Source organism: Electrona antarctica, assembly GCF_951216825.1.
Source record: "Electrona antarctica genome assembly, contig: scaffold_235, whole genome shotgun sequence".
Lineage (NCBI taxonomy): Eukaryota > Metazoa > Chordata > Actinopteri > Myctophiformes > Myctophidae > Electrona > Electrona antarctica.
Window position 1 is genome coordinate 161,462 of NW_027637197.1, and position 57,360 is coordinate 218,821.

The 57,360-nt window shown below is 48.6% G+C and overlaps 1 protein-coding gene across 1 annotated transcript; it reads right to left on the bottom strand.

Moving 5' to 3' along the window:
* Window positions 1–6,668: 6,668 nt before the first annotated feature.
* Window positions 6,669–48,333, bottom strand: apc2 (APC regulator of WNT signaling pathway 2; the record flags this gene model as incomplete). The annotated part of the gene is made up of 25 exons (XM_079531912.1): window positions 6,669–6,945; window positions 10,979–11,199; window positions 12,669–13,079; window positions 13,584–13,791; window positions 14,676–14,790; window positions 14,908–14,974; window positions 16,541–19,307; window positions 19,745–20,295; window positions 22,400–22,711; window positions 24,091–24,417; window positions 25,213–25,467; window positions 25,629–25,817; window positions 26,256–26,462; window positions 28,560–28,694; window positions 32,092–32,400; window positions 32,961–33,144; window positions 34,035–34,249; window positions 35,085–35,181; window positions 35,329–35,426; window positions 36,137–36,276; window positions 41,393–41,491; window positions 44,526–44,765; window positions 46,445–46,637; window positions 47,245–47,337; window positions 47,560–48,333. The coding sequence occupies 25 exons, from the start codon at window positions 48,331–48,333 to the stop codon at window positions 6,669–6,671; spliced, it is 8,484 nt and encodes a 2,827-aa protein (XP_079388038.1).
* Between the last annotated feature and the right edge of the window lie 9,027 nt (window positions 48,334–57,360).

The following is a 57,360-nucleotide window of genomic DNA, read 5'->3' on the forward strand; positions in this document are numbered from 1 at the left end:
AATGGCAAATACGTAAAGGGGAAATGGGTGGCACAAGATATATCCCTACATCCTTCTATATCCTTGGTCTGCCCCGGGGGTCTCCTCCCAGTGGGACGTGCATCGAGGACCTCCCAATAGAGCACCGAAGTCTGACGTCAATATCGGTAGAGGGCAGAGAGTCCACAGGTTCATGTACTTTTTATTTGCATTGTAATCCCCATGGGGGATCTTAGATCACCTCATATAAGAACTGTGATTGAAAAATAAACATGTCACCCCGGCCGTTTCACTCATATGGATATGAAGAATCAACTGACACACTAATGTTACTGCTACTGAATTAGTTACATTTTCGCTAGAAACAGACTCTATCAAATGAGTGACTGACGGTCGTAAACGACACAGAGCCATCTCCCCGACAATTCCACAGAGACACTTTATTTTTTTAAACCACAATGCTTGGAAGCAATTTCTCTATGGAGAATAACATGGGGTCATCTTAAAATCATCTCATATTTGAGATGATTTTAAGATGACCCCATGTTATTCTCCATAGAGAAATTGCTTCCGTGAACCAGGGGATGAGCGAGTGGCGTCAGGACTTTAGAACCAGGGGATGAGCGAGTGACGTCAGGACTTCGGTGCTCTATAGGGAGACACTCCGAAGGCATCCTTACCAGATACCTGAACCACCTAAGTTGGCTCTTTTCCAAGTTAAGAAAGCTTGCGCACGGCCGGTGGTCTCAGAGTGTAACTCACATTTATTAAACATTGAATGGAACAACCTGTACATCCTCTGCATCCTCCATCAAAACACCTAACAGTTCAGTTCAGGGGCTGCTCGTTTACAGGGCAGAAACTTTGGAACTGTTGCATTCAAAAGAGAACATCCATTTCATTGTTTATTTTTACTAATTCATTCTAAAACATGCTTTGGGAAAAGTAGTAACATAATTAAACATTTGTTCTGTTTTAAAGAGAGGCATGAACACCTGGGTTGGGTTTTTACGGGTTTAAATAAGTAAGTCACGTAAATAAGTAAGTTATGGGTTAAGGTTCAAAACATGGCAGGCAATGCAGCTGCAGCTAATCACAGCTCCCGTCAACATTTCACTGCTTGCACATGTATTAGTACTTGTCAAATAAACCTTAACCCATTTTGACCTGACATCAGATTCTAAAAATGTCTTCTACATCCTGACAGTTTTCTGAATGTCAGTCGTTCTTCGATTTTTCAAAAATAGCAGACCTACAAGCTCGTAGCGCGCCACTCGGTGGCACGCTATGAGCTTGTAGATCTGCTATTTTTCAATAGCTAAAGCATAACATGATGCTAACACCAAAAGGGGTTCCAAATACATGTATGAGCTCTTGACCAAATAAACCCTAACGAATAAATGTACTCAAGTAGGCTATACTGCATGTACTTTCTGTACTTACAGTATGCAGGCTGCCATGTTTTTACCCTGCTGTAGTTTAAAAGAAAACAAACTACAATACCCAGCCCCAGGGGTTACGTCCCCCCTGTAAAGAATAAGGGTGTGCGTCCACGGAAAGCGATTTCCTGCGCTCCTCTTTGCTAGATGGAAACAGACGCTCCCCGAAATTAAATGCTTTGAGAACCGCTGTATAAGACAAAATGGAACGGAGCCTTCATTAGTATCATCGGTAACACCTGCGAAGGAAGTCGGAAGAAGCCTGCCGGAAGTAGGACAAGCTATTTCCAAAATGGCCGGAAGGAGAGAGGCATCTTGCCCAGTGCGCATGTAGCTCTCTGGATGATGTCCAAAGTGCTCCGTCGCTCGAAAGAAAAAAAATGCTTTCCGTGGAAACACAGCCCGTAAAAACAGCCCCGAAATCCCTTCGATTCACAACCCTTAATGGCTTTTAAAGTTTCACCCCGTTCGAGGACGCTGCTGCCTTTGATCTGTGCGCGCAGCCGCGCACACACACACACACACACACACACACACACAATATGGAGAAATGATCTTCAAACAAACTACAAGAGGATATTATTCATTTTCATGTCGTTAATATTTGGAGGTCTTTCGATCTAATCACTACTTTTACAGCAAGACACATTAGCAGATATTAAACAAATTGTCATTTTCATAAAGACTTCCACAGAATTATGTGCAAGAATAATAACAACGGCCTTCCTTCCGTTGAGAAGCCAGTTAAACGTTTGACTCCAACAACAATCCACCAGTTTTTCCTGCTCTTATAAATACTTAAACAGCGTAATAACAATACCTGATTCTAGTAGCAAACACAAACGGAACGAGGTTAGAACGTCGTAGGTGTTTAGTTTATTTTTAGCGTGTGAAATCTTACAGCTCCTAAGTTGTGTGATGTGACTCTTTTCGACTACAAAGGGTTTTTTAACCACCCGGAACCTTCCGGAACCTTTGAATACGTTCTGCCACGCGTTCTTTGAAACAGAACATTTATGTTACCATTATTTATTTAACATACTTCAGAAAAAAACAAAACATGAGTCAAAGTGATGTTCTGGGTTCTGAGAACTTAGTATGACATTTGTTTCCAGTTCACTTGCAGTTGTTGTTGTCGTCGATAAGAGCCAACAGTTGTGCTGTCTCTGACTAGTTTGATACATCGATACTTTACATTACAGGTTGTTGTTGTAGTTGTTGAATATATACGGTACAGTATCTACGGTATTGTTGTAGTTGAATATATTACGGTAACGGTACAGTATCAGCAGTATCTACTGTATTGTTGTAGTTGAATATAATACGGTAACAGTACAGTATCAGCAGTATCTACTGTATTGTTGTAGTTGAATATAATACGGTACAGTATCAGATCTACTGCCACAAGTGCATAATTCTTCCTGCGTTTTCGCCGTCTCTCACTCGTACCCACAATGCATCAGTCCGTGTACATGTGGTGGATATAAACATGCGGCCAGCAGAGAGACAATCCTTTTTTTCTTGTTTTCTTCTTTTTTTGGGGGGGGGGGGGGAGGGGGAGGGGGAGGGGGGGAAGGGTGGGGGGGGGCACAGGGAAGCTTAGGAAGGTTCTGGTATATCTGCACGTATTTACAACACACATTAAAGGAGCACTTCGCCTATTCTCAACCTCAACTTCATTTAGGCTAATAATAATCGCTCCTCCTAATTAAGCGATATCACACGGGAGGGTGTGTTCTATCGTGATTATTGGCACGCCAGCGATGCGGTCGGGAACGAGGCTTCAGGCCGAAGTGCCGATCATCTAGATAAAGCACACCCGATCCACTGTGATATTGTGATAATACAAAAATATCCTTAAAAACCCCACGTCAACTATTTGTTTAATTTTTTATTTTATTTTTTCTAGATGAAATAACAATGGCTTCGATGTCAGCATGCTAACGTTACAGGAAGAGCATGGCTGTAGATTCTATTGGCTTTGGAATCCCTCATCGATGATGTCACTGGTAGGCAGGTTTCCAAACACAGCCACAGCCCACCCACGCCCATAGTGAGTGGCTCTGTGCAACACGACGACGCCTTCATTATGTGTTTCCCATTCAAATCTGCTACTGAGCCAATCAAACGAAGCGCATCAGGAGCGCAAACTAGCTTTCCGCCTGCCCGCCGGGTGGGCGGGACTTTCGCCCTACAGGGGCGAAAAGCTAGGCTGCATCAGCAACTGACTCTTAAGTCCTAGTCTTAAGACTCAGTCCTCTCTAAGTCCTAGTCTTAAGACTCAGTCCACAACTCAGTCCTCTCTAAGTCCTAGTCTTAAGGCCCAGTCCTCTCTAAGTCCTAGTCTTAAGACTCAGTCCTCTCTAAGTCCTAGTCTTAAGACTCAGTCCTCTCTAAGTCCTAGTCTTAAGACTCAGTCCTCTCTAAGTCCTAGTCTTAAGACTCAGTCCTCTCTAAGTCCTAGTCTTAGACTCAGTCTTCTCTAAGTCCTAGTCTTAAGACTCAGTCCTCTCTAAGTCCTAGTCCTAAGACTCAGTCCTCTCTAAGTCCTAGTCTTAAGACCCAGTCCTCTCTAAGTCCTAGTCTTAAGATTCAGTCCTCTCTTAGTCCTAGTCTTAAGACTCAGTCCTCTCTAAGTCCTAGTCCTAAGACTCAGTCCTCTCTAAGTCCTAGTCTTAAGACTCAGTCCTCTCTAAGTCCTAGTCCTAAGACTCAGTCCTCTCTAAGTCCTAGTCTTAAGACTCAGTCCTCTCTAAGTCCTAGTCTTAAGACTCAGTCCTCTCTAAGTCCTAGTCTTAAGACTCAGTCCTCTCTAAGTCCTAGTCTTAGACTCAGTCATCTCTAAGTCCTAGTCTTAAGATTCAGTCCTCTCTAAGTCCTAGTCTTAAGACTCAGTCCTCTCTAAGTCCTAGTCTTAAAACAGGAAACGGTAATGAATGCAGCCTTCTGGAAAAGGGAACTACTTCCAGTCCTGCACAGACGGAGCCTATGCCGAAGACACAAGTGGAAAATAGATGAAGTGCTCCTTTAAGACAAGATTACATGATACCACGCAGAGTTTGTTTATACCTCCTGCAGATGCTTTGGAGATCTACGGAGTTTGTTTATACCTCCTGCAGATGCTTGGAGATCTACGGAGTTTGTTTATACCTCCTGCAGATGCTTTGGAGATCTACGGAGTTTGCTTACTTCCTGCAGCGGTGTAAAGACATTAGAGTGACGACGTCATGTGTTGCTCATGGAGGGTGGGTTAGGGTTACGGTACTCCTCCACCCTTTGGAGGGTGGAGGAGCGTATAAAATACTTCCTGGTTTCAGTGGTGTGTCCGTCTGTGATCGTCTGTCAAACAGTCAACAAAGCGTAACTGAGTTTGTCCTTCGGAGGTTTTTTTGCATAAAACATTTTGTTGTGTTTTTGTATTTTTTTTCCCGTTGATGGTGAGTGGATCTTCTGGCGTGGCGGCGGCTTGAATGCGGCTCATTGTCCGTCGCTGTGTGTTCACACCACGTCGCTGTGTGTGTTCACACCACGTCGCTGTGTGTGTTCACACCACGTCGCTGTGTGTGTTCACACGTCTCTAACAAGCAAATGGTTTATATACAAATACAAAAAACGTACTAAAAAAAGGGTGTAACGTCCTGTTTGTGTCGGTAGTGTAGCCTCCCCCCATGTGGTTCCTCTTCGCAATGCATTCGCCAACTAGTGCTAATGGAGGCGTGAGAGAGAGAGGCGACAAGTTTGTTCTTGTTTTGTCGCAGATTAAACGTGAATGCAAGTGAAGAGAAGTCAAAACAGTCACTAACACGCTAAACTCCTGATCCGCCCGCATGCTAGTGCCGTTCCGGGACACAGTGAAGGCTCCTGACACAACGCCAGTGTGTCAGACCCACGCACTCGTTAACGTCGTTTATAGGAATCGCAGCATCAGTTTGGACAGAACCCGTCGACGTGTCCTCTCAGGAGCTCGCTTTTATTTCGGAGACATAGACGCGTGGGACACAAGACGGATCTGAAATGGGTCTCTTTAACTTCTTGAAACGCTTCAGTGCTCCACGTGTCACGTGGACGTCGTCCAGGCATCACAGGAACACCAGAGTCCTAAAGTCCTAGTCTTAAGACTCAGCCGATGTTTGGCTGATTGTTGCAGCCCGGTTGTGGTTCTAAGGATCCTGTAGGGCAGGCAGCACGCTACAGGTCTTCACGGGTCCAAAAAAGCTATTGGACCCGAGGGAATTGGACCCGCTTCCGACCGGACCCGAGGAGAATCCTAAATTACTGGACCCGGTCCGAAACGAGAAAATAAATAAAAGGAAAATCGTCTTCTTGAAAGAAAGCGAATACATGGCCTACACATCCTACACAATAGTGAGGGGGTTTCTAAAAAGTGTTGAATCTAACGCTATCAGGCGTTCGTTAACACTTTTGTCGTTTGTGGGGGTTGTTTACTTTCCTGCTGGCGCAGCTACCATACGTCATGTAGACACGTCGATATGATGATTGACAGACAGTCCCACCCAATCATTTGCCACGTAGCTTGAAAAAAGGGACGGCTTTCTTCAACAATTGGGCTGCAGAGATCCAAGATGGAAGTACGTTGTGAAAACAAATGTGAATGTGAAGCAAGCGTCCTTATGGCCGAGTCAGGAGTCTGTGTTGTGAGTAGACCGGAACATGGCTTTGGTCGATTAATCAGTCATTATTTCAAATTGCAACATCGTATCGTGTCGATGTGTCCCGACTTTTAAGATGTATAACCTGGCATCCCTGATTTTGGGCACATAATAGCTATTCTACAAGCTCAAATCATGTTGCCATGTTTTGTGAGTTTGTAGATTGGCAATTATTTGACAACTTTGGAAAAAAAGGGTTCAAATAGGTATTCATTTTAAATTTGTATTGCATATACAAATGTATATAAAATACAAATTCTCTCTAAGTGCTAGTCTTAAGACTCTGTCTTCTGTAAGTCCTAGTCTTAAGGCCCGGTCGTCTCTAAGTCCTAGTCTTAAGACTCTTATGTCTTATTTAAGTCCTAGTCTTAAGACTCAGTCTTCTCTAAGTCCTAGTCTTAAGACTGGGTCTTCTCCAAGTCAGAGTTTTAAGACTCTGTCCTCTCTAAGTCCTAGTCTTAAGACTATTAAGTCCTCTCTAAGTCCTAGTCTTAGGAGTCGGTCTTCTCTAAGTCGTAGTCTTAAGACTCAGTCTTATCTAACTCCTAGTCTAATAGTCAGTCCTCTCTAAGTCCTAGTTTTAAGACTCGGTCATCTCCAGTGATTTCTCGCTGATGTCTGCATTGTGGGCCTGTGCGTCCTGGAGGCAGCAGGCCATGGGACTGGGGATGTAGTTGAAGGGAGTGACTCGGGCCGCCTTGCTGGGCGAGGCCTGGCGGAAATGGACCGCTCCGCCGCCGCCGCCCGTCTGACTCTCGGAGTTGGAGGTGGAGGTGGAGGTGGAGTTAGCGGCGTAGCTCCTCCCCGAGGGGGCGGAGTCTCCTCCACCGTCGTGCAGGGTGCTCCCGGAGGTAGAGCTGGAACGATCGGGACATTTAAAGAATAATTGTGATTGATGATTCAGTTTAGTGTTGTTTTTTTGTATAAAAACAATACAAAAAGGGAAAATACGTAGAAACTAAAAAAAGTAAAGTGCTAGGATCAGGCAAGAAGCCCAAAGGGCTTATACGAGGACTCAACCTGTGGACAACAAAACTTTAAAAAATGATTGAAAATTCACTTGATCATCTATAACATGATTATCCAGACAGTATAGAGAGTATGCGCGTGACATCATCATCAAACCCGGAAGTTATGCAGGAACGCCTACTGAGTGGCAAAAAACGACTTTCTGGCCTTGACAGCCCATGCATCCAAAAAAGTCCTATCTGATTGCATTAAACCACATTAAACAATGTTAAACTCACTTTGCCTGTTGCTTTGCCACTCGATTTGCCACTCGATGTGTCATTCACTTTAAGCATGCGCATACCCTCTATTGTCAACGTAGTTTCCATATCGGCTTCTATATTATGTAAAAAATAATAACCAGTAAGACGCCTGAGGACGAGAAGCACTGGCCATATATGGAGTGTGTCTTGAGTGTACAGGGTTTGATGAGGTCAGATCAACATATGGAATGTCAAAACAGGTCAGCTCTGTATATGGAGATCTAAGGGTGGCAACGGGGGCAGTGTGTTGAGTGTACAGGGTTTGATGAGGGACCAGGTAGGGCCGGGACTAAATTTCCGGGCCTGTTGAGAACTCTAGTTTTCGTCGGCTGCCGGGCACAGCTGCACAAATAACATTGTGGCAGGCCCGTTTAAATGGATCAGGTATCAAATCAAAAGGGAGACATCGAAGAGGAAGGATGGATGGGGAAGGATCAACATTTGGAAAGTCAGAACAGGTTCTGACATATATCCATATACTAATATTGATGAGGATCACTACCAAAATCCATTTTATCTGTAATTGATAAGGTGGGTCATTAAGGATAAGGTGGGTAAGCTGAATAGCTCTGAGAACTACAGGCCGATAGCGCTAGCCAGCATCGTATCTAAAGTACTGGAAAGACAGCTACTACTACTGACAGCTGATAATCAGTTTGGTATCAAACAGAAACATGGCACTGACATGTGTATCTTTGCGCTCAAGGAGATATTGGACAAATATGCAAGTCAAAAACACCACTGTATTTACATGTTTTATTGATGCTTCTAAAGCCTTTGACAGAGTCGGTTATTGTCAACTTTTTAACAAATTATGTCTGCGAGGGGCCCCTAGATATGTAATAAGGATTCTGGTTTATTGGTATGCACACCAGACTATGCTGGTTAAATGGGGTAACTCCATCTCCAGACTATGCTGGTTAAATGGGGTAACTCCATCTCCAGACTATGCTGGTTAAATGGGGTAACTCCATCTCCACACCAGACTATGCTGGTTAAATGGGGTAACTCCATCTCCACACCAGACTATGCTGGTTAAATGGGGTAACTCCATCTCCACACCAGACTATGCTGGTTAAATGGGGTAACTCCATCTCCACACCAGACTATGCTGGTTAAATGGGGTAACTCCATCTCCACCAGACTATGCTGGTTAAATGGGGTAACTCCATCTCCAGACTATGCTGGTTAAATGGGGTAACTCCATCTCCAGACTATGCTGGTTAAATGGGGTAACTCCATCTCACCAGACTATGCTGGTTAAATGGGGTAACTCCATCTCCAGACTATGCTGGTTAAATGGGGTAACTCCATCTCCAGACTATGCTGGTTAAATGGGGTAACTCCATCTCCACACCAGACTATGCTGGTTAAATGGGGTAACTCCATCTCCACACCAGACTATGCTGGTTAAATGGGGTAACTCCATCTCCACACCAGACTATGCTGGTTAAATGGGGTAACTCCATCTCCACCAGACTATGCTGGTTAAATGGGGTAACTCCATCTCCACCAGACTATGCTGGTTAAATGGGGTAACTCCATCTCCACACCAGACTATGCTGGTTAAATGGGGTAACTCCATCTCCACCAGACTATGCTGGTTAAATGGGGTAACTCCATCTCCACCAGACTATGCTGGTTAAATGGGGTAACTCCATCTCCAGACCAGACTATGCTGGTTAAATGGGGTAACTCCATCTCCAGACTATGCTGGTTAAATGGGGTAACTCCATCTCCACCAGACTATGCTGGTTAAATGGGGTAACTCCATCACACCAGACTATGCTGGTTAAATGGGGTAACTCCATCTCCAGACTATGCTGGTTAAATGGGGTAACTCCATCTCCACCAGACTATGCTGGTTAAATGGGGTAACTCCATCACACCAGACTATGCTGGTTAAATGGGGTAACTCCATCTGGTTAAATGGGGTAACTCCATCTCCAGACTATGCTGGTTAAATGGGGTAACTCCATCTCCACCAGACTATGCTGGTTAAATGGGGTAACTCCATCTCCACCAGACTATGCTGGTTAAATGGGGTAACTCCATCTCCAGACTATGCTGGTTAAATGGGGTAACTCCATCTCCAGACCAGACTATGCTGGTTAAATGGGGTAACTCCATCTCCAGACTATGCTGGTTAAATGGGGTAACTCCATCTTCAGACCAGACTATGCTGGTTAAATGGGGTAACTCCATCTCCAGACCAGACTATGCTGGTTAAATGGGGTAACTCCATCTCACCAGACTATGCTGGTTAAATGGGGTAACTCCATCTCCACCAGACTATGCTGGTTAAATGGGGTAACTCCATCTCCACACCAGACTATGCTGGTTAAATGGGGTAACTCCATCTCCACACCAGACTATGCTGGTTAAATGGGGTAACTCCATCTCACCAGACTATGCTGGTTAAATGGGGTAACTCCATCTCCACCAGACTATGCTGGTTAAATGGGGTAACTCCATCTCCACCAGACTATGCTGGTTAAATGGGGTAACTCCATCTCCACCAGACTATGCTGGTTAAATGGGGTAACTCCATCTCCACCAGACTATGCTGGTTAAATGGGGTAACTCCATCTCCAGACTATGCTGGTTAAATGGGGTAACTCCATCTCCAGACTATGCTGGTTAAATGGGGTAACTCTATCTGGTTAAATGGGGTAACTCCATCTCCACCAGACTATGCTGGTTAAATGGGGTAACTCCATCTCCACACCAGACTATGCTGGTTAAATGGGGTAACTCCATCTCCACCAGACTATGCTGGTTAAATGGGGTAACTCCATCTCCAGACTATGCTGGTTAAATGGGGTAACTCCATCTCCACCAGACTATGCTGGTTAAATGGGGTAACTCCATCTCCAGACTATGCTGGTTAAATGGGGTAACTCCATCTCCACACCAGACTATGCTGGTTAAATGGGGTAACTCCATCTCCAGACTATGCTGGTTAAATGGGGTAACTCCATCTCCACCAGACTATGCTGGTTAAATGGGGTAACTCCATCTCCACCAGACTATGCTGGTTAAATGGGGTAACTCCATCTCCACCAGACTATGCTGGTTAAATGGGGTAACTCCATCTCCAGACTATGCTGGTTAAATGGGGTAACTCCATCTCCAGACTATGCTGGTTAAATGGGGTAACTCCATCTCCAGACTATGCTGGTTAAATGGGGTAACTCCATCTCCAGACTATGCTGGTTAAATGGGGTAACTCCATCTGGTTAAATGGGGTAACTCCATCTCCGCTGTGACCAATGGGGTACGGCAAGGCAGCATTTTATCTCCTTTCCTTTTTAATGTTTTTATGGATGATTTATCTGTACAGTTGAATGCCTGTAAAACAGGGTGTATCATTGGTGACTGTTTCATTAACCACCTCATGTTTTCAGATGACTTGGTGGTTCTATGTCCATGTAGTGCTGGTCTCCAGCTGTTACTAAGAGTGTGCTCACAGTACGGCCTCGATTTTGATGTCAAGTACAACGCTAAGAAGAGCATAACTCTGATTGTGAGAAGTAAGGAAGACAGTAAGCTGGTATTTCCTGATTTCTACCTGAATAGAATAAGAATAATTTAAGCGATCTGATTGATCAGAACATACTTCGATATTTCAGCCTCTGAGGAGACAACAGGAAGGCCGTCCTCGGACGGAGACGTGCTGGCGTTGGTGGTCGTGGGAATGGCGGTGGCGCCGCCCTGCTGGGGAGGATCCTCCGTCTGCACCGTGGCGTCACTCGTCTTCCGTGAGGCCAGCACGATGGTGGGCAGCTTCCTCACCAGAGGGGGCGCTGTGGGTCTGTCCTGGCGGGGCTCCGGGTCTGCCTGTCACCGTGACAACATTTAAGTTGACAATTAATTGTCACGTGAATAATTAACGATTAACGATTAAAACACATTCCCTCCCGTTACACTAGGCGGGGTCGCGAGGCCAGTGCCAGTCAAATGCTCCAAACACCAACATTTTTCCAATGGAAACGATTATCAACTTCAGTAGTCCATAGAATGTTAAACTTCCCCCAGTAGTCCATAGAATGTTAAACTTCCCCCAGTAGTCCATAGAATGTTAAACCTCCCCCAGTAGTCCATAGAATGTTAAACTTCCCCCAGTAGTCCATAGAATGTTAAACTTCCCCCAGTAGTCCATAGAATGTTAAACTTCCCCCAGTAGTCCATAGAATGTTAAACTTCCCCCAGTAGTCAATAGAATGTTAAACCTCCCCCAGTAGTCCATAGAATGTTAACCCCCCCCCCCCCCCCCAGTAGTCCATATAATGTTAAAATTCCCCCAGTAGTGTTAAACTTCCCCCAGTAGTCCTGTTACGGACCACGGTCCTGTTGTGATTTGATTAGATTTGTTTAAGTATAATTATTATTTATGGTGACTATTAAACTGGGATAATAATTATAAGTTGGAAATCTATTATATATTGTATTATATGAGGCATATTATAAGCTGTGTTTCTTTTGTTCCCTAATTATGAATGAGACGATGAGACTGTTGGCTACAGATCTCATATGGATGAATACAGACATGGCTGTGAGTGACAGGTCCCTGACTGGACCTGCCCCTCCCTTCCTTATTCGCTCTCCCCGACAACACCAGTTTCCTGTTGGCTGAGCACTCTTCCTGTCGCTCTATAAAAGCTCAGTTGAACTTGGACTGCATCGGAGGACGACAGCATATCTAGCAGCAGAGACTCGATCCCTCTGTCCTTCGCTCGTTTGCCTGCCTTTTGTTCTGTTTAGTTTTGTTCTTTATTAGTTGTTCTGTTCTGCCGTAAGTTGCCTGAGATATATTTTGTTTTGGTTTGTTGCCCAGTGATTTAACTTAAAAGCCTATATTCATATATATATATAATTGTTACACTTATAAAGTCTGTAAATTACTAATTCTTCATATGTGAAGCCCGGTTCCTACTCCACCATGTAGGGGTGCCAGGTATTTTTCCTTTCTCCTGTTTTATTGTAATTTTGGTTAGTTAGGTTAGTTAGGGATTTAGAATTGTATTTTTGTTTAACTCTGTTAGGGCCTTAGTTAGGGGTAAACCTTTGATTTCTAGTTAGAGCCGTTTTCTTAGCATAGAACCTGCACCTTGAAGCCAATACTATACGGTTGTGAACCAAAGAACAAGAAAATGTAAACTTTGTCTCTGTTAATGGACACTAGACAGACGTCGCCACAACACCGCCACTAGTAATGTATGGATTATGATGATTTGTCAAAAATAATTGTGATTATCTTCAAATAATTGTGATTAGACGACTATGAAATATAATTTTGACAAGCCTACCTCCAGGGCCACCGCTAGCTGGGGTCTGTCCTGGTCTCCCGCTGGGGGCGGGGCCAGCTGGGGTCTGTCCTGGTCTCCCTCTGGGGGCGGGGCCAGCTGGGGTCTGTCCTGGTCTCCCTCGGCGGGCGGGGCTAGCAGCAGAGCGCTAACCGCTAGCTGTGGTCTGTCCTCGTCCCCCTCTGGGGGCGGGGCTAGCTGTGGTCTGTCCTGGTCTCCCTCTGGGGGCGGGGCAAGCTGGGGTCTGTCCTGGTCCCCCTCTGGGGGCGGGGCTAGCTGGGGTCTGTCCTCGTCCCCCTCGGGGGACGGCGCCAGCGGCAGAGCGCTCTCCGGCAGCGTGCTCTTCAGGATCTGAGAGACGTCCTGGTCTCTGATCCTCCTCCAGGTGACCCTGGACCCGCTCCGCTGGCCCTTCTTCTTACAGAACAAAAGACAAAAAGATTAAAAAAACGAAACATTAACAACTATAAGTGCTTTTGTTTTTTGATGTCGACAGCTACGACGATGTCCAAGATGTAGCTGCATGGAGGCCGGCCTCGCGAGGCTTTCAGAGTCATCAGTCGAATCTTAAAATCCACTGGGAAAAAACTCACAATGGACTGTAGAACTCACAGACTCAGTCCTCTCTAAGTCCTAGTCTTAAAACTCAGTCCTCTCTAAGTCTTAAATCTCAGTCACTCAGTCAAGGTTTTATGATTCCGAAGACTATATGAATATGAATATGAAGACGATGTACGGACGTATGTATGTATGAATGTATGTAGGCATGTCTATATGTTAGTTTGTCTGTGTATACGTGAGTCATGTATCAGTTTGTGAAAATAAATAAAAATACGGTACGGTACGGTACGGTGCGGTACGGTACGGTACGGTACGGTACGGTACAGTCAACAACAGCGGACTCGCGGTGAAACTCACCTTCTTGGTGTCGTCCTCGCTCCTGGCTCGGCCGCTGGAGTCTGAGGAGGAGGACCGCAGCGAGGACCGGCTGGTCACTCTGCTCAGGACGTTGATGCTGGGTGAGGACGCGTGGCGCTTGAAGCCGTCGCTGCCGTCGTTGTCCTGCTGGTGGCGCTGCTGACGGACACCCGTCACCCTGCCGCCACCACCGCTCCTCTGAGCCACTCTGTTAAAGACATGTGTAGAGGAGCATCACTTCAACACTCTGTTAAAGACATGTGTAGAGCAGCACTTCAACACTCTGTTAAAGACATGTGTAGAGCAGCACTTCAACACTCTGTTAAAGACATGTGTAGAGCAGCACTTCAACACTCTGTTAAAGACATGTGTAGAGCAGCACTTCAACACTCTGTTAAAGACATGTGTAGAGCAGCATCACTTCAACACTCTGTTAAAGACATGTGTAGAGGAGCAGCACTTCAACACTCTGTTAAAGACATGTGTAGAGGAGCAGCACTTCAACACTCTGTTAAAGACATGTGTAGAGGAGCAGCACTTCAACACTCTGTTAAAGACATGTGTAGAGCAGCACTTCAACACTCTGTTAAAGACATGTGTAGAGCAGCACTTCAACACTCTGTTAAAGACATGTGTAGAGCAGCATCACTTCAACACTCTGTTAAAGACATGTGTAGAGCAGCACTTCAACACTCTGTTAAAGACATGTGTAGAGCAGCACTTCAACACTGTTAAAAACATCAAGCACCACTTGTTAGTAGTCCCATAATATTCATCTTGTTAGTAGTCCCATAATATTCATCTTGTTAGTAGTCCCATAATATTCATCTTGTTAGTAGTCCCATAATATTCATCTTGTTAGTAGTCCCATAATATTCATCTTCACTACGATCCCATAGCCACACCCCACTTATGTGGCCAAAGCATCAAAACAGGACATTTTTATTCAGTAAAAGTTAAAAAGCTATACAGTTTATTAACAGGAAATAACTATTCAGGACACAGGAACAATGAAAAAAGAAAAACAATATAAAAGGACAATACGTTAAAATGAAATAGAAAAAAAATGATAACTTTAAAGTGCATTATTACCTGCAGGGGCTTTCAGAGCTGGTTCTCCGGGGCGGTCGCCTGGAGGAGAGGTCTCTCTCGCTAGAGCTCTGGGCTCTGGCCAGGGTGGAGGTCTGTTTCTGCAGCCCTGGATCCCCTGGAGCTCTGCCGTGTGACTGTGTAGCTCTGCCCTGGGACTGTGTAGCTCTGCCCTGGGACTGTGGAGGTCTGCCCTGGGACTGTGTAGCTCTGCCCTGGGACTGTGGAGGTCTGCCCTGGGGCTGTGGAGGTCTTCCCTGGAGCTGTCCGGGACCCTTCCCCTGCATGGGCCTCCTGGGTCCCTGCACCACACAGGATACATAGTTCACTCACTGAGGGTGCGTTCGGGAATGCGCACCGGGAACACACTCTCACGTATTAGTTTGTATTGCACAGTGTGTGCCTCAATGCGCTACATCCGAACACAGCCTTCGCAGTTAGCTGAAATAAAACATACAAAATTAGGCTTTACAAAAATACGATAACTGACCGACACAAAGGGTTGTGAGCTTGTAGATCTGCTATTGTGCCATTTCGTCTGACCTTGTTGAATTTCATCCTGGCCCTGACTATCCCATATTACAATAAAAACATGAGGAGACTGAGCCGTAACTCATTGACCGCCATCTAGTGGTGGCTTAGTGTGGCGCAGGCCGTCATTATACATTATATCTCAATGATAGTAAGAGAAATCTATGAAAATCTGGGAACTAAATCGTTACCAAGAAATTTCTTCACCAATGTGTTTCTAAAGGTGTCTAATAACATGTACTAAAAGTTTGAAATTCAACTCCTGTGGGAAATTGAGTATAATTAGCATAATATGTGACCATACCCATAACATCCTATATAAGGCAAAAAAGTCCAAATTTCATCATTCTTTAAGTAGCATGTGACATATGAAACTAGGGTGTTTTCATGATTCTGAATCCATTCCAAACATTAGTTTTGCACAAAAAACACTCCTTGGGAGGAAAACGGCCATAGCCGTCATCACAGGTCAGCACATTTGGTCAAGTGGATATGGCCTAATTTAGCACAAGGAGTGTTTTTTGTGCAAAACTAATGCTTGGAATGGATTCAGAATCATGAAAACACCCTAGTTTCATATGTCACATGCTACTTAAAGAATGATGAAATTTGGACTTTTTTGCCTTATATAGGATGTTATGGGGTATGGTCACATATTATGCTAATTATACTCAATTTCCCACGGGAGTTGAATTTCAAACTTTTAGTACATGTTATTAGACACCTTTAGAAACACATTGGTGAAGAAATTTCTTGGTAACGATTTAGTTCCCACATTGGTCAAATACCTGATAAAATGCCCTTACTATGAGTGAGGCTCTTAACTTGAACTTGAGTCAGGAAGTAAAAATCCACTATGTAACATGTCTCTATGTAACATGTCTCGCGATTGTCATTTAATCCCCCAAAACATACTTTTTGTAAGCGAAATACTAGCGTTTAGATAAATAATAAATCAACCACAAACCAAGCTGGTGTTTGGTCTACAGAGAAGAATCCCAGATGTTTACGTTCTAAGAATCTGCGTCCCCGTAGAAAGCATTAAGCTTGTATCAATCAAGATTGTCCATTTCCGTTTTTTTTCCCTGGTCCAAAACGGGAGTCTTATGACCGCATAAAGGACACAGGTATTCACCGTAATCAAATTATATTAAAAAAGGCGTCGGGGGTTATATGCGAAAATAGGCGTCAAAAGGCGCAATTGGTGAGTTCAAAAAAAATAAAAAATAAACTAGCAAACCCACTTTAAAAACAAATCAAATCCCAGCTGAAACTGAAAACACAAAGTCAAAAAAAATAAAAACAAAGAAGTATCAAAGCGACAGGTTTCCACCAACCTGCGCGGCGGCCTTCAGCTCCTGACAGCGGGACGAGCAGAGGAAGACGGCGGCGGCCGGCGGGGGCGGGGCGTGGCGTGGCGAGCCGCGCTGACCGCCGGGCACCCCTCCTCCTCCCCCTCCTCCTCCCCCTCCCCCGGAGGAGGGGCTGCCGCCACGCCGCGCCCCCATGATGCTCCTGGACTCCTTGATGAAGGTCAGCTGTCTCAGGAAGCCGTTGCGATCGGACTCGCCGCCGCTGCTGCTGCTGCTGCTGCCGGAGTGGACGGACGTCATGCGGACCAGGTCGAAGCGGCTGGCCGGCCCGACCGCCCGCTTCCCCTGAGCAGGGCTCTGTCTGGCGCTGCTGACCACGCTGACGCTGGTGGGCTGGTTGGTGACCAGAGGAGACAGGGTCCTGGGCTGCCTCGGCCCCGAGGTCTGCATGAACGGTATTCGGACCGGCGACTTCTGAGTCTTCACGGGGGACCGCGAGGGACTCTGGCGGCTCAGGGCCGGGGAGCGTCCCTTCCGTTCTGGCGGGCTGCTGGCCGGCGGGCTGCTAGACGGCGAGACGACGGGGCTCTTCTTGGGAACGTTCTTACCGAATCTGGTCGGCGAACAGATCCTCCGCTGGGACTGTTTGGAAGGGGTGGAGCTTTGGGAGGATCCCGAGGAGGAGCTTTTTGGAATCCTGGGCGGAGGCGTGGAGCTCCTCTTGGGCAGAGACAGCTCCATCGTGTCCTGAGGTCGGCTCAGACGGTGGAGACTCTTGGAACGGTGCTGAGCGAGCTCCGGGTTCTTTGGAGGGTTGGAGGTCGTCCAGACCTTCTTGCACGGCGGTCTCTGCGACAGCGTGGTCTCCTTCTTGGGCGTGTACGTGACCGTCCTGCCTCGGAAGACCACCGGCAGGTTGGGGACTGGCTTGCGCTTGTCGAAGTCCAAGGGCTTGTTGGCCTTCTTGTCTTTGGCGAACTTCCTCTCTTTGGGCGTGAAGCTGGACGTGGACATGAAGGAGAGGACGGACTCCGTCTCCTCCTCCTCCGATGACGGGTCCTGGGACTTGGACGCCTGCAGCTCCGTGACCACCGAGTTGGCCCCTTCCTGGATGGCCCTCCACTCCACGCTGTTGAGGTCCGAGTCTTTGTCGGAGGCCACGTCGTCGTCACTGTCGAAGCCCTGGTCCGCGTTCCACCCGTCCGAGGAGCTCTTCTGCGAGTTCTTCTTCTGTTGTTGTTGTTGTTGTTGTTGTTTCTGGGCCTTGTTGTTGTTGTCGGCTTTCTTCTTCCTGGCGGGAGGCACCTTCTTCCTGCTGTGGCGGGGCATGGCGGACGTTATGCACCTCTGGAGGAGGTCGTCCTCCGAGTCCATGCTCACCGAGCTGGGCGAGCTCTGCTCCTCGTACTGGATGTGGACGGGCTTTCCCTGCTGAGTCGCCGCCGGCCCCGGGCCGCCGCCGCTGCCGCCGTGGCTCTTGTTGTGTCTGTTCTTGGCCCACATCTGCTGCGTCGTCGACTTGTGGTCGTCGAACTCTGCGTCGCTCAGCGAACTGAGAGAGGTGCTGAGCGAGTAGCAGGTCGGGGCGTCGGATTGGATCAGATTCTGTTTGATCCGATGGAAGCCTTTGACCTTCTTCGCCTGGGAACTGTTGTCCATCCGGCCGATGTTGGTCATGCTGCGCGAGAGGGTGTTTCTGCTCGCCTCTCTCGTCTGCTTCCGTCCCGCCGCTCGCTTCTCCTTCTGCTCTTCGTAAAAGCAGTAGATCTCTTCCTCGGTGGGCGACCGGTGTCGCACGGGTTGAAAGACTCCGTTTCCTTGCTGCGATCCGTTGCTTTGGGTTCCGTCCGTGTTCTGCGTGATCACGGGAAGCTCCAGTTTTCTCGCCGCGGCGACCTGTCCCTTCCGCTGCCTCTGATGACGGCCCGGCGACTGCTCGCGGTTCCGCTGGCTGGCCACCCGGTCGGCCACCTCTTTGCTCTGCATCAGCACGCGCTGCGTGGGCACAACGTGTTTGGTGGTTCGACCCGTCGGTTGGCAGCTCGCCGTCCTGACGGCGGGTTTGTGGAAGTGAGAGAAGATCCGCAGGTCTTCGATCCTCTTCGCCTCATCGCCGCCGTCGTCCACCGCCGCCGCCTCCGGCTTGTTGTTGGCGTTGTTTCTCGCTCGCCAGTCCCTCGCCCCTCTCTCCCTCGCCGCCGCGGGGTACTGGAGCGTCTCGTCGCTGAGCGACGTCGTGCTGGAGAAGTTGACGGGCGTGCCTTCGGCGGAATCGGTGAACGACGAGTCGTCGAAATGGAACTCCTTCTGCGACGGTATGACGAAGCGTCTCCCGGGAACGATCTGTGTGCCGCCGTTGGGCAGCATCATGTAGACGGGGAGCTGTATGGGCTTACCGCCCTGGGAGGTCAGGATGTGGCCGGCGGGGATGTTGGCCACCAGGGAAGGCCTCATCTTCCTGAACTTGGAGGGCATCGCCGAGTTGATGCACTCCTTGAGGATCTCGATGTCGTCGTCAGAGTTCCCCTCCTCGCTGTACCTCTCCCCGTGGTGGTCCGTGGCCCCCCGCTCCTCCTCCTCCTCATCCTCCTCCTCTTCCTCCTCCTCCTCCTCCTCCTCTGGGTTCCGGTCGCTCTGATGGAGCAGCGGCGTGAGCTTCAGCTCCACGTCCTTCTGGATGTAGTGCTCGTGGAGCGGCAGAGCGCTCAGGCTGGACGCGCACGAGAAGTTCTCCGTGGGCTTCTCCACCGTGAAGTAGATCATGGTGTCCAGGTCCTGCGGGAGGTTGAACCTGTAGCGGGAAAACGGCAAAAAGCACATCGATACAGCAGGGCATGAAGCAACTAGTCGACTATACAACTAGTCCACTAGTGAGCGGGGTTACTAGTGAGCGGGGTTGCTTCTATGATATTGACTATACAACTAGTCCACTAGTGAGCGGGGTTGCTTCTATGATATTGAGTGGATACTCTGTCTCTCTCTCTCTAGTGAGCGGGGTTGCTTCTATGATATTGAGTGGATACTCTGTCTCTCTCTCTCTTGACATTCAGTAATTCAGGGTCTTATGATCAAAATAAGAACATTATAATTGATTGGCGTGTAAAAACAGAAAACCTAAAAATGTGCCACGGAAAAGTATTTTCCCACGGACACATGTCGTCCGTGTACGGACCTGGCGGTGACCTCTGACCCCCTGAGTCTTTCAGCATCAAACAAACCCCTACAAACCTCTCCTTGAAGTCTGTGATCTCCATGAACTTCCGCAGGTTGGTCTCCCACTGACCCGCCGCCATCATGCCGCCGCTCATCGGGTTACCGTCCAGCGTGGTCGCCCCCGGCTCGGCCGCCACGCAGCACACGGGCGTCTTGCTGCGGCTCGGAGGCATGGTCTGCCCCGGGCTGTCGGGGAGGTCGCTGGGGCTGATGGTTCCGTCGATCATCTCGCTGCACGGGTCGCTCTGCACGGAGCTGGCGATGCTGGGAGCCTCGAAGCTGCCCAGGGAGGAGACGGAGCTGCAGCGGCTCATCACCAGCGGCGTCTCGTTGTTGTGGACGTAGTTCTCCGAGGAGCTGGACGGGGATTGGTCCTCGGGTGGCGGGGCCGGCGACGCCCCCCTCCTCAGGAACACCTTGTCTCTCTTGGATGAGGAGGAGGGGCGGGGGGGGATCTGGATGGGCTCCGTGGGATCCTTCTTGATGGAGTCGGTCACCAGCAGCTGGCTGTCGCTCAGGTCCTCCAACGTCTCGTCCTCCTCGTCCACGGCTCTACTCCTCGCCGCCTGATATCAAAGTTAGTTGTTTTGTTACGTTCAGAAAATTTTGCTAGTGTTTGTTACGTTCTGAAACATTTGCTAGTGTTTGCAAATACTAAAGCCTCGCTTGGGTTTTCTTTTCAAATTGTCACAATTTGTGTCACTACGTTTTCTTTATAAAAACCTGACATAGGCCTGGTAGGCAATACAACCTGACATAGGCCTGGTAGACAATACAACCTGACATAGGCCTGGTAGACAATACAACCTGAAATAGGCCTGGTAGACAATACAACCTGACATAGGCCTGGTAGGCAATACAACCTGACATAGGCCTGGTAGACAATACAACCTGACATAGGCCTGGTAGACAATACAACCTGACATAGGCCTGGTAGACAATACAACCTGACATAGTCCTGGTAGACAATACAACCTGACATAGTCCTGGTAGGCAATACAACCTGACATAGTCCTGGTAGACAATACAACCTGACATAGTCCTGGTAGGCAATACAACCTGACATAGTCCTGGTAGACAATACAACCTGACATAGGCCTGGTAGACAATACAACCTGACATAGGCCTGGTAGGCAATAAAACCTTTTTTAGCAAAAGGACGATGCACACCTCAGAAGGCTAGTGACAGGTGCGTACTGCGTAGGGCAATAGACCATACTGGTACATTAAAAATGGTATCTTTGAAAAACAAAGAAAGGGTCCCGCACACTGTCAGACACCTGCCAAAATGTTGCTCTTTATTGGGTCGACGTTTCGGTCGATTAGACCTTCATCAGGACAGAAAGATTGTGCGGGTCCTTTTCTTTGTTTTTACCCTTTTTAAGTCTCAGCCTACACCGTTTTCCGTGCCACTAAATGAGTGGAGTTACATGTGCATGTGTGTGTGTAGAAATAAAGGGAACGGGTCGCACACACCAAGACTGCAGCGTTTTTAGTTTGTATTCTTGCATGATGGAATTGACAGACGTGTTGGCTATCCAGCCTTCATCAGACACTGATGTGTCCACTTGGTGAGCGCGACCCATGACCTTTATTTCTATAACTGAACGGGTGATTGAACGGGTAACGCACCATAAGGCGCGATTCATACTCCTATTTTAGAGCCGAATAAAAGTCGGTTCGGCTCTGTAGAGCCTACAATGTGACGTCATTTGAGGTTCGGGGGGGCGGGTACCGTCCTAAAGTCGGCTCTTCGGTGCTACTGAAAAATTCTGACGAGCCGAAATCATTTCGGCACTGCAGCGCCGAAACAGCGGTAAAATAGGAGTATGAATTGGCCCTAAGTCAGAGCGCGGTGGTCACAAGACAAGCTATCATGTGTGTGTTTATACATGTATTTTGTTTGTTTGTATGTATGTGATCTTTAAAGCCCAAACCAGACCAAAGGGTGGAGACGGGACAAGAGGGTTTTAGCGTCCGTCCCAGCGGTGTGAAATGTCCTGTTGCAAGTCAACCCACGTCGACCCAAGTGATTCAACTGGTTCAATTCAACGGCCCAAACCACACCAATGGTTCGCCTTGCAACTCCTCATAACCAAACGGTTGCGAGGAGTTGCATGTCGAACCATTGGTGTGTGTAAATTAGCCTGGGCAGCATTCCTTTCCGGGTTAATGATCCGGTCGGGAGCGGATGATATCGCTACGTCATGTTGTAGTATTGTTCTGTAGTCAACAATCATCTGGAACTTCCTTTTCCCTCAAACCGATTTTTCTCAATAAAAGCTACAGGCTACGAGAGCTTTTATTGTTATTCTTCCGGTTTAAGGGAAAAGTAAGTTCCAGATGATTGTTCCTGCGTGACGACTACAAAACAATGACTGCAACATGACGTTACAATTATCATCCGCTCCAGACCTGTTCACACAGCAATTTTGTAACACAGACAAGGCTTTCCTCCGAGGTGGAAAGCCTGGTGACGCGAGGTTATGTGTAAATGGACCGAAATAAAGAGTCCTACTCATACCTCCTCCTCCTCCTATAAATAAAGTGTCCTACTCATACCTCCTCTCCTCCTATAAATAAAGTGTCCTACTCATACCTCCTCTCCTCCTATAAATAAAGTGTCCTACTCCTACCTCCTCTCCTATAAATAAAGTGTCCTACTCCTACCTCCTCTCCGTCCTCCTCCTCCACCTCGATGATCTCCAGCGACGAGTCGCTCTCGCTCTCCTCCAGCTCGTTCTGGTCGCTCTGACTCTGCCCGTCGTCCAGCGCTCCGTCTCCAGAGGACAGCGAGGACAGGGAGCTGCAGCGCGAGAAGCAGATGGGCGTGTTCTCCACCGAGTACTTCTGGACCGTCTCCATGGCGCCCCCGATGGCCGCCACGGTGGCAGCAGCGGTCGTCGGGCTCCTGGCGACCGCCGCGTTCATGGGCGAGAACTTGGTGATGCTGCCTCCGGTCATAACCGTCGGGACCCACGCCTGTCACGATTAGAAACAACGTCATTGTCACATGACGGAGAGCTCGGAAGCCGATACCCCCCCCCCAAAAAAAACCTGATAACAAGCTTATCGATTACCCGTATCAATAAGCTTTGGGCTTATCGAGTACCCGGTATCAATAAGCTTTCTTATCGAGTACCCGGTATCAATAAGCTTTGGGCTTATCGAGTACCCGGTATCAATAAGCTTTGGGCTTATCGAGTACCCGGTATCAATAAGCTTTGGGCTTATCGAGTACCCGGTATCAATAAGCTTTCTTATCGAGTATCCGGTATCAATAAGCTTTGGGCTCATTGAGAACCCGGTATCAATAAGCTTTGGGCTTGTCAAGCCCGTTATGGAGCATAGCGGCCCATGGCGTCATGTTTAAACCATCAAGACAAGAGGCGATCAAGAAATAAATGTAATCAACCACGCCGGCACAAACATGTCGATCTACAGTACAGTAAATAACTTGGGGGTCATTATTGATTCTGAATTGAATTTTAATTCACACATTAATCATGTTACCAAGATCGCCTTTTTTCATCTTAGAAATATTGCACGAATCAGAGCCTATTTGTCATTGGACGATGCAAAAACGCTAATCCACGCCTTTTTTTTTATTGATTACTGCAATGCACTTTTTTCTGGACTGCCTAAGAAAACAACTGACAGATTACAACTTGTCCAAAATGCGCAAGCCAGAGTTTTAACTAGAACTAAGATGAGAGAACATATTACTCCAGTTTGGGCTTCATTGTTTTTAGGATTGATTTTAAAATTATTTTACTTGTTTATAAAGCTCTAAATGGTCTCGCACCTTCCTACCTACATGACTGCCTGCCTAAATATGTCCCAAACCGCCCCCTAAGGTCTTCCACTGCTGGCCTGCTCGCTCTGCCTAAAGAAATGGCAACTAAAAAATACGGGGAAGCAGCTTTTTGCTTCTACGGGCCGACAGCGTGGAACAAACTCCCACTGTACCTTCGACAGGCAGCCTCTGTAGACATTTTTAAAGCTCAGCTCAAGACCCACTTCTACACCCTTGCTTTTAATTGATTTGTTTTTTTAATTTATTTTGTTATTCATGCGTCCTCACTGTATTGCATAATACTGCTCTTGTTTTTTAATGTTTATGCCTTGCTTTTCTTTTCTTTTTTTCTCTCTTCATTGCTCTGTAAAGCACTTTGAGCTGCATTTCATGTCATGAAAGGTGCTATACAAATAAAGTTTTATTATTATTATTATTATTATTATTATTAATATATATTATTGATACCTGCCAACCAGCACTGCCCCCCCACACATTCATTAATTATACATGCATCTCCTCATGGCCTGGAAGGTTACATAAAGGCATTAAAACACATGGTTACCTGTCTCCTCATGGCCTGCGCCGCCTGGACGTTGATGGCGGTCTTGGACGGCGCGGTGCGCTGCGCCACGCTCTGGATGAGCGGGACGTGCTGGTAAGACGGCGACAGCTTGACGGACGTCATGCTGACGTCCGACGACATCTTGGTGGCCGCGCTGACCGGCGACACCCTGGTGGTGTCTCTGGTGGCTGGAGGCGTCTGCAGCAGCAACAGCGCCTCATCCTGGTTCTGATCCGCGTCGTCCGATCCGCTGCCCGGCTCCTCCCCCGCGAGAGGAGGAGGAGGAGCCTTCTGATCCACCGCGGAATCCCTCTCGGGAACCTCCGCCTGGTAGGTAGGGAGGTGGGGGGGTAGGGGGGTGGGGGGGGGGGGCGAAATAAAATATTGATTCAGGAATACATCGATATTTTTAATGCCACCATGTTAACACGGAGTCCGCCAGAAACGAGGAACACAAAGGTTTAAATTAGTACCCCAGCCCGCCAGACTAGACCGCTAGCTGATGTTGCTACCCGCATCAACACAGAGTGGGACACTGTGGCCGCGGCCATTTTGAACATGAGCGCGCATCCACTTCCAGTCTAAGCACACCATTCACAGCTCTGTATCTCAGAAAGGACATTGAGGGGCCGTTTCTGGTGAATACAAGGGTTTTCAACGGGCTGTAGCAGGCGGGCTGACACTCGCGCTCGGCTTTTTCCACCACCGACCGACACAACAACATCCGGGCAACATCCACACACAGCAGTTTGTCATTGTAACATTCGGTTACGGATATTTGGCTCTTCAAAGTAAGTGTTACGCGCGATAAAACCTTGGCAATACGCTATCGAGGGATTAATTAATGCTGGCGCGAATTGAGTTTAAAAAAGGCAAGGCTTTTGCACACCTACAAGCGACAGGTGCGTAGGAGAGGGACAAGTGGAGCGGTGCACTCGGTTAATTAATAAGGCGGAGACCTCCGTCCTGGACCCTTGCTTTAAAATGTTCTAGTAAAAAATTCCCAAAATCGAATCGAATCGCAATATATTCAAGAATCGCAATCTAAATGGAATCGGCAGCCTGGGTATCGATATCGTGTGGAATCGGGAGGTAAAGTGAATCGTCCCGTGCAAACCCTACCGTCTGTCTGCCGTTGTTCGGACCGCGGGCGGGACCCCCCCCGGTGGTGGCGGTGTTCAGGTACTCCTGATTGGCCACAGTGAGATCCAGTTGGGTGGGCCGTTTCTGCTGGGCGGTCCGGAGCTGGTCGCGGCTGCCGCAGTAGCCGTCGCTGCCCGTGCTGCCGCTGTTCAGGCTGTCCGTGGACAGGCTGGTGTGGGCCGTCTTCAGGCGGATCAGGGCGTGGGCGCGGCTGAGGCGCTCCCTGTGGGCCACGTGAGGTCATTACAGTTAAAACACTTTTAACAGACAGACAGACAGACAGACAGACGAACAGAACAGAACAGAACAGAACAGAACAGAACAGAACAGAACAGAACAGAACAGAACAGAACAGAACAGAACAGAACAGAACAGAACTCTAACCTCCGTGCCACGCTGCTGGTGTCCGACAGGCGGCATGGCGAGCAGGACTTGGCGCGGGCCTCGTTGAGCTCGTCAGGGCCGTAGGGCCAGCAGTCGGAGGCGTTGAACGGGTCGTTGTCGGAGCTCAGGCTGAAGCTGTCGTCGGAGGAGGCCGTGGTGTGCATGGTGATGTCCTCCACCAGACGGTCGATCTTGGCCACCTAGGAAGAGAAACCTATGAATATCTGGGAACTAAATCGTTGCCAAGAAATTTGGGAGGGAATTTGGAATTTTTCCTTGGGAGGAAAACAGCCATAGCCGTCATCACAAATGTGATGAGGTCAGCACATTTGGGCACAAGTGGATATGGTGGATATGGCCGAATTTAGAGTGTTTTTTGTGCCAAACTAATGCTTGGAATGGATTCAGAATCATGAAAACCCCCTAGTTTCATATGTCACATGCTACTTAAAGAATGATGACATTTGGACTGTTATGGTCACATATTATGCTAATAACTCAACTTTCCTCCGGGAGTTGAATTTCAATCTTTTAGTACAAGTTATTAGACACCTTTAGAAACACATTGGTGAAGACATTTCTTGGTAACGATTTAGTTGCCAGATTGGTCAACTACCTGATGAAATGCCCTTACTAACCGTGTTGCTGATCTTCTTCGCCAGCGTCTCTGCGGCGGCCGACACGTCATCGTGGTCCGCGGTGGTGGCGGCGGCGTGGGGGGCGTGTCTCTTCTCGCCAGGGGGGGCGGGGTCGATGGCGGTCTGATGATGATGATGATGATGATGATGATGTGGCGGCAGTGGCGGCTCCACGTCTCTCTCAGGCTCGCTGTCCTTCTTCCTGGGCTGGTAGCGGAGAAAAGAACAGTTGAATGATATTATATTAGTACTGTTGTTTTCACCCAGTGGTCCTTGAGGGGTTCCAGGTGGTCCCCACCCAGTGGTCCTTGAGGGGTTCCAGGTGGTCCCAACCCAGTGGTCCTTGAGGGGTTCCAGGTGGTCCCCGGACCATCAGGGGTCCTTGAGGGGTTCCAGGTGGTCCCCACCCAGTGGTCCTTGAGGGGTTCCAGGTGGTCCCCGGACCATCAGGGGTCCTTGAGGGGTTCCAGGTGGTCCGGGGACCACCAGGGGTCCTTGAGGGGTTCCAGGTGGTCCCTGGAGGTTGTTGAGGAGGTTGGAGTTGGTGAGGAACATGGAGGTGTTTACCTGGAGGTCCAGGAGGTTGGAGTTGGTGAGGAACATGGAGATATTTACATGGAGGTTGTTGAGGAGGTTGGAGTTGGTGAGGAACTTGGAGATGTTTACCTGGAGGTTGTTGAGGAGGTTGGAGTTGGTGAGGAACATGGAGATATTTACCTGGAGGTTGTTGAGGAGGTTGGAGTTGGTGAGGAACATGGAGATGTTTACCTGGAGGTTGTTGAGGAGGTTGGAGTTGGTGAGGAACATGGAGGTGTTTACCTGGAGGTCCAGGAGGTTGGAGTTGGTGAGGAACATGGAGATGTTTACCTGGAGGTTGTTGAGGAGGTTGGAGTTGGTGACGAACATGGAGATGTTTACCTGGAGGTTGTTGAGGAGGTTGGAGTTGGTGAGGAACATGGAGGTGTTTACCTGGAGGTCCAGGAGGTTGGAGTTGGTGAGGAACATGGAGGTGTTTACCTGGAGGTCCAGGAGGTTGGAGTTGGTGAGGAACATGGAGATATTTACCTGGAGGTTGTTGAGGAGGTTGGAGTTGGTGAGGAACATGGAGATGTTTACCTGGAGGTCCAGGAGGTTGGAGTTGGTGAGGAACATGGAGATGTTTACCTGGAGGTTGTTGAGGAGGTTGGAGTTGGTGAGGAACATGGAGGTGTTTACCTGGAGGTCCAGGAGGTTGGAGTTGGTGACGAACATGGAGGTGTTTACCTGGAGGTCCAGGAGGTTGGAGTTGGTGACGAACATGGAGATGTTTACCTGGAGGTTGTTGAGGAGGTTGGAGTTGGTGAGGAACATGGAGGTGTTTACCTGGAGGTCCAGGAGGTTGGAGTTGGTGAGGAACATGGAGATGTTTACCTGGAGGTTGTTGAGGAGGTTGGAGTTGGTGAGGAACATGGAGATGTTTATCTGGAGGTCCAGGAGGTTGGAGTTGGTGAGGAACTTGGAGGTGTTTACCTGGAGGTCCAGGAGGTTGGAGTTGGTGAGAAACATGGAGATGTTTACCTGGAGGTTGTTGAGGAGGTTGGAGTTGGTGAGGAACATGGAGATGTTTACCTGGAGGTTGTTGAGGAGGTTGGAGTTGGTGAGGAACATGGAGATGTTTATCTGGAGGTCCAGGAGGTTGGAGTTGGTGAGGAACATGGAGGTGTTTACCTGGAGGTCCAGGAGGTTGGAGTTGGTGAGGAACATGGAGATATTTACCTAGAGGTTGTTGAGGAGGTTGGAGTTGGTGTGGAACATGGAGATGTTTACCTGGAGGTTGTTGAGGAGGTTGGAGTTGGTGAGGAACATGGAGATGTTTATCTGGAGGTCCAGGAGGTTGGAGTTGGTGAGGAACTTGGAGGTGTTTACCTGGAGGTCCAGGAGGTTGGAGTTGGTGAGAAACATGGAGATGTTTACCTGGAGGTTGTTGAGGAGGTTGGAGTTGGTGAGGAACATGGAGATGTTTACCTGGAGGTTGTTGAGGAGGTTGGAGTTGGTGAGGAACATGGAGATGTTTATCTGGAGGTCCAGGAGGTTGGAGTTGGTGAGGAACTTGGAGGTGTTTACCTGGAGGTCCAGGAGGTTGGAGTTGGTGAGGAACATGGAGATATTTACCTGGAGGTTGTTGAGGAGGTTGGAGTTGGTGAGGAACATGGAGATGTTTACCTGGAGGTTGTTGAGGAGGTTGGAGTTGGTGAGGAACATGGAGATGTTTACCTGGAGGTTGTTGAGGAGGTTGGAGTTGGTGAGGAACATGGAGATGTTTACCTGGAGGTTGTTGAGGAGGTTGGAGTTGGTGAGGAACATGGACAGCATGGAGAAGCTGCCCGTGTTGTCCAGACTGCTGGAGACGTTGTTGGGCGCCTCGTCGTCGTCGAAGCAACCCGAGTCTGAGGCGTAGTCCTAGGATAGAGGAGCATAGATTATTAATCTGATGATATGTTTTCCTTGCGTACGTTACGTGACTCACTCAGGATAAAGAGCGTCTGCCAAATGCTTACGTTGCAAATTGCAAATTGTACCTTGGCCAGGCTCTCTATGTCACTGGTTCCCAAAGTGGGGTCCGGGGACCCCCGGGGACCCCGGGGACCCCCGGGGCTCCTTGAGGGAGTTCCAGCGGGTCCCCAGCTAAATGATAGTTATGAACCAAATGGACCCTTATGTGTCTGTAAATTAACTTTGATTTCCATTAAATAGGGCACCGTAGCCTAATTCAGATCAACCCTTGAAATGAAAATGCTTGGAAATCTCTGCTAGGGGGTCCCTGGCATATCTCTGCTAGGGGGTCCCTGGCATATCTCTGCTAGGGGGTCCCTGGCATATCTCTGCAAGGGGGTCCCTGGCATATCTCTGCTAGGGGGTCCCTGGCATATCTCTGCTAGGGGGTCCCTGGCATATCTCTGCTAGGGGGTCCCTGGCATATCTCTGCTAGGGGGTCCCTGGCATCTCTGCTAGGGGGTCCCTGGCATATCTCTGCTAGGGGGTCCCTGGCATATCTCTGCTAGGGGGTCCCTGGCATATCTCTGCTAGGGGGTCCCTGGCATATCTCTGCTAGGGGGTCCCTGGCATCTCTTTTCAAATGGGGGCTAATTAGTGTCATGTTGGGGGTCCGTTTGGGAACCACTGATATATAGTATGGTACCTTGGCCAGGCTCTCTATATGGTTGTGTGTCTCCGTACCTTGGCCAGGCTCTCTATATGGTTGTGTGTCTCCGTACCTTGGCCAGGCTCTCTATATGGTTGTGTGTCTCCGTACCTTGGCCAGGCTCTCTATATGGTTGTGTGTCTCCGTACCTTGGCCAGGCTCTCTATATGGTTGTGTGTCTCCGTACCTTGGCCAGGCTCTCTATATGGTTGTGTGTCTCCGTACCTTGGCCAGGCTCTCTATGTGGTTGTGTGTCTCCGTACCTTGGCCAGGCTCTCTATGTGGTTGTGTGTCTCCGTACCTTGGCCAGGCTCTCTATATGGTTGTGTGTCTCCGTACCTTGGCCAGGCTCTCTATATGGTTGTGTGTCTCCGTACCTTGGCCAGGCTCTCTATATGGTTGTGTGTCTCCGTACCTTGGCCAGGCTCTCTATATGGTTGTGTGTCTCCGTACCTTGGCCAGGCTCTCTATGTGGTTGTGTGTCTCCGTACCTTGGCCAGGCTCTCTATGTGGTTGTGTGTCTCCGTACCTTGGCCAGGCTCTCTATATGGTTGTGTGTCTCCGTACCTTGGCCAGGCTCTCTATGTGGTTGTGTGTCTCCGTACCTTGGCCAGGCTCTCTATGTGGTTGTGTGTCTCCGTACCTTGGCCAGGCTCTCTATATGGTTGTGTGTCTCCGTACCTTGGCCAGGCTCTCTATATGGTTGTGTGTCTCCGTACCTTGGCCAGGCTCTCTATATGGTTGTGTGTCTCCGTACCTTGGCCAGGCTCTCTATGTGGTTGTGTGTCTCCGTACCTTGGCCAGGCTCTCTATGTGGTTGTGTGTCTCCGTACCTTGGCCAGGCTCTCTATGTGGTTGTGTGTCTCCGTACCTTGGCCAGGCTCTTTATGTGGTTGTGTGTCTCCGTACCTTGGCCAGGCTCTCTATGTGGTTGTGTCTCCGTACCTTGGCCAGGCTCTCTATGTGGTTGTGTGTCTCCGTACCTTGGCCAGGCTCTCTATGTGGTTGTGTGTCTCCGTACCTTGGCCAGGCTCTCTATATGGTTGTGTGTCTCCGTACCTTGGCCAGGCTCTCTATATGGTTGTGTGTCTCCGTACCTTGGCCAGGCTCTCTATATGGTTGTGTGTCTCCGTACCTTGGCCAGGCTCTCTATGTGGTTGTGTGTCTCCGTACCTTGGCCAGGCTCTCTATGTGGTTGTGTGTCTCCGTACCTTGGCCAGGCTCTCTATGTGGTTGTGTGTCTCCGTACCTTGGCCAGGCTCTCTATGTGGTTGTGTGTCTCCGTACCTTGGCCAGGCTCTCTATGTGGTTGTGTGTCTCCGTACCTTGGCCAGGCTCTCTATGTGGTTGTGTCTCCGTACCTTGGCCAGGCTCTTTATGTGGTTGTGTGTCTCCGTACCTTGGCCAGGCTCTCTATGTGGTTGTGTGTCTCCGTACCTTGGCCAGGCTCTCTATGTGGTTGTGTCTCCGTACCTTGGCCAGGCTCTTTATGTGGTTGTGTGTCTCCGTACCTTGGCCAGGCTCTCTATGTGGTTGTGTCTCCGTACCTTGGCCAGGCTCTCTATGTGGTTGTGTGTCTCCGTACCTTGGCCAGGCTCTCTATATGGTTGTGTGTCTCCGTACCTTGGCCAGGCTCTCTATGTGGTTGTGTGTCTCCGTACCTTGGCCAGGCTCTCTATGTGGTTGTGTGTCTCCGTACCTTGGCCAGGCTCTCTATATGGTTGTGTCTCCGTACCTTGGCCAGGCTCTCTATGTGGTTGTGTCTCCGTACCTTGGCCAGGCTCTCTATATGGTTGTGTCTCCGTACCTTGGCCAGGCTCTCTATGTGGTTGTGTCTCCGTACCTTGGCCAGGCTCTCTATGTGGTTGTGTCTCCGTACCTTGGCCAGGCTCTCTATGTGGTTGTGTCTCCGTACCTTGGCCAGGCTCTCTATGTGGTTGTGTCTCCGTACCTTGGCCAGGCTCTCTATGTGGTTGTGTCTCCGTACCTTGGCCAGGCTCTCTATGTGGTTGTGTCTCCGTACCTTGGCCAGGCTCTCTATGTGGTTGTGTCTCCGTACCTTGGCCAGGCTCTCTATGTGGTTGTGTGTCTCCGTACCTTGGCCAGGCTCTCTATGTGGTTGTGTGTCTCCGTACCTTGGCCAGGCTCTCTATGTGGTTGTGTGTCTCCGTACCTTGGCCAGGCTCTCTATGTGGTTGTGTGTCTCCGTACCTTGGCCAGGCTCTCTATGTGGTTGTGTCTCCGTACCTTGGCCAGGCTCTCTATGTGGTTGTGTCTCCGTACCTTGGCCAGGCTCTCTATGTGGTTGTGTGTCTCCGTACCTTGGCCAGGCTCTCTATGTGGTTGTGTGTCTCCGTACCTTGGCCAGGCTCTCTATGTGGTTGTGTCTCCGTACCTTGGCCAGGCTCTCTATGTGGTTGTGTCTCCGTACCTTGGCCAGGCTCTCTATATGGTTGTGTCTCCATACCTTGGCCAGGCTCTCTATGTGGTTGTGTGTCTCCGTACCTTGGCCAGGCTCTCTATGTGGTTGTGTCTCCGTACCTTGGCCAGGCTCTCTATGTGGTTGTGTGTCTCCGTACCTTGGCCAGGCTCTCTATGTGGTTGTGTGTCTCCGTACCTTGGCCAGGCTCTCTATGTGGTTGTGTGTCTCCGTACCTTGGCCAGGCTCTCTATGTGGTTGTGTCTGAGCAGCTGAGGCTTGTTGCTGCTCGTCAGCCCCCCCATGGGGTGGGGGTGGTGGTGGTGCCCGGGGCTCTGGTGGTGGTGCTTGAGGTTGTTGAGCGCGTCGAAGGTCTCGGCGAGGTGGCGCGCGTCCAGCTCCGCCTCCAGCGCCCTCTGCTTGCGGACGTAGAGCGACGGGGCGCAGGAGCCCGGCGACACCAACGCACAGTCCTTGTACTTGATTGGCCGGTTGGCCAGCAGGTTGCGCAGCGCGGCCGCGCTGCCCATGGCGATCATCTTGTGCTGTTGGGAGAGTGGAGCGAGGTTGTTGTAGTTAACTAAAATAACTAAATAACTAAAATATATAGTAGCTGTAACTGAATATATATAATTTTAAACTGAGTTTTTATTAAACAATAGGCCTGCTTACTCTGACCTTTTTGAATCCTGCACCTGACAAATGACCCAAAGTATGAAAACTAATGAAAACTAAACTAAAACTAACAGTAAAACTAACACTTAAACTAATACAAACTAAACTATAACTAAGCGTTAAAATGAACTGAATTAGTGAAAGAAATTGTCAAAACTAACTAAAACTAAACTATATTAAACTATAATGAAAAGTTACCTTGGAGAGGATGAGGTTGGAGTGGATGAGGTTGTTAACTAACCTTGGAGAGGATGAGGTTGGAGTGGATGAGGTTGTTAACTAACCAGGGAGTGAATGAGGTTGGAGTGAATGAGGTTGGATTGAATGAGGTTGGAGATAATGAGGTTGGGATGAATGAGGTTGGAGTGAATGAGGTTGTTAACTAACCAGGGAGTGAATGAGGTTGGAGTGAATGATGTAGTTAACTCACCTTGGAGTGAATGAGGTTGCGCAGCATGGCCACAGCTCCCAGGTCCCACAGCAGCTCCTGGTCTGGGACGCTGCGCGCCGACAGGTTCCACAGCGTGCCGCAGGCGTTGCTGACGATGGTCAGGCTGTGGGAGCGCAGGTGACCCAGGAGGGTCTGCAGGCAGCTGTGGTCCCTCAGGATCTGTCTGGAGGAGACAAGAGACAGGAGACAGGAGACAAGGTTAGGGTCTCTCTGGAGGAGACAGGAGACAGGAGACAAGGTTAGGGTCTGTCTGGAGGAGACAGGAGACAAGGTTAGGACCTGTCTGGAGGAGACAGGAGACAGGAGACAAGGTTAGGATCTGTCTAGAGGAGACAGGAGACAAGGTTAGGATCTGTCTAGAGGAGACAGGAGACAAGATCTGTGTGGAGGAGGAGATGTGTTCCTCTGCGCCTTGGTCTGATCCCAGTGGAGATATAATCCATCTGGTCCTTGGTCTGCCCCGGGGTCTCCTTCCAGTGGAGATATAATCCATCTGGTCCTTGGTCTGCCCCGGGGTCTCCTCCCAGTGGAGATATAATCCATCTGGTCCTTGGTCTGCCCCGGGGTCTCCTCCCAGTGGAGATATAATCCATCTGGTCCTTGGTCTGCCCCGGGGTCTCCTCCCAGTGGAGATATAATCCATATGCGCCTTGGTCTCCCCCGGGGTCTCCTCCCAGTGGAGATATAATCCATCTGCGCCTTGGTCTCCTCACAGTGGGACGTGCATCGAGGACCTCCCTAGGGAGACGCCCGAGAGGCATCCTAACCAGATGGCCGAACCACTTAAGTTGGCTCCTTTCCAGGCGAAGGAGCAGAGACTCTACTCTGAGTCTGAGTGTGACTGAACTTCTCACCCTATCTCTAAGGGACCTTACACGTTTCACAACGTATTTCCATCTGGGATCTCTGTAGCCCAATCGCTGAAGAAACACGTCCCTTTATGTAAAATGTAATGTCAAAATGTAATCTGTAATCCTCTCTGGTGTATAAAGTCATTAACTCATTAGATTTACCTGTAATCTTCTCAGGTGTAATAAATCATTAGGTGTTTACCTGTAATCGTCTCTGGTGGCGATCAGGCTGGACACGTTCCTGAGGATTCCTCCTCCGCTCTCAATGATGGCCAGAGAGTTGGTCTGGCAGCGGTAGGTCAGCGTGCTGACCAGGAAGCCCAGAGCGCCCTCTACGGAGCAGATGGCCACCTTGTTCTCCACGGAGTGAGCGGACAGGTTCCACAGCGCCGAGAGCAGGCTCTTCAGAGTCGACTCCTTCAGGAGAGAAAAAAAGGCTCAAGGTTGAGACATGTCCACAGAGCTGGGACATGTCCACAGACCTGGGACATGTCCACAGGCTGGTTGTCAGAGGGTTTCTCTGGTGGTCCAGCCTGGGACATGTCCACAGGCTGGTTGTCAGAGGGTTTCTCTGGTGGTCCAGCCTGGGACATGTCCACAGGCTGGTTGTTAGAGAGGGTTTCTCTGGTGGTCCAGCCTGGGACATGTCCACAGGCTGGTTGTTAGAGAGGGTTTCTCTGGTGGTCCAGCCTGGGACATGTCCACAGACTGGTTGTTAGAGAGGGTTTCTCTGGTGGTCCAGCCTGGGACATGCCCACAGACTGGTTGTTAGAGAGGGTTTCTCTGGTGGTCCAGCCTGGGACATGTCCACAGACTGGTTGTTAGAGAGGGTTTCTCTGGTGGTCCAGCCTGGGACATGCCCACAGACTGGTTGTTAGAGAGGGTTTCTCTGGTGGTCCAGCCTGGGACATGTCCACAGGCTGGTTGTCAGAGAGGGTTTCTCTGGTGGTCCAGCCTGGGACATGTCCACAGGCTGGTTGTCAGAGAGGGTTTCTCTGGTGGTCCAGCCTGGGACATGTCCACAGACTGGTTGTTAGAGAGGGTTTCTCTGGCGGTACAGCCTGGGACATGTCCACAGGCTGGTTGTTAGAGGGTCTCTCTATAAATCTATGGGAGCAGCCTTATAACTCTATGGGGAGCAGCCTTATATAACTCTATGGGAGCGGCGTGCGCGCGTGAGTGCGTGCGTGCGTGTCTGTGTGTGCGTGAGTGCGTGCGTGCGTGCGTGCGTGTCTGTGTGTGCGTTGCGTACCTTGGTGGCTTGCAGGGCGCAGGTGATCAGTGCCGCCACGCTGCCGATGTCTCGGAGGACTCTCTTACTGTTGCTGTCTGCTCTCCAAGACAGGTTCCTGAGGACGGAGCACACCACGTCAGACATACGGACGTACGTACGTAGGTACGTACGTACCTACCTACCTACCGACGTATGTACGTAGGTACATACGTAGGTAGGTATGTATACGTGCGTACAGACATACATAATCCAGCTAACATACCTGAGGATGGACGACACCACCTGATGGAGCTCCTCACTGTCTGACGACAGCTGGGCCACCAGAGCCTGGAGACACGCCTTCTTAGAGCACAGGGTGGCCTGGGGGGGAGAGAGACACCCACAGAGAGGAGATAGAGAGAGAGAGAGAGAGAGAGAGAGAGAGAGAGAGAGAGAGGGAGAGAGAGAGAGAGAGAGAATTATGAAGTTACAGGTAAATATAAATGTGTGCAAGCCTACCACATCCATACAGAATGAGAGGAAGGCATGATTGGGTAGATCTCGTTGAGCTGGTGAAAAAAGTGTGGGCACCTCCGTTGTACAGCCTGAAGGCCTATTCATACTACAGGTTTAGGTGATAAGGTGACCGGAGGTGTGCTCCGCCCGCCCACTCACCTTGTTGAGCACAGGTTGGTGAGCGCCATGCCAGCATAATAATTAATTGCATTTTGATAGCGCTTTTCCAAGTGCTCAAAGCTCTTAACAACGGTCTATTCATTCATACATTAGGAGGTGAAGGATCATTCATTCATACATTGGGAGGTGAAGGTTCATTCATTCATACATTGGGAGGTGAAGGTTCATTCATTCATACATTGGGAGGTGAAGGTTCATTCATTCATACATTGGGAGGTGAAGGTTCATTCATTCATACATTGGGAGGTGAAGTGGTGAACAGCCGACGCCAGCGTCCTCACTTCCCACATTCACACACCGACGGTGGCGAGCTCTCACCGACCGACTCATTGGACAGGAGGTGGAGCCGGGATTCGAACCTTGTTGACCACGTCTCTGTAGCGTCTCAGACTCACCTTGTTGACCACGTCTCCGAAGGTGAGGTTGGTCAGAGCCATGCCCGCGTAGCGTCTCAGCGCCAGGTTGATGGGGTCGTTCTGGAGGCCGTAGGTCTGCTGGTCCAGATGGAGCAGGTCCGCCACCACGTGCATCCCACCTGCACAGACACACACACACAATAATAAATTGCATTTTTATAGCGCATTTCCATGTGCTCAAAGCGCTTTACAATGGTTCATTGACACACCAATGGTGGCGAGCTCACACCGACCGACTCATCGGAGGCATCGTAGGGTTCAGTGTCTTGCCCAAGGACACTTCCACATGTGGACAGGAGGAGGAGCCGGGATTCGAACCACCGACCCACACACATATATGTAGCGCAGTTCAATGGTTCATTCATTCGTGAAGCGGCGAACAGCCGACGCCAGCAGCGTCCTCACTTCCCACACTTCCACAAGTAACTTTTTTTTTGCGAAGTACGTACATATTCGTACCCCCAGCTATGGACGTACATATTACTCCATATATGAAGTTGAGCCCCAGAGCAGCTTTGGTCCCGTTGCCATTCATTAAAAGCAGGATTTTCAAAGCTCCATAACTCGAGAAACTACGAGCGCTGTGATCGGTGATCGTCATCCATCCAAAGTTCGGATGACATTTGTGACTTTGTACCGCGTCGCTCCCGAAATGTAAAGGTTTCTGGCGACAGGTAAACAGTGGGGGCGGGGCTACAGCACGAATGCTAATGATAGCCAATGGTCACAGTGAGAGTGTAGAGGGGGCGGGGCTACAGCGCTAATGCTAATGATAGCCAATGGTTACAGTGAGCGTGTAGAGGGGGCAGGGCTACAGCGCTAATGCTAATGATAGCCAATGGTTACAGTGAGAGTGTAGAGGGGGCTACAGCGCTAATGCTAACGATGGCCAATGGTTACAGTGAGTGTAGAGGGGGCGGGGCTACAGCGCTAATGCTAATGATAGCCAATGGTTACAGTAAGAGTGTAGAGAGGCTACAGCGCTAATGCTAATGATAGCTAATGGTTACAGTGAGTGTAGAGGGGGCTACAGTGCTAATGCTAATGATAGCTAATGGTTACAGTGAGTGTAGAGGGGGCTACAGCGCTAATGCTAATGGTTACAGTGTGAGTGGCAGCCATGGAAATTAATTCTTAACTTGCCGGGACCTGTTCTTGCCAGCTACGTTCATGAGCGTAGACAAACGTCTACTGTATATGAACGCGCCGTCCGTCTGTTTACCTTTGATCATTGCTCCGGGTAGAATAGCCCTCCTCCTTCACCTACAGCGATGTTTTTTTTTAATCCAGCTCCGTTGAGCCTCCATTATAACCCGAAAAAGCGCCGTATCTCCAAAGGTTCAGGAGCTGCCCATGGTGAGCCGGCGCGCACCGACGATCGTAAATCATTTGTGATTTTGTATCGCATCGCTGAGAAAATGAAGCTGGTTGTTCTGCTAGCTAAAGGCTGTGAGCTAATGTAGCTGGTTGTTCTGCTAGCTAAAGGCTGTGAGCTAATGTAGCTGGTTGTTCTGCTAGCTAAAGGCTGTGAGCTAATGTAGCTGGTTGTTCTGCTAGCTAAAGGCTGTGAGCTAATGTAGCAGGTTATTCTGCTAGCTAAAGGCTGTGAGCTAATGTAGCTGGTTGTTCTGCTAGCTAAAGGCTGTGAGCTAATGTAGCTGGTTGTTCTGCTAGCTAAAGGCTGTGAGCTAATGTAGCTGGTTGTTCTGCTAGCTAAAGGCTGTGGGCTAATGTAGCTGGTTGTTCTGCTAGCTAAAGGCTGTGGGCTAATGTAGCTGGTTGTTCTGCTAGCTAAAAGCTGTGGGCTAATGTAGCTGGTTGTTCTGCTAGCTAAAGGCTGTGGGCTAATGTAGCTGGTTGTTCTGCTAGCTAAAGGCTGTGGGCTAATGTAGCTCGTTGTTCTGCTAGCTAAAGGCCGTGGGCTAATGTAGCTGGTTGTTCTGCTAGCTAAAGGCCGTGGGCTAATGTAGCAGGTTGTTCTGCTAGCTAAAGGCCGTGGGCTAATGTAGCTGGTTGTTCTGCTAGCTAAAGGCCGTGGGCTAATGTAGCTGGTTGTTCTGCTAGCTAAAGGCCGTGGGCTAATGTAGCTGGTTGTTCTGCTAGCTAAAGGCCGTGGGCTAATGTAGCTGGTTGTTCTGCTAGCTAAAGGCTGTGAGCTAATGTAGCTGGTTGTTCTGCTAGCTAAAGGCTGTGGGCTAATGTAGCTGGTTGTTCTGCTAGCTAAAGGCTGTGAGCTAATGTAGCTGGTTGTTCTGCTAGCTAAAGGCTGTGGGCTAATGTAGCTGGTTGTTCTGCTAGCTAAAGGCTGTGGGCTAATGTAGCTGGTTGTTCTGCTAGCTAAAGGCTGTGAGCTAATGTAGCTGGTTGTTCTGCTAGCTAAAGGCTGTGAGCTAATGTAGCTGGTTGTTCTGCTAGCTAAAGGCTGTGGGCTAATGTAGCTGGTTGTTCTGCTAGCTAAAGGCCGTGGGCTAATGTAGCTGGTTGTTCTGCTAGCTAAAGGCTGTGGGCTAATGTAGCTGGTTGTTCTGCTAGCTAAAGGCTGTGGGCTAATGTAGCTGGTTGTTCTGCTAGCTAAAGGCTGTGGGCTAATGTAGCTGGTTGTTCTGCTAGCTAAAGGCTGTGGGCTAATGTAGCTGGTTGTTCTGCTAGCTAAAGGCTGTGAGCTAATGTAGCTGGTTGTTCTGCTAGCTAAAGGCTGTGGGCTAATGTAGCTGGTTGTTCTGCTAGCTAAAGGCTGTGAGCTAATGTAGCTGGTTGTTCTGCTAGCTAAAGGCTGTGGGCTAATGTAGCTGGTTGTTCTGCTAGCTAAAGGCCGTGGGCTAATGTAGCTGGTTGTTCTGCTAGCTAAAGGCTGTGGGCTAATGTAGCTGGTTGTTCTGCTAGCTAAAGGCCGTGGGCTAATGTAGCTGGTTGTTCTGCTAGCTAAAGGCTGTGGGCTAATGTAGCTGGTTGTTCTGCTAGCTAAAGGCCGTGGGCTAATGTAGCTGGTTGTTCTGCTAGCTAAAGGCCGTGGGCTAATGTAGCTGGTTGTTCTGCTAGCTAAAGGCTGTGGGCTAATGTAGCTGGTTGTTCTGCTAGCTAAAGGCTGTGGGCTAATGTAGCTGGTTGTTCTGCTAGCTAAAGGCTGTGGGCTAATGTAGCTGGTTGTTCTGCTAGCTAAAGGCTGTGGGCTAATGTAGCTGGTTGTTCTGCTAGCTAAAGGCTGTGGGCTAATGTAGCTGGTTGTTCTGCTAGCTAAAGGCTGTGAGCTAATGTAGCTGGTTGTTCTGCTAGCTAAAGGCTGTGGGCTAATGTAGCTGGTTGTTCTGCTAGCTAAAGGCCGTGGGCTAATGTAGCTGGTTGTTCTGCTAGCTAAAGGCTGTGAGCTAATGTAGCTGGTTGTTCTGCTAGCTAAAGGCCGTGGGCTAATGTAGCTGGTTGTTCTGCTAGCTAAAGGCCGTGGGCTAATGTAGCTGGTTGTTCTGCTAGCTAAAGGCCGTGGGCTAATGTAGCTGGTTGTTCTGCTAGCTAAAGGCCGTGGGCTAATGTAGCTGGTTGTTCTGCTAGCTAAAGGCTGTGGGCTAATGTAGCTGGTTGTTCTGCTAGCTAAAGGCTGTGGGCTAATGTAGCTGGTTGTTCTGCTAGCTAAAGGCTGTGGGCTAATGTAGCTGGTTGTTCTGCTAGCTAAAGGCTGTGAGCTAATGTAGCTGGTTGTTCTGCTAGCTAAAGGCTGTGGGCTAATGTAGCTGGTTGTTCTGCTAGCTAAAGGCTGTGGGCTAATGTAGCTGGTTGTTCTGCTAGCTAAAGGCCGTGGGCTAATGTAGCTGGTTGTTCTGCTAGGTAAAGGCTGTGAGCTAATGTAGCTGGTTGTTCTGCTAGCTAAAGGCTGTGGGCTAATGTAGCTGGTTGTTCTGCTAGCTAAAGGCCGTGGGCTAATGTAGCTGGTTGTTCTGCTAGGTAAAGGCCGTGAGCTAATGTAGCTGGTTGTTCTGCTAGCTAAAGGCCGTGGGCTAATGTAGCTGGTTGTTCTGCTAGCTAAAGGCTGTGGGCTAATGTAGCTGGTTGTTCTGCTAGCTAAAGGCTGTGGGCTAATGTAGCTGGTCGTTCTGCTAGCTAAAGGCTGTGAGCTAATGTAGCTGGTTGTTCTGCTAGCTGGTTGTTCTGCTAGCTAATTGATGTGAGCTAATGTAGCTGGTTGTTCTGCTAGCTAAAGGCCGTGGGCTAATGTAGCTGGTTGTTCTGCTAGGTAAAGGCTGTGAGCTAATGTAGCTGGTTGTTCTGCTAGCTAAAGGCCGTGGGCTAATGTAGCTGGTTGTTCTGCTAGCTAAAGGCTGTGGGCTAATGTAGCTGGTTGTTCTGCTAGCTAAAGGCTGTGGGCTAATGTAGCTGGTCGTTCTGCTAGCTAAAGGCTGTGAGCTAATGTAGCTGGTTGTTCTGCTAGCTGGTTGTTCTGCTAGCTAATTGATGTGAGCTAATGTAGCTGGTTGTTCTGCTAGCTAAAGGCTGTGGGCTAATGTAGCTGGTTGTTCTGCTAGCTAATTGCTGTGAGCTAATGTAGCTGGTTGTTCTGCTAGCTAATTGCTGTGAGCTAATGTAGCTGGTTGTTCTGCTAGCTAATTGCTGTGAGCTAATGTAGCTGGTTGTTCTGCTAGCTAAAGGCTTTACCTACAATGGAGAGCTGTACATATATGGTGGCTGGAAACCGTGCCATAACTTCAATGATCTGTGGAAATTCAGTCCTGAGACCTTCTCCTGGAACAAGGTTGAGCCCAAGGGGGAACGTCCACATATGTTGAATAGGATGTGCTGTTGCATGATGGGAGATCGCATTATCCTCTTTGGAGGATTCTACACACCTGGTGACCTGTATGTCTTAGACTTCAGTCCTAGCCTCAAGACATTATGTAAGCTAGCAGTTATTCAGTACGGTCTGGAGCAGTCTGGACTCCCACACAACATCAGGTGGGAACTGGCAGCCATGACTAGCAACCACAGCTGATAAGAACTTATATACACCTAAGAAATTATATCCACATACAAATGTGTTTTTCTACTGGTTAACACATTCCCTCCCGTTACACCAGGCGGGATCGTGAGACCAGAGCCAGTCAAATGTGTGAAATACCAAAGTAGAAGAAGAGATCCTGGACAACCAGGAAGTGCAGCCCGCGGCGGTTAAATAAATACAGGGACATAAAACTCACCCAGTTGGTTCATGGCGCGGCGGTACTCCTCCTCGAAGGACATAAAACTCACCCAGTTGGTTCATGGCGCGGCGGTACTCCTCCTCGAAGGACAGCTTCATCACGGCACACATGGCCTGGCAGATCTGAGGGTCCACGGGCTCCGGGATGTCTGGAGAGGAGAGAGCAAAGGGTTAATACTGTGAGGGTCTAATACAGTGTCCAGGATATCTGGAGAGGAGAGAGCAAAGGGTTAATACTGTGAGGGTCCACGGGCTCCGGGATGTCTGGAGAGGAGAGAGCAAAGGGTTAATACTGTGAGGGGCCACGGGCTCCGGGATGTCTGGAGAGGAGAGAGCAAAGGGTTAATACTGTGAGGGGCCACGGGCTCCGGGATGTCTGGAGAGGAGAGAGCAAAGGGTTAATACTGTGAGGGGCCACGGAAGGAGATAGTTGGGGAAAGGTAGCGAAATGTGTGGCAAATCTGCTAAATAAATGCTCACCACTATAGCTTTCTTCAATGAAATGTGTGCATAAAGGGTCCTACTATCACCTCTCAATTGGCTCCAAGCCAACTAACTCCCTTGGGAAGCTTTGTGACAGCTGCTACCATTAACAACCTATATGCAGGCAAAATGGGGGTGGCGGTGGATCAGGGGTAGAGTGGCCGGATGCTTACCGCAAGGTTGCCAGTTTGAACCCTGTGGGCTCCCCCAGAGTTAGTGTCCTTGAGCAAGACTCTGAACCCCAAATTGCTCCTGATGTGCTGGTTGGTGCCTTGCATGGTTTCCTCCACCATCGGTGTGTGAATGTGTGTGTGAATGGATGAATGTAATACACAATCTATGTAAAGGTGTGTGAATGTGTGTGTGAATGGGTGAATGTAATGCACAATCTATGTAAAGGTGTGTGAATGTGTGTGTGAATGGGCGAATGTAATGCACAATCTATGTAAAGGTGTGTGAATGTGTGTGTGAATGGGTGAATGTAATGCACAATCTATGTAAATGTGTGTGAATGTGTGTGAATGGGCGAATGTAATGCACAATCTATGTAAAGGTGTGTGAATGTGTGTGTGAATGGGTGAATGTAATGCACAATCTATGTAAAGGTGTGTGAATGTGTGTGTGAATGGGTGAATGTAATGCACAATCTGTGTAAAGGTGTGTGAATGTGTGTGTGAATGGGTGAATGTAATGCACAATCTATGTAAAGGTGTGTGAATGTGTGTGTGAATGGGTGAATGTAATGCACAATCTATGTAAAGGTGTGTGAATGTGTGTGTGAATGGGTGAATGTAATGCACAATCTATGTAAAGGTGTGTGAATGTGTGTGTGAATGGGTGAATGTAATGCACAATCTATGTAAAGGTGTGTGATTGTGTGTGTGAATGGGTGAATGCACAACCTCTGTATACACCTTGGATAAAAGCGCTATATAAATGCACCATTTACCAAAATGTACAACATTTCATTCTACTAGTAGAAGCAATGCAATCTGGGAACCCATCGGCAAAGCAAAGGAAAAAACGGGTCAACCTTTTTTTTAATTTTTTTGTTCATGATTCTGAATTGATTGCAAGATTTTGTTTTACACGGAAAACACTCCCTGGGCTGACAATGGCCATTTGGGTGTGTATTTGGGCGTGTTTCTAAGGTGTAGTTCAGAGAAGATGGCTGTAAGGAGGATGAGACTAGCTGGCCACTGTACGGGGCATTACCAAGTGTATCAGAGAAGATAGCAGTAAGGAGGATGACACTAGCTGTACGGGGCATTACCAAGTGTATCAGAGAAGATAGCAGTAAGGAGGATGAGACTAGCTGGCCACTGTACGGGGCATTACCAAGTGTATCAGAGAAGATAGCAGTAAGGAGGATGACACTAGCTGTACGGGGCATTACCAAGTGTATCAGAGAAGATAGCAGTAAGGAGGATGACACTAGCTGTACGGGGCATTACCAAGTGTATCAGAGAAGATAGCAGTAAGGAGGATGACACTAGCTGGGCACTGTCACCGACACCGGTCAGGGGTTCGATCCCCGGCCGGCTCATACCAAAGACTGTAAAAATGGGACCCAATGCCTCCCTGCTTGGCACTCAGCATCAACAGGTTGGATTGGAGGGGGTCAAATCGACAAATCAAATGATTCCCGAGCGCGGCACGGCTGCAGCTCACCGCTCCAAGAGATGGGTCAAATGCGGAGAACAAATTTCACTGCGGTAACGTGTGTGACAAATGGTACAACTTTGAAACGTTTTGACTTTCCTACTAGCCTGGGGTCCAGCTCCCGGCAGGTTCTGCCTGAAGAAACTAGACGCAGCTGCGCGACATGAGACTAATTAATTAGAGCGACAGAGAGAGAGGGGAGTGTGTGTGTGTGTGTGTGTGTGTGTGTGTGTGTGTGTGTGTGTGTGTGTGTGTGTGTGTGTGTGTGTGTGTGTGTGTGTGTGTGTGTGTGTGTGTGTGTGTGTGTGTGTGTGTGTGTGTGTGTGTGTGTGTCAATTTAACAAAGGTGCAGACGATCAGAAATCAGCAGAGAGTGATCGATGTTTGCGCTACTGTATGCCGCATTGAAGTGGACTCGGACCCAGACTTTTTTTTCCTCCCTGGAAATAAAAACGTCTGGGTTTCCGAGGCTACTTTCCTACTTTCCACACCCACAACACCAGAGGGAGTGCAACTAACCATGTGCAACGCAGATTCGGCACAAACAAGGGACTCAATTATTTTCGCTCCTATGCCACCAAAATGTGGAACGCCCTACCAACAGTCATTAAGACATGCAAATCCCTTGACTCCTTCAGAACCGCTCTCAAAGGGCACCTACGGATGGCTGCAATACGGAACTGGCCCCGTAAAACCTGAATCCCCCCCCCACCGCCCCCCCCCTTTCTCCCCTCACTGTATGTATGTTTGTTTCTTTCCTTTTTTTTTACCTCTATGAATATTTTTTGTTTTGCCATAGAGTATATTTTGTTTTGCCATAGAGTATATTTTGTTTTGCCATAGAGTATAATTGTACGTATGATGAATTGAACAAGGTGGACCCTCTTGTAAACAAGTGTAATGCTTTATGGTGTCGTCCACTCACAGTTATCAGTTTTGTCTTGAGTTGTGCTTGAAATGTACTGTAATTCTCCAATCTGATAATAAATTCATCAATCAATCAATCAATCAATTCATCAATCAATCAATCAAACTGACCGGTGGTGGTGGTCCCGGGCTGTCCCGTGGTGGTCCCATCAGCAGCATCAGAGCTGTGGTTCTGGGCCTGGGTCTCCATCCAGTCCCAGCCGCTGTCACAGTGGCTCCTGATCTGCTCCAGGAGGTGAAGGACCCTCATCTCGCGGCGGCCCGGACCCTCGTCCGCCTGGGCATACACGATGTTGTGGAGCGCCGCGCTGGCGCGGGACTTGGCCTCGCGGCTGCAGCCCCCCGACGAGCCTGCAGGGGGCGACGTTCAATACGTCAGTCAGTCAGTCAGTCAGTCAGTCAGTCAGTCAGTCAGTCAGTCAGTCAGTCAATCAGTCAATCAACCTGTATTTGTCACACAACAACAACACAGGGTCTTATCTGGTGCGGCACCTAAACTTATTAGGATTTTTTTTTTAAAAACGTTTTAAACTAGTTAACACGGAGTCCGGCAGAAACGAGGAACACGGAGGGTTAAATTAGTACCCTAGCCCACCAAACACCAGACTCTCGTTTTCCAGGGCTTGTATTATTTAATCCATGTTTTAATCCGATCGTATCGTTACCACTTCCATTCTAAGCCCTGCATTCAAAGCCCTGTATCTCAGAAACGACATTGAGGGGCCGTTTCTGGTGAAAACAAGGGTTTTCAACGGCCTGTAGCAGGCGCTGTGATACTCGCGGTCGGGTTTTTCACCACCGACCGAGACAACAACAACCAGTCAAGACACCACACACAGCAGTTTGTCACTGTAACATGCGATTACGGATATTTGGCTCTTCAAAGAAAGTGTTACGCACGATAAAACCCTGGCAGTACGCTATTAATTAATGGCGGCGGATTAAGAGTTAAAATAGCCGATCTACGATCTCACAAAGTGTCGATGTAGATTGGCTATTTTCACTATTTTAAAACGTTTTTTTTTTTTTTTTTTTTTTTTTAATTGGGAAAAAATAAATGGCAAAAGAGCTATTAGGCATAACGTATTAGTTCTCAATTCTCAATGTTTTCGAGCTAAGGAGAAAACTAGTGTAAAATGCTTGTGCATGCAGGGTGTCACACCCCGTTTCTTTTCTTTTTACTATTTAGTCGACCAAAACTAGACTAAAATAAAAGTACAACATTTCACATGATTAAACATGACTAGAAGTTGAACTGAATCTTATTTTATTCAAGAGATTAACTAAAACTAAATGAAATATTAACACTGTTGTCACATCCAATTTTTGCGAACGCAGTGAGCATTTACTATGAGACCCAGCAGATCATGTCTGTGTGTCTGTGTGTGTGTGTGTCACGCAGTAACACCACCCGCCCACCACCAGAGGGCGCAGCTGTATCACACACAAAAACACACACACACACACACACACGCACACACACACACACACACACACACACACACACACACACACACACACACACACACACACACACACACACACACACACACACACACACACACACACACACACACACACACACAACTTAACTTAAAAAAAAAACTTAACTTAAAAAAAAAGTTTAAAAAAAAAGTTAAAAAGAAAAAAGTTAAACAAAATCTTAAACAAAAAAAACCTTAAAAAAGTACGTAATTTATTCTAATTGTTGATATTGCAATTTACGAGCTGCGTTCGCTTCCCGCGTTCGCGCGTCTTACTTGTATAAAATGGTATATTTGTATAGAATACATGTCAATTAGTGAACTGTAAATTCAAACTTTAATTTATTTGAATACAGAACGTTTACTGTATTTATACATTGTGGTAATTTGACAGAAAGAGTACTCCTTCCACCACTGCTTATTGTAAATAAACTTTTGACGTTATTTTTCAACAGATTAATTAAAACAGACGTCTGGAAAACGAGTCCGATCTGAAATAATATTTGCAATCATGCGATCATGATATAGCATTATAGCCTACTGTACCCGTTCCTCCGCCGGTCTCTCCGTTGGCGCCCCCCGGAGCCTCGTGTAGGATCTGCACCAGCAGCGGCACGCAGCCAGACTTGCGCATGGCCAGACAGCTGTCCTGAGAGCTGGACATGGCCAGGAGGGTGCGGGACATGTCCTCCTTGTCCCTGTTGGCCAGCATGGACAGGAGCCAGAACACCATCTCCACCTGGAGGCAGGGGGACACAATACTATGTAACACCATCTCCACCTGGAGGCAGGGGGACACAATACTATGTAACACCATCTCCACCTGGAGGGGGACACAATACTATGTAACACCATCTCCACCTGGAGGCAGGGGGACACAATACTATGTAACACCATCTCCACCTGGAGGCAGGGAGACACAATACTATGTAACACCATCTCTACCTGGAGGCAGGGGGACACAATACTATGTAACACCATCTCCACCTGGAGGCAGAGGGACACAATACTATGTAACACCATCTCCACCTGGAGGGAGACACAATACTATGTAACACCATCTCCACCTGGAGGGGGACACAATACTATGTAACACCCTTAGAGTATATATGGCACTCGGAGGAAACCCTGAGGCGAAATGGACATAGTGGCCGAATTTGGTATTGCAGCGCGGGGCCAATTCTGGTCCGTTGACTAGCATTAAATATAGATTTTTCTCAAATAAAAACGATTCATACGTTTTTTGGAACGTGTAGATTTGTCTGGTTCCCAGGCTCTGTGTGTGTGTGCGCACGTGTGTGCGTGTGTGTGTGTGTGTGCGTGTGTGTGTGTGTGTGTGTGCGTACCTTGCTCCCTCCATCTCCTGCATTCTCCAGGCCAGTGGCAGCAGAGGATGCATTCTCAGAGTCGCCACCAGATGGCGTGGCAGCAGCAGAGATCTAATAGAGACGGAAAAACAGGTGCACAGATGGCTTTAATGTCCAGAGGTCCTCAAAGTGCGTGCGTGCGTGCGTGCGTGCGTGCGTGCGTGCGTGCGTGCGTGCGTGCGTGCGTGCGTGCGTTCTAAATCATTCTTCTGAAAAACGTATGTTTCTATACCAGTAGTTCTAAAAGTTCTTCATGTCAAGGAAACCCAAAATGGACAGCCTGTGTGTTTGAACCTCCATCTCAACACATGATGTTCCCTCCAGGGACCGTTCAGGTTGAACCTCCATCTCAACACATGATGTTCCCTCCAGGGACCGTTCAGGTTGAACCTCCATCTCAACACATGATGTTCCCTCCAGGGACCGTTCAGGTTGAACCTCCATCTCAACACATGATGTTCCCTCCAGGGACCGTTCAGGTTGAACCTCCATCTCAACACATGATGTTCCCTCCAGGGACCGTTCAGGTTGAACCTCCATCTCAACACATGATGTTCCCTCCAGGGACCGTTCAGGTTGAACCTCCATCTCAACACATGATGTTCCCTCCAGGGACCGTTCAGGTTGAACCTCCATCTCAACACATGATGTTCCCTCCAGGGACCGTTCAGGTTGAACCTCCATCTCAACACATGATGTTCCCTCCAGGGACCGTTCAGGTTGAACCTCCATCTCAACACATGATGTTCCCTCCAGGGACCGTTCAGGTTGAACCTCCATCTCAACACATGTTGTTCCCTCCAGGGACCGTTCAGGTTGAACCTCCATCTCAACACATGATGTTCCCTCCAGGGACCGTTCAGGTTGAACCTCCATCTCAACACATGATGTTCCCTCCAGGGACCGTTCAGGTTGAACCTCCATCTCAACACATGATGTTCCCTCCAGGGACCGTTCAGGTTGAACCTCCATCTCAACACATGATGTTCCCTCCAGGGACCGTTCAGGTTGAACCTCCATCTCAACACATGTTGTTCCCTCCAGGGACCGTTCAGGTTGAACCTCCATCTCAACACATGATGTTCCCTCCAGGGACCGTTCAAGTTGGAGAATTAAATAAAATCAAAGAGTTTATTTATTTAGAGGAGCAGAGTCATTAACCAATTTAGACCTGAGACCGATTCTAAAAAATAAATGTCTTCTAAATCCTAAAAGTTTTCTTGAGAAAAATCCATGTTTCTATATCAGTGGTTCTCATACATTTTCATGTCAAGGACCCCCAAGAATATATGTAATTGGCCCGCCGAGCCCCATCTGAAAATATCCAGGGACCCCCCCAAGAAGCAAAGATTTGAGTTAAAAACATTCGCTCTGAAAGAATATATAAAGATTTCCGCCACATTTTCACGATTTTTCAAAAATAGACCTACAAGCTATGAGCTTGTAGATCTGCTATTTTTCAACAGCTAAAGTATAACATCATTATTAAAACACCAAAAGGGGTTCCCGCCCAAAATGGATTAAACTACAATTATTAATGCAAAAGTACATGTATAATTTCATTATATAGAAAATTCACTGTTACGTTCTTAGCTTACGCATGTTTCTTGATAACTACTTTGTATGTATGTGATGTATTGCCATGCTTTTTGTTCTTGCTTAATGTAAGTCGCTCTGGATTAAGAGCGTCTGATAAATGCCTAAATTGTAAATTGTAAACATTTATACATTGCTAAGGGATATGATGTTAATTGGGTCAGATTAAGGAACGTTAACATTTAATGGCGTCCGTCCCATCCCTGAAGAGAACACACTGTGACCTACATCTGATGCAACGGGATGTACCCACTGGACCACGGGGGGGGGGGGGGGGGGGGGGGGGGGAGGGAGGGGAAGAGAGAGAGAGAGAGAGGGAGAGAGGAGAGGGAGAGAGGGAGAAAGGGAGGGAGAGAGGGAGGGAGAGGGAGAGAGGAGAGGGAGAGAGGGAGGGAGAGAGGGAGGGAGAGGGAGAGGGAGAGGGAGAGAGGGAGAGAGGGAGAGAGGGAGGGAGAGAGGGAGGGAGAGAGAGAGAGAGAGGGAGATGGAGGGAGAGGGAGAGAGGGAGGGAGAGAGGGAGACGACAGACAGACAGCTTCATTTGCATATTAATGAATGAACTGGCTTCATCCCAACTCCTGGGGGATCATATATCAAAGCCCCCCCCACATCCATCCCATCACCATGGAAACGTGTGTGTGTGTGTGTGAGATTGGTGACCTGCTGAAATATGTGACCATCGTGTAGAGCAGCTGCACTATGGCCAAACCTACCAGCTATCATGGCCAAACCTTTTTGGCCATGCACCCCCGTTACCTCCCGACCTAGCTGATGCACCCGCGTTACCTCCTGACCTAGCTGATGCACCCCCTGTTACCTCCCGACCTAGCTGATGCACCCCCTGTTACCTCCTGACCTAGCTGATGCACCCCCTGTTACCTCCTGACCTAGCTGACGCACCCCCTGTTACCTCCCGACCTAGCTGATGCACCCCCTGTTACCTCCTGACCTAGCTGACGCACCCCCTGTTACCTCCCGACCTAGCTGATGCACCCCCTGTTACCTCCTGACCTAGCTGACGCACCCCCTGTTACCTCCCGACCTACTGATGCACCCCCTGTTACCTCCCGACCTAGCTGACGCACCCCCTGTTACCTCCCGACCTAACTGATGCACCCCCTGTTACCTCCCGACCTAGCTGACGCACCCCCTGTTACCTCCTGACCTAGCTGATGCACCCCCTGTTACCTCCTGACCTAGCTGACGCACCCCCTGTTACCTCCCGACCTACTGATGCACCCCCTGTTACCTCCCGACCTAGCTGACGCACCCCCTGTTACCTCCCGACCTAACTGATGCACCCCCTGTTACCTCCCGACCTAGCTGACGCACCCCCTGTTACCTCCTGACCTAGCTGATGCACCCCATGTTACCTCCCGAGTCCCGACCTAGCTGATGCACCCCCCGTTACCTCCCGACCTAGCTGACGCACCCCCTGTTACCTCCTGACCTAGCTGATGCACCCCCCGTTACCTCCTGACCTAACTGACGCACCCCCTGTTACCTCCTGACCTAACTGACGCACCCCCTGTTACCTCCCGACCTAGCTGATGCACCCCCTGTTACCTCCCGACCTAGCTGACGCACCCCCTGTTACCTCCCGACCTAGCTGATGCACCCCCACACATGGGAATATAAATTGCATAAGCAATATATTTTATCTACATAAATATGAACCTGAATATGGTGTACATATATGCAGCATAGGCTATATTCTGCATTACTTGCCATATTTTGGCATAATATGTTAAAATATTTAAAATAAAACCATAGCACCACCATTAGCCTTTTCATGTCGCGCACCCCCTAGAAGGCGCTCGCGCACCACAAGGGGTGCCGCGCACCACAAGGGGTGCCGCGCACCACAAGGGGTGCCACGCAGCCCCTAGAAGGCGCTCGCGCACCACAAGGGGTCCACGCACCCCCTAGAAGGCGCTCGCGCACCACAAGGGGTGCCACGCACCCCCTAGAAGGCGCTCGCGCACCACAAGGGGTCCACGCACCCCCTAGAAGGCGCTCGCGCACCACAAGGGGTCCACGCACCCCCTAGAAGGCGCTCGCGCACCACAAGGGGTGCCACGCACCCCCTAGAAGGCGCTCGCGCACCACAAGGGGTCCACGCACCCCCTAGAAGGCGCTCGCGCACCACAAGGGGTGCCACGCACCCCCTAGAAGGCGGTCGCGCACCACAAGGGGTCCACGCACCCCCTAGAAGGCGCTCGCGCACCACAAGGGGTCCACGCACCCCCTAGAAGGCGCTCGCGCACCACAAGGGGTCCACGCACCACAAGGGGTCCACGCACCACAAGGGGTCCACGCACCCCCTAGAAGGCGCTCGCGCACCACAAGGGGTCCACGCACCCCCTAGAAGGCGCTCGTGCACCACAAGGGGTCCACGCACCACAGTTTGGGAACCACTGGTGTAGACAATCACATGTCGTCAGTGTACGAACGTAAATGGTTGCAGTTTGTTTATCATCAGAGTTCAACCTAGAGGTATTCAGTTTGTATTCAGTTTGTTTATCATCAGAGTTCAACCTAGAGGTATTCAGTTTGTATTCAGTTTGTTTATCATCAGAGTTCAACCTAGAGGTATTCAGGACACGTATTTAAAGACCTCCATGTAAGTTGTTTATCATCAGAGTTCAACCTAGAGGTATTCAGGACACGTATTTAAAGACCTCCATGTAAGTTGTAGTGATGGGAGATTAATCGGCAAACACATCAGTATGGGCCGATTCTAGTTGTTTTTAGATTAATCGGCATCGGTTCGATTAATCAAGCAGACCGATTAATGAATCGGTCCGATTAATCTTTACAGATAAACAAGCCCAGCTCGAACAGATCTACAAGCTCACAATATTAAATATAAAAGGTATTAAAGTTAAATCTGACTTGCCTAAGCCTGCAGTGCAGACACCCTGTTACATGGACTTTTCAGAATGGACAAAATTGTTATAATTTTTCAATACAGTATGAGATCATATCGACAATATCGGTTATCGGCCATAACAGCAATTAATGATATCGGATATCGGCCAAAATGTCTCATCGGCACTAGTAAGTTGTGTTAAGTCCACAAGATGGTCACACATTGGTTTTGTTTTAGATGCTTATTTTCATGCACGTTTTTTTCCTTTCTTTTAAAGTCTTCACTGATCTGACTCGACCGAAACGACGTCTATAATTTATTCACTGGTTTTATAATGTATGCACAGTAAGCCCCTCCCCCACCACGCCATGCTGTCACTCCGCTGATATGACCTTTGACCCTTTGCCAATACAGTGTGCGTGTGTGTGTGTGTGTGTGTGTGTGTGTGTGTGTGTGTGTGTGTGTGTGTGTGTGTGTGTGTGTGTGTGTGTGTGTGTGTGTGTGTGTGCTAACCGCATAGATTGAAAACATTGATTATTCACTCAATGCCACGCAAGCCACACAAGCACGCACACACATGTGCACACGTACACACACACGTACACACACGCACACACACACACACACGCGCGCACGCACGCAGCAGTGACTGTGTCGTGACAGAATGGAGTCAAACCAGTCAGACCACAAGGAGAAAACCTTATCACCAGCACGAAAGAATGTGCACGTGTACACACACACACACACACACACACACACACACACACACACACACACACACACACACACACACACACACACGTAAGTGTCACTTCGCGTTGCCTGTTCTGGATTCGGTCGTGTGTAAAAATCCAACTCTGACTTTATAAATGTTTGTTTTAATCAAACGATGATTTCTTATGGAATGAGAAGGTGTGGATCAGATCAGAGGCTTTGATAAAAGGTAAGTTTGATGTAGAAATAAATTACTAACAGGCCTGAAGTCAACATCCCTACTTGAGCAAAAAAGTACTAAATTATAGGCTATACTTGAAAGTGCCGAAAGTTGAAAATAATAAATGCTCGTGATGCAGTATACAGTAGGCTACTGTCCGGGCGAAATCTTCCTAAAATAGCAGATCTACAAGATCACAACAAATCACAACATGATGCGTTGCAAGCTTGTAGATCGGCTACTGTTGCTACTCTTGAAGCAGGACATTCGTTGACGACAACAACATGAATGGTTGAGCTCCAGTCAGGTAAATACTCCAGTCAGGTAAATACTCCAGTCAGGTAAATAAATACTTATCCCGAGGCTGTTCGCCTCCTGAATGCTGACCCTCTTTTCACTCGCACCTCACAGCGTGAAGCTGCTTTGTAAGAACGACGAACTGTGAGGAATTGCTATTTATTTACCATGAACTGTAACGTTTTGCATACTGTAACGTTTTGCATTGTTCTTATTTATTGGTCTCTCTCTCATGAACTGTAACGTTTTGCATTCTTCTTATTTATTGGTCTCTCTCTCATGAACTGTAACGTTTTGCATTCTTCTTATTTATTGGTCTCTCTCTCATGAACTGTAACGTTTTGCATTATTCTTATTTATTGGTCTCTCTCTCATGAACTGTAACGTTTTGCATTCTTCTTATTTATTGGTCTCTCTCTCATGAACTGTAACGTTTTGCATTCTTCTTATTTATTGGTCTCTCTCATATGATGTTTGTACTTTTGTATCTTTTTCTACTGTCTGAATATGTGATGTGAATATGTGTCTGTTTTTAGAGCACTGAAACACATTCCATTCAACTCTGTTGACATGGAAATAAAGTATTGAATCTTGAATGTTGAGATGCAGGGATTCCTCCTGCCGTCAGCCAGCGTGTTTCACTTCCTTCTTGACATGTCGCTGACAGACAGACGCCTGGAGTCTGCTCCAATGACGTGTTGTTTTTATGAAAGCGACGTTCCGACTTCGCTTTTCTTGTGTGACTATAATAATCACACGAGTGATGAAAAACCACATGGAAACTGTGCCGATCAACAACACAAAAAGCATAGACTTGTAGAAAATAGAGTTGTTGCACTTCTTTAATGTGCTTTTAGTTTGTTTTGGTTTAGTTTTGAACAGAGTCACTGCAACAGGTAAGAGGTTTCTGTGCGTGTTGGAGAGGGTTGCGTTGCGTTGCGTTGCGTTGCGTTGGGTTGCGTTGGGTTGGGTTGCGTTGCGTTGGGTTGGGTTGGGTTGCGTTGCGTTGGGTTGCGTTGCGTTGGGTTGCGTTGCGTTGGGTTGCGTTGGGTTGGGTTGCGTTGCGTTGGGTTGGGTTGGGTTGCGTTGCGTTGGGTTGCGTTGGGTTGGGTTGCGTTGGGTTGGGTTGCGTTGCGTTGCGTTGCGTTGGGTTGCGTTGCGTTGGGTTGCGTTGCGTTGCGTTGCGTTGGGTTGCGTTGCGTTGGGTTGCGTTGGGTTGGGTTGCGTTGCGTTGGGTTGGGTTGGGTTGCGTTGCGTTGCGTTGCGTTGTGTTGGGTTGCGTTGCGTTGGGTTGCGTTGCGTTGGGTTGCGTTGCGTTGGGTTGCGTTGCGTTGCGTTGCGTTGGGTTGCGTTGCGTTGGGTTGCGTTGGGTTGGGTTGCGTTGCGTTGGGTTGGGTTGGGTTGCGTTGCGTTGCGTTGTGTTGGGTTGCGTTGCGTTGGGTTGCGTTGCGTTGGGTTGCGTTGCGTTGGGTTGCGTTGCGTTGGGTTGCGTTGCGTTGGGTTGCGTTGGGTTGGGTTGCGTTGCGTTGGGTTGCGTTGGGTTGCGTTGGGTTGGGTTGCGTTGGGTTGGGTTGCGTTGCGTTGGGTTGGGTTGCGTTGGGTTGCGTTGGGTTGGGTTGCGTTGCGTTGGGTTGCGTTGCGTTGGGTTGCGTTGCGTTGGGTTGCGTTGCGTTGGGTTGCGTTGCGTTGGGTTGCGTTGGGTTGGGTTGCGTTGCGTTGGGTTGGGTTGCGTTGCGTTGCGTTGGGTTGCGTTGCGTTGCGTTGCGTTGCGTTGCGTTGCGTTGCGTTGGGTTGGGTTGGGTTGCGTTGCGTTGCGTTGCGTTGCGTTGTGTGGTTTCAGGGACATGCAGAGAGTGTTAAAGAGGCAAGGACTGATATCCCGTTAAGAGGGCACTTTTGGACACGAATAGCAAAAATAGCTGATCTACAAGCTCTCAACGCGTCGCGCTGCGACGCGTTGAGAGCTTGTAGATCAGCTATTTCCGCAGTCTTTAGCTAGTGGAGATGCGGTGTGTAACGACATGGATTTATAAACACATTTGTTACTCTGTTGAAGTTCAGAAGACTTCAGAAGAATTCTCCTGAACGCTTCCTTCCGGTATGGAAAGGAAAGGAGGGCATTTGCATTTCTTTCACCATGTAGTAAAAAGTAAACGCTGCATTCATGGTCTGGAGAGGGCAGTTGTTATACAGACGGGTAAAAGGGCAGTTGTTTTACAGACGGGTAAAAGGGCAGTTGTTTTACAGACGGGTAAAAGGGCAGTTGTTTTACAGACGGGTAAAAGGGCAGTTGTTTTACAGACGGGTAAAAGTGCAGTTGTTTTACAGACGGGTAAAAGGGCAGTTGTTTTACAGACGGGTAAAAGGGCAGTTGTTTTACAGACGGGTAAAAGGGCAGTTGTTTTACTGACGGGTAAAAAGGCAGTTGTTTTACAGACGGGTAAAAGGGCAGTTGTTTTACAGACGGGTAAAGGGGCAGTTGTTTTACAGACCGGTAAAAGGGGCAGTTGTTTTACAGACCGGTAAAAGGGCAGGGGCTGAAGCCCTCTTTGATGTCTATATGTGTGCACATGCCTGTGTGGTTTTGCTGGCTAGTTAGTTAGGCCAGGGGTTCTCAACCCGTGGGTCACGACCCCTCTGGGGGGCCGCCACATTATTTTGGGGGGTCCCAATATTATTTTCAAAAAAAATATATATATTAATTTTTTTGCAACTGAATGGCTGGAAAATGTAAATGAAGAGTTTACATAGTACACATAGTGCATGCATACACCTTCCCTAATGATTATATCTGGTTTCAGTATTTATTTATGGTGTATTGTCTCTTTTATTAAGGTTATTGTAGCAGTCAATTTATATTGGGAGTTGTTATCATTGTTATGCTTTCTGGTATGCACTGTAGTCAAAGAAAACAAAACAAAAAACAACAAATTCCGTTCCTACCGCTCTGAAGTCACTAATTCAAGTATATTTATTGGCAGCGAATCATCTTTATGCTTTCCGTCCAACACTGGTCTGCACTGGACACAGAAACAAGTGACTTCATAGTTCGTACCGCTACGAAGTCACTAATCTATTGTTCATTCCTCTCTGAAGGTCCTGAGAGACGAAAGCAGATCCAGATCGAAGTGCTTCTGAACCAACAAGGACTTTAAACCGACACAAAGATATAACCTTATATTAACCCCAAAATGAGTCTTTTTAAAGACCCATTGAGCGTTGGAGATGAGACGTCCTGTCTGTCGGAGGAGGACGCAGGCCCGGGGGACGAGATGGACACAAGGACACACACAGGCCCGGGGGACGAGATGGACACACGGACACACACAGATAGGTCGGACGGAAAGAGACAAGAAGATGTCCTCGTCTGTGCGAGGGACTCTTCCAGGGACCAGTCCCCCATCAACCCGCTGGCTCTGCTCAAAGAGGACTTCAACCAGTTCAAAGAGGACCTCGCCAACGTGTTCAAGATACGCAGAGAGGAGAAGACCACCACTTCCCAAGGTACTAAACTAACTGTTAACTAGAGGACAACAGGTCTTCCCAAGGTACTAAACTAACTGTTAACTAGAGGACAACATGTCTTCCCAAGGTACTAAACTAACTAGCTAACTAGAGGACAACAGGTCTTCCCATGGTACTAAACTAACTAGTTAACTAGAGGACAACAGGTCTTCCCAAGGTACTAAACTAACTGTTAACTAGAGGACAACAGGTCTTCCCAAGGTACTAAACTAACTGTTAACTAGAGGACAACAGGTCTTCCCAAGGTACTAAACTAACTGTTAACTAGAGGACAACAGGTCTTCCCAAGGTACTAAACTAACTGTTAACTAGAGGACAACATGTCTTCCCAAGGTACTAAACTAACTAGTTAACTAGAGGACAACAGGTCTTCCCAAGGTACTAAACTAACTAGTTAACTAGAGGACAACAGGTCTTTCCAAGGTACTAAACTAACTGTTAACTAGAGGACAACAGGTCTTCCCAAGGTACTAAACTAACTGTTAACTAGAGGACAACAGGTCTTCCCAAGGTACTAAACTAACTAGTTAACTAGAGGACAACAGGTCTTCCCAAGGTACTAAACTAACTGTTAACTAGAGAACAGGTCTTCCCAAGGTACTAAACTAACTGTTAACTAGAGGACAACAGGTCTTCCCAAGGTACTAAACTAACTGTTAACTAGAGGACAACAGGTCTTCCCAAGGTACTAAACTAACTGTTAACTAGAGGACAACAGGTCTTCCCAAGGTACTAAACTAACTAGTTAACTAGAGGACAACAGGTCTTCCCAAGGTACTAAACTAACTAGTTAACTAGAGGACAACAGGTCTTCCCAAGGTACTAAACTAACTGTTAACTAGAGGACAACAGGTCTTCACTAACTGTTAAC